Here is a 72,089-nt window from a genome sequence, read left to right as displayed (position 1 = left end):
CATAGCCAGGAATTTTGAAAAGAGAGGTTTGACTTTTCCGAAGGCAACACACAGTGGCGGGGGGTCTGGGGGACCTCCCCCAGAAAATTTTGAAAAATTACTTTGAATTTGGTGCCTTCTGAGAGCATTTTCAACAAAAGTGTGGCATAGCAAAGTACCACTTGGAAAGCTCCCGCGTACCACTAGTGGTACGCGTACCACAGTTTGAGAACCACTGATCTAAACCCTTGACAGCCTGTTTCACCTTAAAGGAGGATCATCAGAAGGTCCTTATTCAAATAGAATCTTAAAATCAACTTATTCAAATATTCAAACTTTAGTATTTTTATGTTTTTATTATATGACTCATCAACTAATGTGATTCTTGTAGCCTATTTTTTATGTAGGCCTAAACATTCTATTGTAGCTATTATTTTTGAAAGTAGCTAGGCTAGCCTATATACTATTGGTACTAATTTAACACCTGACTAGCCTACCCAAGCAACTATTCATACATATTTTGAACCCTTCAAGGTCTTGACAGTAAAGTTTCCGATTGTTGAAGTGCTTTTGCCGAGGAATTATTCCATCTATTAGGTGTCGCTGAATGGAGAACAGTCCTTAGAATGCATTGCTCAAGTGCACTCCCTGAGAATCGAACCAATGCTGCTTGATCTTGAAGCTTCGTTCACGAAATCACATGCCGACCAAGTGAGTATTCGCTGTTTCACGCACCACTCAGAGTCTTGTCTGTTTGAAATGAATGTTATGACAGGTTAGAAAGCTTGGCTGTTCACATATTTTTCCTTGAAGATGTCTTATCTATAATATGTTATATTCTTAGTTAGAATTTTGTTTGTGTCTTAGCAATTGTTTACAATGTGGCAAAAATATAGTCTACACTTTGCAAGGAATGTCAAACATGCTATTTGTATTCTGGCTGGTGGAGGAAGTCTCTATGTCTGCTCTTCACTCTTTTCATCCAAACTTACACACTTTAGCTTCAACAACCAAGTACAAGTTGCTTGCTTATCAAAAAACAATGAGACAGCCACTGTAAAAAAGAATTTAAGTGAGCTTTTTGCATCTTTCATGTCATCTCCTGTGACTGATGTCGAAACTTTAGTTGTAAACTCAGATACTACTGCAGGAAAAATGGAAATACTGATTATGGAAATTCAAGCGGAAGTTTGTCGAGCTGTTGAATCAATTGAAGATGAAAAGCATAAGTTTATCATTGATAAGTGGAACAAGGACAGCAACACTGGCGGTGGTGTCACCTGTGTTCTTCAAGATGGAAAAGTTTTTGAAAAAGCTGGAGTTAATGTTTCTGTCGTCAATGGAAACCTCACAGAAGGTGCAGAGAAGCAAATGAGAAGTAGAGGAAAGAAGTTTAAACGTCACAAAGATGGGACATTACCCTTTGTGGCAATGGGTGTAAGCTCAGTTATCCACCCTACAAACCCACATTGTCCAACCATCCACTTCAATTATCGCTATTTTGAAGTGACAAATATAGATGGAAGTAAAACATGGTGGTTTGGAGGAGGCACTGACCTAACCCCAATGTATATAGATGAAAATGACATAAAACATTTCCATAATGAATTGAAAAAAGCATGTGACCAGCATGACGTTACTTTGTATCCAAAGTATAAGAAATGGTGTGATGAATATTTTTATATTCCAATACGAGGAGAATGTAGAGGAGTTGGTGGTATTTTCTTTGATGACATGGAAGAACCAGGTGCTGAAGAGGCCTTTGCATTTGTGTCTTCTTGTGCACATTCAGTTGTTGATAGTTATATACCAATTATCGCAAAAAACAAACATAGGCCATTCACACCAGAGCAAAAACGCTGGCAGCAGTTAAGGCGTGGCAGATATGTTGAATTCAATTTAATTTATGACAGAGGAACTAAATTCGGTTTTCAAACTCCTGGAGCTCGAATTGAAAGTATTCTTATGTCACTTCCTCTTACTTCCAGATGGGAATATATGCATGTGCCTAAAGTAGGAACAAAAGAAAATGAAATGTTACAAGTCCTCAAGAATCCAAAAGATTGGGTGTAACCATAATTATTAGATTAACATTTACATTTCAATTTTTTACAAGTTAAGACTCTAAAACCACTTTAAGTTAAAGACTCATTTCAACAATCTAAAAAATCATGTCACAATTTCAACAAAAATTAAATTTAATGAAAAACGTTTTGGATGTTAATATTCATTTTACTATTTTGTGATGTTTTTTCACCTTAACTTTTCAATGGGTTGTCTCATTTGACATTGTGGTTTAAAGTTTAAGAAGCTTTGCTTTTAAAACCTGCAAAATCTTTTGTGATTTTCAAGGGAATTATGGAAATTATGAATTTTTTAATTTCTTGCGTCAAAGAATTTGAGTACACTTTAATGTTTTTGAATTAATGTATAGGCCAATCTTCTCCATTCTGCTACTTTTTAACAATGCCAATTGTTGTTGCATCAACTTTTTGGCCAATACTTGTAAGGGCTATGTCTTTTAACACTTTGAGTCATTAACCTGGACAAAATGTCAGGCAGGTATAAAGCAGTAACTATGCTGTTTGTTTTTCCCACTCATGCAGACTACAAGCTGTGTTCAAAGTGCGGTGAATCATGCATTGTTTTAACTTTGTAAATCGAGTAAATGACTGCAATAAAAACTATTTCTGCAATACTGTGAGGATCTCACCATGTAACACCCTGTGTCAATACTCATAAAATTAGCAAGCCAATGACTGATGAAGGAAAATCCATAGGCTATTGTGCTTATACAGTGAATCATGTTTGCTTTGATATGTAGTTTGTTTTGCACTGCTCTAGTGTTGGAGTCTAATGCTGTGTGATGTTTTAAAAGTTGATGTGTGTTTGTTTATGATTCAAGGCTTATTTGTGGCTATTCAGATGTTTTATCAAGCCAGTTGTAGAATTAGGTGATTATATATTAATATCTGCTGTTAAAATAAGATTGTTTCCAACCATGATCGGTTATCAAGTCAGATATGAATCTTATCATGTTTTGTATAATACCACCTTTCACTTTCAAGTAAACTCCAACGTTTTGTTATTTTAATGTGAACTATAATTTCCTATGAGGGAAAGATAGTGTATAACCTTTGTTTTAAACTTATGTTTTGCTACGGCTTGTATTGTGGTCACAATAGAGTTGACTTGGTTTACAGGCAACTGCAACCATTGCTGTTATGAATTAACATCATGACTATGTTGACATGTTTAGTCATTAATTAATTACAAATTTCGCAGACTTTGTTTGTTTTCATATAAACCCTTAACGATAAGTTTTAAGAATGGATTGAGTTACTCAAGCAACATGAGAATTTTGTATGCCCTATTCAGTAAGTGCTCTTTTCAATTATTTCTAATCATACAAAAGCTTCTGCAACGTATTTTCCGTTTTCTAGTCACTAAGATGTCAATATATATTTGCATTGATTTAATTTACTGGCACTGTTAATATTTTCTACCAATCAATGAAATTTGAAACAATGCTCAAGTGTCTTCCTCACTTTTGTCGAGGGGAAGTTGTGAAAGGTTTTGGTCGAGGAAGCAAAGAACTCGGCATACCTACAGGTAAGATTGTTTAATTGCTACTTAGCCCAGAGAGCCAGCATAAATGCATGGTGGGCTTGTGATATGTTGTTGGTTGCATCAATTCAACTTTAAACATGTTTCTGGCTAGGTAGCAGTTTGTTTTTCGCTGATGTCGAGACGGTTTAATAATAATGTTACACTGAATACATTAGCCGTGGTGCTGCGAGTGATACATTATATGACATTCGACAATCAACAGTACATACATATATGAATTCCCTTTTCATTTTCCTTTTCCGTGTCAAAACATCTATAGAACATTTCATTTAAGGTTGATTAGTCTTTAAAATACTGTCATGCAAAATTTGCTTAAGTAATAGCCTACATGAATATTATGTCCTATAAAAATTTGTTAATTACAGGATATTTGCCTTGTTACTGCTTTATTACAATCATCATAAACCAATTTTGATTATACAGGTCTTGAATTAATCCTCGTGTTGGGGTGAGGCCTGTTTGTCGAGGGCGAAATTTTTCTCTCCACACCTCACAGTCCTTTGGGTTGACAAAGTTGACACAATCATTCTTAAAATTACAACTTGATACATCCTAATCGCTTAGGAATTAGGGTGGGAGTAGATTTATCAACCGATTTTGTATCATTAGCGTTGTTCCGCTAAGTGTAAGAGCCAGTTGCAAATCCAGCTCTTCGTAATTTTTGCAGCAAATTTTCCTGAATCTGTGGTCGAAAGTCTCCCAAAGTGCCTCCCGACTGGTATATATTATGGTTGGGCTCAAGTAGGTCATGGAGATGTTCACAAGATGGTGATGAGCATTGGCTGGAACCCATATTATCATAACGTCAAGAAATCAATGGTAAAGATCGAAATTGCACATGACTAGGGAACTGTGTTTCAAAAGCTAGGCAAACCGCTACTACCATAGCGTGCCCGCAGCATCAGGCTAAAACAGGTCGTTTGTAAATTGTATCTACATTTGTGAAGCAATGTTCGAGATACTTTTGTAAGTTTTTGTTTGATCACCCTTTGGAACATTGCTAGCAAGCTATACAAAGCTGAACGGTGTTTGAGTGTATGTTTTTCTGGGTCTGCTACTATTCGGTGAGTCCGATTCGGTGAGTTCCTAACCTCTAACCCCTAACCCTAAAACGGCAATGATAATTAGGCTACGGTAGGCTACCCGATAATTTAAAAAAAAAATGAAAAAATCACCGAATAGGGATCGGACTCACCGAAACGGGCCATTCCGTGTTTTTCTATGTACTGCGTATGTGGCGTTGCCTACGTCTTCCATTTCGCTAAGTGGCCTGCTGTGGTGTTGCCGGGTGGAAGTAGATCTTTTACCTGTGATTAATTAGTTTAGTGCACGTTTTGTTGTTACTAATTTTCTGTGGGTATAGTTGAATTTTACGTTAATTTGTGCAGTAACAAAGTTGCCGATGCTTATTACATTGGTTTACCAGATTTAACTTCCTGTCAGCTTTTTACTTGTTAATGTCCATCTAACTTTTAATCTTTGTTCGAAGGAAACGCATATAATTCACAATTTTTCTTCCGATTTCTATGGATCTTCATTGAACGTTGTATTGCTTGGGTTTATTCGAGGGGAACAGGATTTCTCGTCAATAGGTGAGTTGATGAAATACGAAGCGGACTTCTTAACAAGATATATGAGGCAGCCCGGCAGCTAAACAAGAATTAGTTAAGAAATATAAGAACGTATTGGCCATGAGCAGCAGTTGGTGTATCAGCGTGGAAGACACTACGCTCACGCATGAGGAGCAAGTGTTTGCCGCCGGAACCTGATAGTTGCTATTCAAAGTGCAGCGAACTGATATTTTAACTAAATAATTGAGATAGCAGGACTGCATGTAGGACAGGTTTCGGCCCAGCCGTTTTCTCAAACTTAAGCCCAAAAGCCCGTCCCAGCTCATTTTACATTCCTCCCACTACGATGATAGTTTCTTGGTATATGTATTATATATCTCAAGTTTTTCAGAAATTCCACTCACTTTACTATAAAATAAATCTGAAAAACGAGTTGATAAACTAATCAGACTTATAGTTCAATGCCACTCAATATAAAACTGGATTTATAAATAGGCTTAATATCAATCAAAAACGTGTCGAAACTGTATAATGTCCAAATGTGTTTTTGGTGTCAAAATGTATGCTTTGCTAAACTGACTTGCAATCGAGCGAACCGTTATCAAATATTTTCCTCGAAATGAAATTCATTTTAAATGTTATCATTCAGTCAACGCTACGTACTGTAGTTTCGCAAAACCCGCATATTTTACGTTGATACAACGTCTGCAGACGTCGTTGTGTAAAATCATCAGTGTGAAGCACGCGGATTTGTCCAGCTGGGTACGTTTGTAATGTAACAGGGTATGCGGTCACTGTTTAATCTTTTTTTTTCTAGATGATTTAATATCCGCAATCAACAACGATATCAGCATCGCCAAGACGGAGTTGGACAAAGAAGACATGCTTCGATATAAAACTAATCCATTTTTCAACGGTGATGAAGCGCAGAAGAATGCTCTAACCAACGGTGAAAGCACGTCTTGTAACGGCAGCCACTTATGATAACCAGACATCAAAATTTTATGATTTTTAAGTTTGATCGCTTTGTTTCGTGTCGCTTGAACAAAACTCACGCCGATGTAATGAAATCATATGGACGGTCGATACATCTCCGGATTACAGAACGGTATTTTTTATTATCCCTCTCACCAAATCGACGTTTTTTCTAATACCACCCTGTTACCAACAGAGACTGTGTTTGTCACATTCGAAATTCTTAAATATTTTTACATATAACACCGGTAATATGACAAATCCATTTTGTAAAACACACAGCAGATTTTTTGTAGAAGAAAGTTAATATGACCTGCCTTGCTTTTGTAAGTCACGTTTTCTATTTATGTGGTAACTAATTAATAGTTTAGGAAACGATAAAGCTTGATCGTTATTGTGTCGGTGATTAAACGATCTCATTTTCTCATAGTTATTTATTTTCATCTTGAAACTACTGACAAATCACGTTGAAGTTTTGTCTATCAACACCTTTAACTTGGTTGTTTAAATAGAACGTTTTTTTTTCGAAAGTTTTCATTTAAAATTACCATAAACCAGGTCTGCGCACCTTTGATATAGTATTAGTCTAAAACGATGTAAAGTTTCATATTTTGCTTTCATTCCCATCACGCAAAAACATTCTCAGTCCTTTATTTAAAAACATTTTTCAAAAGTTTAGTCGTGATCTTCATTTTTAAATTGTTTTTATATATGACGACTAAATCAAACGTCAGCAAGGTTAAATAATAAATATAGCATTCATTTCACTTCGTGAGTAAATTTTAAAGCAACTACTCATTCAATCGATCCGACACAAATACAATATGACGACATTTCATTCCTTTATAAATGTCTTGATGCCTTTTAAGGTACTGTTACTGTTTAGCCTACACAATACTAGTGTGTCGGAGCAATGTAGTGTTCCGTAGTTTTCTTTATGCAGTTTTAATTAACTTATTTGTTCAAGATGTCTTTTGCATAAATCATTGTTACAATTTCGTATATCTCACTCTCTAATCAAAAATTATTTCGAGAGCAGCGAACCATACGATCGTTTGTTTTGGCCCGATGAATCTGTTCACTTGTGTGGACCAAGTATATGATCCCAACTTTCCTAATTGGTCTTTACAATTGTTAGGCTACACCTTCAAACGTTGAATTAATGTAATGAGGACAAATTTTCTTGCTAGGGTGAATGAGGGTGAACAATTTGTTGCAGAAGAATTTCCAATGTAAGTGAAGAATTGAAAATAGGTCAACCTACCGTAAAGTAGTGTCACTTCTGACGACAAGATAAGTTTAACAGTAATTTGGTGATATTTAAAGATGTTTTCCAAAAGTGGGCACTTCTTTGGTGTGCTTTCCAATTAGAAGTTTCTCTGCACTTACGGCATGAAACAGCGAGATCCGGGTGGGATTGCTTAAAAAAACAGTAAGGTCCGGACCTTGCTCAGGCACCATCTGACTTGCATAGGCTACACAAGAAGTGGAGTGTTTTTGGTAAAATATGTCTCAAATCTGGGAAGAAATACGCTGTTTTTAAACTTGTCTGTGGTACCATAGCATGTTGGTGTAGAGCGAGTGAAACATGTTGCAATAAATTGTTTTCATATTTGAGCATGAACTGTGCATTGCCCATACCAGCTTTGCAAGATCACTTTGTTTTCATCTTGGATTTTGTTGTGGAGGCCCACAATTAAGCTGTTAAAGTTGTCCTGTCAATAAACAAGCTCGCTCTCACAAATTTGTTTTGAATTACCTCCACATTGCGTACAATAAGAAATGAGTAGTAGCGCTCTACTTTTTTGATAGCGGTGATATTATCCAATAGCCTATCACTAGGCTCGACCGCAAAGGCAATCTGACTGTTGTCGAATATTGATGGAAATGGTTTATTGAATTGGAGCGAAATTACAATGATTCTTGACGTTTTTGTCAACGATCTCTCAAACCACAATTCCGAGTGACCAGAAAAGTGACAAGAGAAGTCGTTTTTTGAAATAACATAAAATCAGTGCTGTATTTGAGGGTTTACGCAGTAGCCTATACTCCCTGCTTTTTCGAGCAACTGTAGTATACCCTCTGAGGACAATACGAATTAGCCTATTGAGAGTTTCAAGGAAAATCCGTGAGAAAAAACACAGTTGACTTAGCGGCAAAGGATTATTTGATGTTCAGAAACATTCCTCTGATACAGAATTCTAAAATGGTGCTAATTAACGCGAATCAATTCATTCAGAGCATTGTTAGCTGAATGCAAACGAGACTTTGCGCTAGTGCCGACACTGACATTGGTCAGCTACTGGTTGATATTAGATAGCCTATTGCTAACGGTAGGCACTTTAACATTACCCACTCCCACTCGTCGAAAAGCGTACTCGCGATTCAGCTGATTTCAGTCCTGTGACTCGACACGTGATATTCTGATCGAAAAGTTTTGATACAGAGAAATTTAACTGAATGCTTCGCTACAACCAGCGTTGCCTAATGGTTAGGGCAGAGGAGTAGTGATTTTGTGGGTTCGATTCCCACCCTCTGGCTAATACAGTCAACCCCGCTTAATCGGCCCACGTTTAATAGGACCACCCGCTTATTCGGACCATTTTGCACTGGTCCTGAATCCAAATCCATTTTTCTGTACATTTTTCCCCGCTTAAACGGACCACCACCCCGCTTAAACGGACCACCCTCCGCCCTAAAATAGGCCTTTATAATTAACATTTTTTACTTTTTGTACATTTTTCTGCGAGGTGACGCGTCAAGAGTTGTTGATGGGCAACGTGCTACGTTCTCGCTAAGCCATTTTAAAGTGAAGTAGGCTACAGATAAACAAACGCTTGTTGTCACGTCATAAGGTCAATTGTCATCTATCAGAATTGCAGTAATTGTGATGCAGCACCGAATACTGTATTGTTGATGGTGTTTTGGTTGTGTTTATAGCCGCAATTGTAAAATGCTTAAACTATTTTCAAAAACGATGAAAAAAATAACGAAATTCGTTCTCCCCGTTTAATGGGACCACCCGCGTAATCGGACCAATTTGGCTTGGTCCCGATGTGGTCCGATTAAGCGGGGTTGACTGTACTATTTTTTTTTCTGCAACTGAACTGAGTGCAAGAAGGATCTTAATGACTGTGCACAATCAATGGAGTTTATAAGGAAAATTGTGACTAAAACACAAAGTAATTTCACATTGAAAAGCAGGCACTCTTCGACGAGTGGGTAATGTAAAAGTGCCTACCATTGCTAACTTGCAACCTGAAAAAATGATAGAAGGAACTTTGCGTCATGGAGAAGCAGAGGTGAGAAGACGCTTTGACATTGATGAAATACAGTCAAACCAAGGATTAGAGACTTTAGTGAAAAAGTTGAAATTGTGCCCTAATAATTTGAAGCCTCTCTTGACAGCTATTTCAACTTTAGGCCTACCTTGTTCGACAGCAGAATGTGAACGTGGTTTCAGTTTAATGAACAATATTATAACTTAATAATAATAATAATGCTTGTTTTTATATAGCGCTGTATCCATCGCGGAATGCGTTGCTCCTCAGCGCTTTAGCCTACAAAGCAGACAGTATCACAGGTTTAAGAGCATCTTTACTCATTGATAGTGCCGAAGGCTTAGTAGGGTAGGTTATAATGAGAACCTCATCTTCTCATCCCCCGATGCTTGGATTCAAGTATGGGACTCACCACTCATTGATAATGTGAGCTGTTTGATGTTTATTAATTGCAATGCACCACCTGTGGCTCAATTTAGCCTAGTACCGCTAAAAATATATAACATCCTGGCTGCTAAACCACCGATCAGCTAAGGATGCTAGATCCCAAATTTGTTAGGAGGACAAAAATGTAGATTCCTCTAGGCAGGCTGTTAGGAATGTATTTATAGAAAAATAAACAATATTGTACTTCTCCAATTTTGATGTTGATAATTCATGTTATGATAGAATAAAGATTACTATTTTGCAAGTTGTGCAGGCTACTATTTATCATTTTGACAAATCTGACAGTAAGTGATACCCTGTGCTTTTTTTACAAATACAGCACTGCATAAAAGCACAAATCGCGCATTTGCCTACAGCTACAAGGCAATATTGTGAGTTTTTACATTGCTACACCTAACTTACATCCATCGTGAATATGCGTCGATAGCGCTTTGTGAAGCAGATAGTGTGAACAACATTAAACCAGCAATAAAATTCACACAATTAAAATGTCCATACCAATTTTTTCCAAGTAGCCTAACCCGGTGGAATTTCGACAACAGCTACAATCTGAAATTCTTTTCTCAGGATCCCAATGTTACAATTCAGCTATAACAAATAAACATAACGCGTTACGATACGTCGAAAATGCGTAACTTAGATCATGCGTAATAAAGCTGCGATAATTAAGTAAGCCTTTTTTCAGGTGAACACAGCGCGCACAAAGCTGATAGATAGCCTATGTCAGACGATTTAACACATACTTATAATCAAATTTACAAATTAGCAATCAATTTGTACTCACATCAATCTAGGCCCGTAATTGCCGGGGGGGGCTTGGGGAGGCAATGCCCCCCCAAGCTCAAAGTAAGAGATACATATTGTAGACTGAGCTAAAACGTTTACTTCAATTCTTCCCTTTATAAAATCACTTAACAACAATTATTTTGAGTAGCCCTCCCCTTTTAAAGTAGATTAAGTTTGTTTTATGCTTCAGTAGTTTCGTGTGAAGTCAGCCGAAACAGCAGCCTTTCCCTCGCAACTCACTGGCAACAGTGGTACGAACCAGTGGTGCCACTCCTAGCGTTTTTCCACTAGATCTGGTGTTTTTGGGTTGCATCTAGTGTTTCTTTCTGCTATCTAGTGTTTTTTTAGCGATTTACCGCTATGTTGGTGTGCATAAGTTTGGACAGTGTTTAAAGTAGCCCCACCTATTTTTGTTTGGCTGCATCAATGTGTTTGTATAGTGCTTTTCAAAGCGGACTCAAGCTTTTTGTCTAGTTATACCCAAACCCAATGATGACCAAACTTGAGATATTTAGCACAAATACTTTAAAAAATACACACAAATGACTGCGAAAAGTGTTCAAAGTAGACTAAAGTAGGTAGCGTAGCCTACCTTATGGTAGGCTTGCATTTTGTCGGCTTACATTTGATGAGTGTGGAGTTCTTAGACTACACTACCTCAGAGATGATTGTGAGTAATATTGCGCTTTTGACAATATATTTGCAAAGGCTAAATTTAGGGAAATTTGGGAAAATTTTGTTCGCCTCCCAAAATGTTTTACTCTCTTACGGCTATGACTTCAAGGCTCTCACTTTCAAGGCAATTAAGTTCTATTTTGAAATTTTAAGGACTTTTAACACTCACTAACGCCAGTTGGCTGTCATTTTTGTACATTGTGCATGTAAATGATCGTGTATTTGTGATACTAGTGTTTTTTTTTAATCTAGTGTTTTTTTCAGTCAAATCTAGTACTTTTCCATGACAAGAGAGTGGCAACAGTGGTACGAACTATCTTGCTTCTAATTTTGTAGTTGTTATGTACTGGTAGGGTAATGTAATAGGCTAATTATATAGGGTTATTCTAGACAGATTGCACTATAATGATTTTAAAATTTGGGTGAGTTTTTTCGGCAAGGCATCTCAGGTAAAAGCAATTGCAATGGAGTAAGATGCTGGTTTTGGAAATATTGTCCATGAATATCTCTTAAAAACAAATCCATCAACATTGGTAGAGCTTGGATAGCTGTTAGTGTTTTTTGACGTTTACTGCCGAATATTACACCCCAAAGTGGATAAATTGATTTGGTGCAGACCTGTAGCCTACCAGACAAAGTCACGAGGGTCATTCCTGACAAAGTTGTGTGTTAAAAATATTGCATCTATTCTATTGTGCAATCATTGTGGCTGAAATTACCCATGTTTTGGCTGGAATTATCCCAATCATTCGAAATTACTGCTATCTAACACCTTGTGACTTTATAACATATGCCGTGCCTTTGCTCGAAAAACCGCAAATTAGACTCATTGCAACTACAAATGTTATGTGCATAGCCTTCTACTTTGCAACAGCTTTTGAGCCCCCCCCCCCCCCCAAGCTAAAATGTATAATTACGGGCCTGCATCAATCTCTTTAAAGCTGCTTATCCGAATTCTACAAATCTCGACTTACTAACAAAGTCCGAACTGGCTGACAAAGCGCTGTCACAAACCAAGTTCACAAGTAAACAGAACTCTTGCCCAACATTTAGCTGCAAACTGTCTGATAATATTTCAGGCACAAGTGCGCTTAATTATTAAGATAAATTTTTATATGTTTTGAAATTCCCAAGTTACAATAAAAAAGCAACAAATCAAAAACAATATTTTCGATGAAATCATGGAATGTTGTTTCTGGACGCGATGAACTAAATCCCAAGGGGCGATGATTTTAGTAAATTGTTACGTCACAAAAACTTGGAGCCGCCATGTTTCGCAAGGGCGTATGAAATCACCGAAATATTTCCCAAACCAAAGTGTTTTTTGTATATTGTTTCAAACCAAGAAACTTTCCAGTTAATCAATTTGCAGTTGATGAATTGTCAGGAGAAAGCTGCCATGCCTTCAAAGAGGGCATTTGTCAATATATTGCCATTCGTAAACACGTACGTGAACCTCAAGGAACTCAGGCAGCGTGGAGAAAATATCTTACAGGTAGCAACACTAAATTTTTGTGCGTTCACCGAGAATTTGTTTTCCATAACGACGTTCAAATAGCACTCGCAGTGCAAATAATTGCTGTACATAAAGGCTATATAACTGCAGACAGTGCACACCGTTTCGACCTCCCGGTCTCATCAGTGCAGTAGTTAGTGTTAAACTGTTTTATTTGCATCGACAGCGCACGGGTACAAATAATTGACACGGCGAGAGAGCACAAACAAACATAGCCAGGTCGAAGACTTTCAGAAACCGGCCTGCCACACCCCGCGGCGGCGGGGAGCGGCGTGATTTATGGGGTGACGATGCACCCGGAGGGTTAAGTCCACCAGCTTAGGTCGCGAGGGCCAGGCTGGGGAGTCGAGGTACCTGTGGAGGGAGAGTGTGGATCGAAAAACTATATGGCCCGTCCGCAAATTTAGAATGGCGGAGCGGGCCAGGGAGACAGGCTCTTTCTGCATAGCCCAGAAAGAAGCCCTGCGACGAACCGGGCGACCCGTCGTGAGTGGACGCTGGAACCGGCAGTAATTGACCGCCGGGCAGCGCCCACGTCTCCTTCACGCGTCCTCGCGCAGGTACTTTGACTCTTATACCCGGTCTGCCAGTAGGCAGAGCGGATAAAATTGGGGTCTCCCACGAGGAAGAGAGTCGAACCATTTAAGGATAATTTGGCTCTCGTGGCAGACGAATATTCAATAAAAATGTGGAGCAGAGGCTCGATGAATCAATATACTGTAATCAAAAAAAAAAAAATCTATATATATAGGTGGGAGTGTAATTAATACTCACTGGAGAAGAGTAAGCTTTCATTCGGCGAGCACGGATGTGCACTGGCCAGACGTTGAGGCAGGTTCGCCCAGCTGGGTCCGGGAGGCTAGCGATCGAAACCAGAGGCACTGATAGGCTGCATTACCGGTAAAAATAGAAAATTGGGGTAGAAGTTTTGAGGCTGCATCGAGTTGATCAGGGGATCGTGTTGATCAATGCATTGAAAGCGGAGCGATGTTGATCCGAGCGGGCAAGAACAGCGTTACAAGGCGAAAGCAGCGTATGACAGTTCGAAACAATTGATTGATTAGTACATAGAGAATCTAGTGATGATTGAAATTGCTTAATTGCTATTAAACCAGTCTCAAGTCACAATGTACATGAGGTATTTTATTTCCTTCCTTTTTACTTTAGAATGGTTGTTTTTGAAGAGACTGGAGTATCATATAAAAGAAATGGCGCAGGTTTATAGACATAAGGTGATGACATAAGGTGATCAATTTTAAGCCAATATTGTTATAAGGTTATAACGTCTAAACGGTTTGCTGTCTTGCGCGCCCGGATACTTACTGCAACGTTATTAGGGAATAAGTTTCTGATCGCTGATGTCGTCTTTTCTATGACGTAGCCCCTCCACAAGTGAGCCCGGCGTTCCAAGCTTTCCAGACGCGGAAGGATCCTTTGATTGAGAGGGAAGCCACTTTTCTAGCCACCTCTGCTACCCCACGAGTAGGAACGCCCAAGGCCGTCAGAGCTCGAGAGCTCATCGGGGCATAGCTCCCGAGGGAGCCTACGACGAACGGAAGTGACAGGACGTCCCTGCAAGGGCGCTTCCTGTCTTCCTTTATGTTGACACATAACTCGCCGTACTTGTCGTGTTTCCTGTCGGCGGCTTTTCGTAGAGAATCCGCGCCGTTGTCGAACGGACATGTGACGTCACATACGACCGTGACACCGTCAGGGCGTTGCAGGACGATATCAGGACGCAGATCGGCACCGCCCGCTTCCACGTGCTGTGGAACCGTACTATCTATGGAAAGCCCGGGTTGCCATTCGGCAGGCACGTGCCCCACGATCTCCCTTAATACCGAATTGTGTCGTTCCGTGATGACAGTCATCACGGTAGGGCAGTGATTCAATATGTGGGGGAGAGTCTCTTCCGCTTTCCCACACGCACGACACATGGAAGGTAGGTAACGGCGGCCATGGCTTGGTTTTGATTCAAGTGGCATTAGATTCAATCTAGCTTTGTACGCAAATACTCGGTCCGCGTGATCCAGGAGCTCCGGGCGCCGGGTCCAGGAATTTGAAAATCCGGACAGGCAGTGGGCACTGACCGTCTTGCCTTGGTCAGGTTTGGATTCCCACTGTCTCCTCCACCACAAGTCATTGTGTTGATGGAGGGTCGGCACCACTTTTTTCCTTATAGGAGGGGTGATTGTGGAGCTCCCCGCGGCCAACTCAAGGCCGCCATCCGGGCGGGCGGACCAACGTACGTTCAGGCGACGGGTGGCCGCCGGGACACGGCCCCACAGGCTCTCGCCTGTAGGGCACGGTCTAGGACGGGCGCCGTCAGGAGGGGGGTCACTATTCAGATAACTGGCCAGGTGGTCAGTCGTGGGATCTGGAGTGCCGAACCTCAGACAGGCATGACGCCTAAGCTGCCCGAGAGCGACGGCAGAGACAATGCTGTCAGGTGACGTCAGCATCTTGAAAGCATGAGCTAGCGAAAGCGTGTCACTTTCGCGACACAAGTTCGTGATGCCCAAACCTCCCAATGCAGGCTTACAGTAAAAGAATGCGCTGCAGGCCCACTTGGGAAGACGCCACGCCACCTTCAAACACCGCAAAACCAGTCGGTCAAGCTTCAGAAGCTCATACTGTCTAAAGCGCCGCACTCGCAGATGGTATGACGCGGACGGGAGAATGATGGAAGTGAGTGCCAGAAGTTTCTGGCTTGGGGTAAGAAAGGATTTCATCAATAAGGAAATGTGCTTCTCCAGAGTGGAGATGAAGGGTTGGGTTAGGGATGCGTCCGAGGCGTAACCGGTTCGAGCGCCGAGGTATTTATACGTCTCGCCTTTGGGAGGGAGAAAGGTTTCGGGTCGACCCGCAGACGGGACGCCGACACTTTCCCATAGGAAAGGGTGCCACGCTTGCGTGGGTTGAACCGTAGCCCGGACCAGGAAGAGAAGGGTTCAGTAGCAGATAGAAGAGAGATCATCTGCTCGCGATCGGAAGAAACGAGACAGATGTCGTCCGCATAAGCCATACAACGCACTTTGATGTCGTCTTCTTTAGCAGGAAGGTTGTAGCCGCAATCCGTTTTGTCACGGACGCCCCTGAGGAGCACCTCGATGACCAAATTGAATAGCAGCCCAGACAACGGGCAGCCCTGACGGACTCCCCGCCCCACAGGGATACGGTCGGTTTCACCATTGCCGCAGCGGACGGTGCAGGTGTTGTCGACGTATATGTCGGAGATGCACTCAATAAGGTCTGTGGGGGCGTCGAAATGACGCAGGACCTCGGCTATGCATTCGTGCCGGACACTGCCAAAGGCGTTTCGAATGTCCAGAAACGCAACTGACACAGGCCTTTTGCGTGACTGTGCATCCGAGAGGATGGTGTCGAGCATGAACACATGCTCATAGACGCCCTCTGTGGGCATGAATCCCTTTTGCTCTCGGCTGATAACATTCCCCTCCACCGCCCATCGCTGCAGGCGCCGGGCCAATACGGCGGCGTAGATTTTATAAATGTTTCGGCAGATGGAGATGGGCCGCCAGTTGCTGACGTCGTGCAGGTCACCCTCAGGGTCTTTACATATGAGTGTGATCCTGCTGGTTCTCCACTGGTCCGGTACACGACGGTTGATCCGGCAGGTCTCGAAAAGGCTGGCCAAGAGTCCCCCTCTTGGATCCAGGGTCTTCCAGAAACCGTAGGACAATCCGTCAGAACCAGGGGCGGAACCGACATCAAGCGACTGGAGGACCGCCTCCACCTCCCGGGCCGTAATGGGACCTTCACCGTCATCGACGGGGAAGAGGTTCACACTATCATGCTCGTAACGGTGGGAGTTCATCCACTCGGGCATCTGCGAGCAACTCCCAGCTTCAGGAGCGGTCATGTCGCGTCGAAATCTCTCCTCAATTTCTTGAGGTGGGATTTCGCAACGACGGTCACTGTTTTTTCCTTCAACGATCCGGCGGACTGTTCCCTTCGCGTCCCGTGAGAAGGCGGCTCGCAACCCCACGCCCCTACAATATCGGGCTCCGTTCCCGCGCGAACCCCCGCCGTCCGACCGAGGAGAACCCCCGTTCGAACGACGGCGAGCCGCGCGAGCCCGGGCGCCACGATTGAAGCGTGGTTTGCGAGGACGTGTCCTCTTGGGCGGCGAAGTGCCAGCGGTCCACTCTTCCAATTCAATGCAGAACCGGTCGAAATTTATGCCACCCGCTAAAGTAAGGTTCACTAAACTGCAAAGAGCCCGCCTGGAGCTTTTCGTCTTACTTTCCCTGACTGGTTCAACAGGGTCTTGGATGGATCGTTGAATGTTGGGTGAGATGGACATCCCTGGGGTAGTCTGTGGGAGTCCGGAGTCAATCGTGACTTGGTTGCATGTCATGGTGTCACTTCGGGGTTGAGTCAAGGTTTGGGAAGAGATAGTTGGCAGGAATTTAGAGTGGGTGGTTTGGGTAGGTGGGATAAAAGGTTGGGCTTCAGCAGACAGCGTCGAGGTACAAGGTTGTATAGAACAGATGGGAGCAGGATTAAAGGGTAAGGAGGAGTGAGATGAATAGCGCTGAAGAGAATTAGGAGAAAAGGTTTGCATGGGCGGCTTGGAGGAGCTGATGGGGTCCCCAGCTTCAGCTCCGGTGGTAGCCGTCAGAGGCAGAGAAGAAGAAGGGCGCGAAGCCGGCTTGGATAAACCGAGCGAGTCCACTGCCACGGCTCCGGTGGAGGTCGGCTTGCGCAGAGGTACATGTAGAAAATGGTTCGCGCTAACAGTAGGGCCGTAACAGTCCGTGGTCGGGCTATCGGGCAAAGCATTGGAGGAAGAGGAAAAAGATTCACTGTTCGACGAGTCGGAAGAGTCCCCACTTTCCGACCCAGGTCCGGCCGAAGACAGATGAGGAAGAAACAACACATCTAGGTCAGGCAAGCTGTCAGTGTCAGCAGGGCTGAGCGAAGTCTTGCCCGGATGAGATAGAACAGTACGGAAAAGTTCAGGCATAAAGTCAGGTGGGGGGGGCAAAGTGGGAGTGCTGTCTAGGCCTTGGCGCCAGAAGACTTGAGAACGGATGACAGAAGAAGGGGGAAGAGGGGATGACCCCTCGACCGATGCGCCTGCAGTCGAGGGCCGGCGCCTTCCACGCCTGACAACAGAGGCGTAGGAAAGCCCAGGCTTGGTCATCATAGGGGGTCTGGTTTGGCTCTCCGAGGGTGTCGGGTCATTGCTCAGCCAGGGAAGGCAGGTTGGCAATTGAAGGCCCTCGGGGCAGGATCGCCAATGCTCTTGGGCCCCATCCAGCTTGTAAGCTCGAGGGAGAACACGGCAGCACCTGCTGCAGGTGATCAGGAACTCAGCGCGCGAACCATGAAATGCTCGCATATGGTCCTGATACGCCTGCACATCTCGGTAAGGTTGAGATGCCCTCCTGCAAGTGGAGAAAGGACAGAGAAGGGGGAATAGATTGGGGAGGGTGAGGCGAATAGGGCAGACGGACTGCAGTCTATTCGACCTCGGGAAGGGTGACTCGAAATGGGTGGGGTAGCCACGATGTGGTGCGGAATTGCGGATCGGACACTCGTCACCGTGACGAAGTGACGAGTTCGCAAAAAGCAGTGAGTCTACCGGGGAGGCTTCACCATCTGGGTTGAATGAGTGACCACTCACAGGAACCTGCTTCCTCGTCGGCCAGCCTAAGCTAGTGGACTGAGAAGATGGAAGGGAGAAACCAACACCGGCCAGGTTATCTCTAGAAGTCTTCAAACCTGCACTACTTGAAAAGCGAGACATAATTCAATGAAATAATTATAAAAAGCTGGTTATTACAAAGATTTAAAGTTTACGGCGACGTTTCTAAATTTAGAGATTTAAAAGTGACGATATAAGAACTGGTAGCAGATTGTGATGAAATGAATTTAAAAACCAACGATTTACTAAAGATTTGGCTGATAAAAAGCAATTTACGTTGATTTAACGTTACAGGATAATATTATAATGTAAAAATGTTAGTGACAGATAAATAAACTAAAAAAAAAAATTTTAATTACGAATTGGTGGGAGGAATAAGAGGAAAATGATAAAGCTTTAAGAGCAATTGAATGAATGTACAATTGTGACGTCAGTTCGTAAACTTTACTCCAGCTAGCAGAGTGACCCTGCGACGATTAATAAAATACAACAATTAAATATAATATAATACGCCAATAGTCGTTACAATTGATTGGAAATAAATCAGTTAAATGGTTTCGGATCAACGATTAAGGATTCAGTATAAAACAATTAAAAGCGACACGTAATTCAAGCTTAAAAAGAGAGAATATGGAATTGAATTTGGGGAGCACTGGCAACACTAGGTTTTTTTTTTAAATTGATGCTAAAAAGCTATGAAGAAAATAATCAAAATGGGTGGAATTTGGGTAATTAAATGGGCAAAATAACTTATTTTTACAAAAATTTGAAGACACAACAGGCTGGTTATACAAACTAACTAAAATTATTGAAATTGGTAAAAATTGAGAGACAATATTGGTACAGAGAAGGTCAAAAATTAGGCTAGGATTTTTTTTTTTTAAATATTGCAATTGTTTTTAAATTTACGAATAAAGGTTATTAAAATGGAAATAAAACACAAATAATTACAGTTTTAAAGTCTTTCTGTCCTTCTTTCTTCTTAAGCTAAAAAATACTGTCTTCGGGGTAAAGATGGAGGGTAACAAGACCGGGCTGGAATTGCGAATCCCGGTGCTTGCTAAGGGTGGGAAAGGTTAACAAGGGTAGAAGTTGGGTACTGAAGTCTTTTCCGTTGATTGGGTAGGGGTTGATTATTAAGCTAGTCTTCTTTGTCCATTGTAGATGAATTTTTCTTGAGCTTTTTTTGTCTTTAATTTTTCCGAATGGCTGAAAACTGTGTAGGCTACTTTTGTACTTGTACTGGCAAGTTTCTTTATCCAAACTGTCTACTTTCTTGGCGAAGTTTTGCTTTATTTGTAACTGATGAATTTCCAATTGTGAGTCAAAGCAGGCTACTTTTGTACTTGTACTGGCAAGTTTCTTTATCCAAACTGTCTACTTTCCTTACTGCAAAGAGCCCGCCGTCAACTATGTGACATTTTCCCATTTGTGGTACCTTATCAGTAACCAAAAATGGTACTACCAGGGATGCCAGCGACAAATTTCCAATAAACTTAGATTGTGTGCTAAAAAAAACCCAGATGAGGCGAAAAAAACCCAGGTCCAGAAAATATGTAGTAAAGCGGTAAAAAAAAAACCTGCGTGTGCTTTCAGCACCATTTTAAATCATTACACAGAAGCCTCAGAAAGCTACAAATAGTAACACGGGCAGACAAAATATCAAGATTCCTAACATGAAATAGCAAATGTGAAAACCAGTCGTATGTATAATTATACAATATACATGTTATGTTGGTATGGTAGTTAATATATGTGTACCGGTAATATAACTATATACAAAAACAAGAGCTTGGTAGGCCTATATGAGCTCACAGCAAAGATTTTGGTTCAAAATTACCTTTATGGTAAAGCGTCTAGCTAGCAAGGTTCAGTGTGTGTTTAACCAAAATTTCTAAAACTGACTAGATGTATGAGTGTATAGGCTAGCCATTAAGGTTAGTTTTGAGTTTTGAACTAAACTTTTTGCTGTGTGAGTTGTAGACTGCAGCTGAGGAGAATCATCATGCCTGCTTAGTGCTTACAGTTTGGTGTAGGCCTACAACTACAAAAACTTGGTTCTTAGCAATAAACCCTGCTTAGCCTTTTTTTATTTGAACATAATGTTGAAAAGAATAACTCAAATTCACAATAAATAAATGTTCAGTAACACAAATAGTTGTACTACTCCAATTTTTAGTCATCCACATTTTCATAAAGTTGGATCATTTCTTCAGCATCCTGTACCTCACTGACTGCAGTAGCTGATGCAAAAAACATTACCGGTACCTTATCATTTTTGTATTGCAGTGTGGACCATTTATCGAAGATCCCGGTGCCTTAATACCGTGCAAGCTCTGTGCAAAGTTAAAAACCAAAAAAACCTAGATTTACCTAAATTTGAAATAAAAAAACTTAAAACCCAGATGTGGTCAAAAAAACCCAGATCTAGGTGGAAAAACCAAGCTCTGGCATCCTTGGGTACTACTGCCAACCTTGCCAAAGTGCTCAAACTGCAAGCAGTGAGCTTTGCGCAATGCATAGCAAGGTGCCTCCAGTAAAGTGCTCAATTGGCGTAAACCAAGAGCGTCAATAACTGCAGACAGTGCACACCGTTTCGACCTCCCGGTCTCATCAGTGCAGTAGTTACACTGGAATAATGGCCATGGAGCAATATAGTAAAATATAGTAAAATATAGTAACCATAAAGGCTATATATATATAAAGTATATAATTCAAGTTTATTTTGACTTCACAAAGTAGCTTACGGTACTTGAATAGAGCTCTTCTGTGAAATTTAAGACAAAAGTAGCGTTAGCTTACTCTTCATCGACTGGTAGCTCCGCTCTTTAAGCATATTGTAGCGATAGCGCGCTACTTTCAACGTAGCGGATGCCTACCTCTGAACCCGCAATGACATAATATCGAAGATTCGACGGAAATATTGCTCTCCATTCAGCGGCACTTAGTTGATAGAATAATTCCCGGGCAAAAACACTTCAACACAAGCGGAACTTTATTCTGTCAATCTCGGTGACCGGGCCTGCGACAGTGGTTCAAAGCCTCTACAAGTTTGCGAATATGCTAGAATTCAGCTCTCAAAGAAGCTTTCAAGTCCGAGGATAACGATCAAATCTATTTGAGTTTCTGCAAGCAATGCGTATGGGATATTGGTTACAGCTTAATGTGACTATGTGAGCCTAGGCTAATAAAAATATAGTAACTTAGGCTAAAGTAAAATATCATTGGTTCACTCAGTCATTCACCAAACAGCAACCGAAAGAAAGTGGCACATGCTGACTTTGTGAACACAAAAAACCTCCAAACCAACGCTAGTTCGGCTCTCTTGTGCGCTTGACCAACCCACATTGAGAACGGTCGTCGGACAACTCGGCATGCGACAACTCATCAATTACATTTCTGCTGCTACCAAGTCAGCAAATGAGATTTACGTGCTCACGTCAGACCTGCTTGGTCATCGCTTGTCAAACTTATTCTGCTGACTTGTGACATGCCAAGTTTCGGCTTGCTCAAACATTACTTTCTCAGTTTTATCATTTACCGACTTCACCCGCTTGCTCAAATTAATGTTGTCAGCTCAGTTGTCACTTGCTGAGTTGTCGCTTGCTCGTTTACAACTGCCGACTTGTAGGAGATTCATTGAGGACATCTCTCCATTTAGCGGCACCGAGTGGTTGAAATATTCACCGACATCAACATTCAGAAGTTCAGCAGCAAGCGGCATCTTCATCTTGACGAAGTCTGCGTTACCTAGGCCTACCATATTTTCATCACCCAAAAAGAGGACATATTTAGATTTTTACGTTCAAACAATTTTTACATCTTCTTATATGATTATGGCAGTGTTGTACGCGTCAATGAATTAAATTGACGGCGTTAGCGTCAGCGCGAATTGCCGAAAAACTTCACGGCGTAAAGTAGGGGAGACCGGGGCTAGTTGTAACATTTTTTGAATTATTTATTATATGTCTAAAAACAAGTCTGAGCGAATTTTTTGGAGATTAGTTGTATAGGTAGACTATTTAAGCATATTATTTCACCTAAAGCCCTGTGATATGTAGGCTATTAAGGATTTTGAGAAAATTGGCCTAGAAAAACTTTAATCGGGCGTTACAACTTGCCCCGGATCTGAGGCAAGTTGTAATACAGGCAGAGGCAAGTTGTAACAGAATATTTTTGCTGCTAATAAATAGCAAACACTTTACTGAACATTCACTTTTGCTCAAGAAAGGTTTATTCACTCCTCAAGGCCAGAAAATGTTCACCAGAAGGTACACACTGAAGCAAAACTGCACACGATATAATAGGCATTTCAAAAATTCAGATTTTTCCTTTACTCCTCATAAAGGTGACAATAATACTTTGGCAATCCCTCGGTACATTGAGAATGCGACCAACCATGGCACTTTTCACACCTGACCCAGTTTTCTCCCGGTCTACTGTTCGAATACGCTCAAAAGACATGGGCCTACAGGTGTTCAATGTTTTTTCTTACAATCAGTAAGCTATCTTAGGTAGGCTAGTTAAATGTCTGTACAAAGTCACATGGCATATGTTGTAATCTTTTGCAATTTTTCAAATAGACTCATTTCCAGTGATGGCTTCCTCAGCAGCACGTTTTAATACAGCAGGTGGAATCTTCCCACGTTCATTTTTTCTTTTATAATTAGGCATAATTGTAACAGTTACCAAGTAATCTAGCTCATTTACTGCCAAAGAACATAACACAGCTATTGTTACATCTTGCCCCAATAGCAGTTAGCCATAAACTGTTTGATATTTCACCAATAAAATGCCACATATTTTTGGTCACCTGTAATTTTTTAAATACCTAAGTAAATGGTTATATAAAAAAAAAAGACCAGCCCTCTAGCTTACTTTTTCTTGTAGTAACTACAAGTTTATTTTTCTAAAATTTTACTTTCAGTAGGCAAAAAATGCTTTTCGTTATAACTCAACTGTACGGAGAGATATTGAAACGAGGGTTTCTCTGTAACTTAGCTACAATACACTTGATAGAGGGCGCAATAGAGAAATACATTTTTCTGTTTAGTTGGGGAGAAAATGATAGTGTTACAACTTACCCCTGTTACTTTTAGCCCCGGTGTCCCCTACTGCGTCAGCTCTTAAAGAAATTGACAGCGTCAGCGCTAATTTCTAGCGCTATTTTAGCCAGGGTCTCACAAAACAGAAGTATTTCAACTAAGTTTAGGCTCACAATAGCTATAAGTAAAGAGCAGGTAGCCTATTCTGTTTTGAGACTGTATTGTAATTGGCTGCTTAGCCTATTAGTTATTTTCTTGTAGAAACACAAGCATTTCAAAATGTTTGTCCGACAATCGGATGCGTTTGGGACGCATAATGTCTTTTCCAAGTGAAAACATGCGTTCCACAGCAGCGCTAGATGGTATTGGTGTGTTGTATTTTAAAAACAAGCCTTGAAAACGTTTACTCGAAAAGGTATCACTGTTCCAAGCGTGCTGTGATGGTGTAGCATATATAAATCTTTTAACGAGGTCCACTGCACCAACATCACTCTTTTCAGGGGCATAGAGCTCTTGAAATAAAGTATCTTCAACCTTCGACATTCATTGATTTTCGCTTTCTCTCTCTGATCCATCGTTTTCGATACTGCTCACGATATGAGTGATCACCATTTGGCGAACTTCTTCCGCTTGTATTTTCAAGGAGCCATTCCAAACAACGCGAAAGTCGGTAATTCGGATGAGTCGCGCTGGCCAGAATACATTGTGAAACTCTCATTGTGAAACAAGATTTTCCATGAACACAAAAAATGACGCATAGCGCGTGAAGCTTAAAATCGGCAAAATAGTTGACAGCGCTATCACTTCCGTCAACTAAAATATAAATTGACGGCGCTAGCCTCAGTGTCAACGTACAACACTGGATTACGGTATGGGCCTATGTAGCAAAAGTGACAAATAAAAAACATAACATATTTATTTGTCAGATTCAGTCAATAAACATTTTGCTGTTGATTTGATTTTCTGCACAGAAAACATGCGTTTTACATAATTTGCATTTTGAGCCATAGCTTATTGCAGATGAAGAATTGCTCGATTTTTAATAGTTCATTAAAAAAATCTATAGTTCTGCAATATTTGAACTATTCTGTCCATTTTCTAATGTGCCATCATTGCTGAAAAGTGTAGGCTAAGATAGCATAAGCAATAAGCATCCAATCAAAGGATGTGAACTCGGAAAATGAAACTAGTGGTCTATTCATCCAAATACGCAACACAAGAGTCGAACAATAGAAATACATCTGACATGGTCATCGAGTAACATTGCCTTCGTTTGCCACAGAAATAAATGCATCCACCATATCCACAACAAGCAATGTATTGTCAACCTCAAAGTCAATAAACACTTCTTAAACAAGGATGGCCTACTTCTGCCACAGCTCACAGAAAACATACTTTTCCTTTTTGGTATCGTTGCTTAGCCTTATTTAGCTTTCGCCAAGGTCACATAAAAATAAAACTTTGTTGAAAATGATAGCATCAACAAAAACATTTGAGCATTTTCAAGTGTCCACGGAGGACAATTTATTTTTTATGAAAAAAGAGGACATATGGTAGCCCTAGCGTTACCGGTTTAAATTCTATACAATTATGCAAACCTACCAGGGTTAAGTCAAAGGCTTTCTCTGTCAAAGTATAAAAATTCCCAGAGCAACAACTTTCTAACCACTAGCAAACCACTAGCATTCGGAATCTAAATTTGTTCGAGGGCCGCACTATAGATATTATAGCCCAAGCCAAAACATAAAATTTTAAATGGTCAAAACACAAGCTTTTATATAATTTTAAAGAGACAAAAAAGATGGAGATTTTGTACATTAGCTACATGAAAGATATACAAAACGTTTCTCAATTATTTGTTTAAATACAATTACAACCAGTGGCGCGGGAACTATTTTTTTTCTATAGGGGGGGGGGCTGAGGCTACCGTACTGTTGTAAGCTTCTGGGAGGCTTCGCCCCCCAGACCCCCTTTTGTGGGGGTATATTTTAATCTGGTGCTTGGCATTTGGTCCCCTTGCTTGTCAAAACCGAACACATTGTAATTTGTACAAAATGAAGAACGGCAACAACAAAGCAGCTGTGCAGGAAAATAAAATTAAAACGAACAAATTAGAAAGTGATACTGATAACTTATGAAAACACATTTTGTGGAAATGAGTTCTCACACGCTTCCGAAGATACATTTTCGCTCAGATGTTTTCTCTATGAACTGTGTCATGGGTTCTTTGACATCAACAGTGTCCAAAATGTTTTGGTGGACATGCATCAACGCAAGATGAGTAGCCTAAGTCTTTTTTGTGTCATTGAGCTTCTCAACCACGTTTTCAGGCGTCTTAGAGCAGAAAAAGAACGTTCTGACGATGCAGTTGAAACCGGAAGGCAAAGCTCCACGAATTTTCGCGTTTTTTTGAAAAGATCTAGTATTTGAGGGTTTAGTTGTGATAGTAGCCTATCTCAGCAACCTTTTGAACGGAGTTTGCGGTTTTTCCACTTACAATATTGCTGAGCAAGATAAGTTCCGTTTTTAGGCGATCTTTTTCTGATGGCATCGGGTAAGCTGATCTCAGTATCAGATCGTTCCTCACCGTTTGCACAGCTCAGAAGGGCCTTCTCTCTGTTGGCTGCTGTAAGCAGACCCGCCGGTTCGAATTTTCGATCAACTTCATCTTGAACCAAATCAAGGGCTTCGATGTATTGCCGTTTCCATGCTCCTTCTCCCGTAGACGACATTTCCGATTCCTCTGTGTTTCGAAATTTTGCTGAAGTTTTGCTCACTCGGGGATGCTTTGGCGTCTTTAATTTATTGGCAGACGCAAAGACATTTGCTGCTTCCATAAGCTTGGAGATGGATTCATCTTTTCGGAGATTTTTGATCCGTTCGAGGAGAATGGTGATTGATTCCAAAGCTGAAAAAGCAGAAATCTTGTTTTGGAGCTGTCTTGCCACGGCTTTTGAAGGCTGAAAAACTTCACCGCTGCAGAAGTGCAGATAGATAGATGTTTATTAGCTGCTGCGAAAAAAGATGCATAACAAGTCAAAACACAATGTAGCCTACATAGCAAAACTGTTGAAATGATTACAATTAAAAAAAAAAGAAAATGATGAAAGCATCACAACAGCGGAGGCTGCGAAGTGACCATTCACGGTCTTCAAGTCAAGCAGCCACCCCTTAACTCATCAATGATAACTTGATTATAATTGGCTAGTTGAGAAAAAGACATAGCCTAATAATAAATAAATAACAGTGAAGCTGTCCAAGACGATATGAAATTAAAAAAAAAATCAAGTAGGCCAACGTAGCCTGTGTTACATTTGCAAGTCAGATTAGTAATTTAGCGTTTGCCTAATATGTGTCAATAATTTTCTTTTTGTACATTCTTTTAAAAGTTGTGAAGGAGGATTTGCGAATTTCATCTGGTATGTTATACCAAATTTTTGCGCCAGAGAATTTTATTGAGCGTTGTAGTTTTGTGGTTGTAGGCTATATCGATAATAATAGTAGGCTAATCTAGGTTGGTCGAGTTTCGAGTAGTAAAGTGGTGAGTTTCGTTGCATTTTTTAAAGTAATAATCATTTGCAGGTAATAATCGCAAATAAAGCCACTTCGTGCGTGCTTGTTTTACCAAGCAGAATATCTTTGCACGTGCGTCTCCTCTCATTGCACTATCTTCTGTCATGTCGGTCAGACATGACAAAGCAATATCATGTATTATTGTAATGTTCAGAAGTACAGCGTGAAATGTAAATATTGCAGAATGATGTCCAATAGAGGATGGAGCGCCATGTTAGTAGGGAGGGTGGCTAGTACCGCTACTCCGAGGTTTAGCTCCCTGTGATTGACGGCTCTTTATTGCGAATGATGAGCGCGACTACAAGTAACAGGAACTCGATTCATCGTAGCAATTATTGTGGTCACAGCGGTAAACCATAATCTCTTCGTGGGAAAATTGTAACATAAGATTTCCGGATCCGTTCGTCTGTATGCAATGACCGAAAGAAACACTCTTTTGAAACGTATATTCAAAAAGTGTATTTCTGTAAAATTAGCCCGCGGCTATCGAAAATGGGGTGCAACGCGATACACCACTAAAAACTTGTCACTACAATCCAAACTACTTAGATAAAAGACGGAAATTTCGTTCAGCTAGCAAGCACTAAGCAAAACAGTTAAATATGCGACCAACTTTCAAGCTACAATTTTACGAATGAGAGAATAATTTGCAATATTTCAAATCGCACGTAAGCAACTAAGCATCTTATGTGACGTAATAATGATAAGCAATGATAAACTATTCAAGCACCTGTTTCAAGTTTGGCTAACACCTGTTCAAGTCTAGCTCACACCTGCTCAAGTTTGGCTTACACTTGTTCAAGTAATTATAAAGATTTAACGATGATGTAATGGTATGCTGCAGCTGCAAATTTTTTACAGGTCTTGCAAACGATTCTGCAATCTGCTCATTTTTAGCAATAGTCCATTACGTCAGACGCCAAGATTCAGTAGACCTGAACGGTTTTATATGACGTTTGATATGAAAATTGTTCGTAACATATTGTTCAAATAATTTTCTGAAAATATGTTATGTATAGCCTACCTTAAATTGTCAGAATTTTCTAGCGGGGGCTGAAGCAATTGTTGAAAATTCCAAGGGGGGCTGAATTAGCTCTAGGGGGGGATGCAGCCCCTTGGGCACCCCTACTTCCGCGCTCCTGATTACAACCCACATCAACATCACACGTTGCCAGGCGCACTTTGAGCGAATTAACATAATCAGAAAAACTGTCGCAATCGTCGCTCCTCTCTTACCAAGACTTGGTAAGAAACGAGAAACAAGAAACGAAAAAGAAAGTCTGGCGATGCGACAGGCCGAAGTCAACAATTTCTATTGTGACGTAATCGGCTGTTTTGAAGTTTTGACACGAAAGCCATGCAAGATAGCTGAGTACACAAATGACACGATATAACCCTATTGCTGAGGTGACTAACTCTATTGCTGAAGCTGTACATCATTAAAGAACATAATGTGGCTGGAGGAACAAACCACTACAGTGCGATAAAAAAGACTATAATTTATCTTTATCAAGATGAAATATATGGATAAAAAGTTTAATAAAGTCATCGTAGTAGGCTACCATTTTTGGTAAAGAGGTCACTTTCTTCAACCACAGACATATACAACCAAGCAACCACACGGCATTTAACATATTTTCATTGTAGATATGATAAGCAGTTATTTTTTTTACTTGATAAGGGCTAACGTGTGTATGGCCGAAAACGTTTGTAGCTTATAGTTTATGTAATGGATTATGTTAAATGCCGTGTGGTTGCTTGGTTGTATATGTCTGTCATTGTAGTAGGCCTACCCAGTGACGATCAGTGAGGGAAAGTAAAGAAAGCAGTGCTTACCTGAGCGAAAACTAAGCTTATGCAAAATATAATAACTGAATTCTAGGTTTAACTTCTTATTATTTTTATCACGTCTATTTTAACTTGAAAATTATTGTATTCGTGACTAGAATTACTCGTAACGCTTGTGAGTAGTTTAAGTCCTCACCAAACCGCATGTCTTGCCTATAAATGCCAATTAACGCAAACGCTTCTGTCAGAAACAACCACTGAAGCTCCAGGGAAGCAACTATCAAAGTTGCTTTCCCAGGTTCAAAAATGTCAAAAAACGCCTTCGTTTTATCCAATCTTCACTCGTTTTGCAAAACGTCACCAGCTGCTTAGCCAATCAGATGTAGGCTATTATGGTTATGGTATGGTAGAGTTGCTTACCCAGTGATGTCAATGCGTACATTCGCTAGAGCGGCTAGACTAACTCGTCAGAATGGTCTCTCGTCACGGTACACAGCACAGCATCATAATGCCAAAAAGCTTGTTGCTGTTTTTTGGTGTCTCCTCGCCATGTAGCCTACTTTAGCCTACTAGCTTTCATAGTCATGCCTTTGCCCTTTTTACAGCGTTGATATAACGTTACTTCGCCAATAAACGTTCAGGTGCGGATGCAATATTTAGTTCGTTAAGCTTCTATACGCAGGAGGCAAACTTATCCAGCTTTTTGTACAAATTGCTTGCGGTTGTAATGTTTAGGCCTAAGTGTTAGTTTTTGTAGTGTAGGCCTAACTGAGTATCTGAAAATGAACATTCATGACGAATTAAACATTTAGACAACTATTATTCCATGTCAAACACAGGATTTTGGTCCTGCAACGTTAAAATTAAGATTGTTCATGACTTTTAAACATTAAATGGATGTATGATCACGACATAGGCGAAGCACAATTTGACAGATTTTTATTTTTGATTTGTTTTGGAAATGCTCTCAGAGCGCACCAAATTGGAAGTGTTTTTCAAAAATTTCTGGGGAGGCCCCACAGACCCCCCGGTGGAAGTGTTGCCTTCGGCAACACGCCTTCGGGCTTCGCCCGACGGTTACGCTACGCCCTTCGTGCCTACTACCTTGCTGCAGCATATTTCCAAGTTGCTTTCCCAACGGTTTAAGCCACCGAACGTCACTGGACTAGTACCAGTAATTAAAATTTTTAGGCAATTATTATTATATTTTTTTATATAACTGGTTTTGGCTTTCGCGCGCCGCACAAAAATTGTCTCGGGCTGCATGCGGCACGCGGGCCGTAGTTTGCCCACCTTTGATCTAGTGCATTTCTAGTGGTTTAATCTTTTTACTGAATGTCAGAGGCAATTTGACCTTTTTTAACATTTTTAATTTGGTATATTTTCATTTGTAAACTTAGACCCAGCGTTCTTCCTGCATAGCCCACCGCAAGTATGCAACTGGAGTAGTTTGCAAATGGTTTTATTAGAAAACTTTTGTTGAAAATAGTTTTATTAGAAAATCATACTGACTTTGCTGTTTTAAAAGTGAAATCTTTTTCTTTTTAATCACAATTTTATCAAAAAGTCATGTGTGATCTCATTGCAAAGAAAGTTAGAAACATTTGCTGTAAGTGTGGTTTGTAGCCTACTTATGACCATAAGGCAAACATGTTGTTTACTTTTTTATGACTCAGCACTATTTCAGGAGCTTCTGTCCTCTTATCTGCTTTCAAAGAGAAAGTCTTTTAGGAAGTAGAAATGGGCAATAACATCTCAGCCTTGATTTAACTTGTAGCCTACTCTCCTGCCACAATTTTCAAAATAGCCTAATAACGATCAAAGATTATATTTAGACTTACATGAAGTATTTTTCATTTTTGCAAGAACAATTTTCACAGAACTGAAGTAATCCAGTTTTGCATGAAGATCAAAACTTGTGTTTTTTCTAACGATGGCGCACAGTAGATATATAAGTAAGTGAAACTCATATTTATGTTTAAGGTACCGTAATGCAGATATTGGTGGTATGTAAGCGATGTGACATAATAGTTTTATTGAAACATATCAATCAATTGCTTGGTAGGCTATTACTGAGTACTACTAGTTTCCAGGTATTTCTATTTTGTGTGTTCATACCTTGGTGAAAATGTCATTAAATAGAGATAATTTTTGTGAAGGATCAAAGAAAAATTTCCATGGGAGAAAAAAGTGTCTTAAACGAGGAATGAAATCAATGCTTGGACCTGCACCAGAATGTAAATTTGGTCCAAAAGCGGTTACCCAACCAGACTTAACAAGGGATTATGTTCTGGACCCAGAAAATCAAAAACTAACTTGGTCTCGTCCACCAGAGAGTGTACTAATCATCAAGAAACTTGGTACCGAAACTAATGCTGTATTTAAATCAATGATATATTGGTTTATAACAGTGAAGAATTTTCAAGTTTATGTTGAGCCAAATATTTTATCTAATAAAGCTTTCAAGTCAGATGACGAATTTCAAGCTATCTGTAACAATCAACTAAAGGTTTACCAAAAAGAATCAAACTCTTTACTTGTTGCACCACTTGTAGATTTAATAATTGCAATTGGAGGAGATGGAACTTTATTGCATACAGCATCTCTCTTTCAAGGTAGCATGCCTCCTGTTATTGCATTTCGGGCAGGCTCCCTTGGCTTTTTAACTGGTCATGAATTGAGCAATTACAAAGACTCTATCAATATGGTGTTAGATGGCGAAGCAATACTGATGCTACGAAGTCGGTTGCATTGCAAAGTTGAAAGGTTAGTGCAATTTTGTCTTTATGATTTCTTGTTGTGTTTGCTTGTGAACTCTCCAGATAATTTGTCGTTATAATTGAATGTTTGCTTACTTTTTACAAGAAACTGATGCATTGGACTTTTGTATAATACATGCCATGCTTCACAAATAATTTATGTTACGTGTTACGAGTAGCGTAATGTGAAATGAATATGTACCAATGTGTCTTAATTTTTAAAACTTGAAAAATATTTTGAAACAACAAGTTTACAGGATTACATTTGAGGCTGTTGGCCTCCTAAATGAAATGCAATAATGTTAATAATGCAATTAATGCAATAATGCAATTAATGCAATAATGCAATTAATGCAATAATGCAATTAATACTCTTGATTGTTATAAAAACTCTTAACACTAGAACAACCAATTTTGAACTGTTGTTGTTTTTACACTTAAAATGGGATTTCAATAGTTGACTATATTTGTATCTTTTAAAGGAATGCCAAGTCTTCAGCTTCCACAAAGATCGTCAATGGTATAAATGGAAATCTGTTGGAGGATTCATACATGAAAAGCTCTTCTAATAAAATTGCAGATCATGAAGAAGAACCAGAATGTCTTGTGCTAAATGAAGTTGTAGTGAATCGTGGAGGAAGCCAGCATTTATGCAATGTTGATTTGTTTTTAGAGGGACGTCGTATAACCTCAGTCCAAGGTGATGGTTTAATCATTTCGACACCAACAGGAAGCACAGCTTATGCTGTAGCTGCCGGGGCCTCCATGGTTCATCCAGATGTCCCATCAATCATGATTACTCCTATATGTCCTCACTCCCTGTCTTTTCGACCCATAATAGTACCCTCAGGTGCTGAACTAAAATTTACAGTTTCAGAAGATTCACGTGGAACTGCCAGAGTTTCTTTTGATGGCTGCTGCCCGACTGAGATAAGGCCAGGGGATTTTGTGACTGTCCGTACTTCTGTTCATCCTGCTCCATGCGTCTGCAAAACCAACCCATTTGATGATTGGTTTGACTCTTTAAGTGAGTGCCTGCAGTGGAATGTACGACAGAGCCAAAAAAAGCTAGACACAAATGATATAAACAATAACTGACTGCTCTTGCAAAAAATAGTCTTAAAATATATACCTATGCTTGAAGATGGACTAATCAAACAAACGTGAAAGGCATGAACTTTCTGGATGAACATTTGAACAACTTGTGTGATGTTGATGCAACCCAGACAGCAAATCAGTCGTTTTTACATCAATTGACTCAACGTCTGCAGACGTTGTAAAACACGACTGCTTTGGTGTCTGTACACTGTACAGTATCAAATGTATAAAAGAACTCCTTTTATGAAGGCACTTAAGTTTTACTCACCGTACTAGTGAAAGTTCTGTTATATTAAAACAGCTATATAAGGTGTGCACGGACTGCGGGCATTAGGGTGTTTCAAAATTTCACCACTTTTAAATTTCAAAACGAGTACCTTTTTTTCTGATGGAGTTTTGGCCGTTGATTACGAATCTGACATTATTTTTTCATTATAACGTCATCTTGAGGGTGCCCCACGCGATTTTTCACGATTTTTCGCGTTTTTTTAATATCTCGAAAACTACTTGGGCTAGACGTATGAAATTTGTATCAAATGATGCAGAATATACGATTTCCTATCTATACTTACCAGAGTTTAAAGTCGTATCTGCTTCAGAAAAAAAGTAATTTGAGAAAAACACTTTTTTATTGTTTTTATATCCATATCTATAATCTTCGAGCTATATGACAATTACAATTGTGACGTCATTTGCAGGATGGGTTCAAATTTAAAAAGCGTTTCTACTTTTAAATTTGATTTTATAATCTGTAGTCGTTCTAAGTCAATATTATACAATACCATATTAAGTAAAATACACCGCAATATTATAAAAAAATATTAGCAACTAAAGAGCCTAGATAGATTGGCCAGGAAAAATCACATGCTAAGAAAATTCCACTGACATAAACAATCGCGAGTAGTATAATCAGGAATAAAAGAGCATACGGTACAGTATATCCCACTCAGCTGTATCTTAACCAAAACAACAAACTATAAACTAACATAACACTAAAATTATTTTCAACGTTCATGATGGTCGTCTGCTAATTACAAAGAAACGCACGGAAGCGAGCATCTGTCTTTCCTGCTTGTGATGGGTTTTCGATAATCCTGTTGTTAATGACACCTTTTAATTTCCCAATCATCCTTTCCGTCGCTCTGTTGTTGTTTTCAATTTTTTTCCAAAATGTCTCCGGAACATCGCAACACATCATACAAGGAGCAGTTTTGCTCTTTGCAGTAAAAAAGTTTCGAAGTCCGGCTTTGCGATCTCGCAGTAAAGTTGCCCTTCGATTTTTGAGATGACATGAGTGAAATATATTTCATTAACATAAAATAAGCATTCCAATGTGTGGATGCCTCGACCATGCCGTTCCATGAAGAAATCGGCCAGACGCTTATTTATACCAGATTTTTTCCCTGTGTTTAATGCAGTAGTATCTGACATAACTGAATATATTTTACTCAAAGTATCCTCACGAATTTGCTCGGTAACACAGTTAAAAATGGTCTGAGAAGTTACCGAAATTCCTTCCAAAAAAGTTTTCACAGCTATAACTTTTTCACACTTGACTCCTGTATCCACAAATTGTCCCAAAAAGATGTACCTGTCCATTTTGTTTATGATTTTTCCATCATAGCATAATTGAATTGCTTTAGCATGTTTCAGCTCTTCCTCACATTGATTTAAAGCTTCAAGTCGACACTGCTCGCGCTTTCGAAGTACAGTTGTTGGCGAAGCAGAAATATTTTTTTCTCCAACAGTTGATCGCTGCAGATCGGATTGTTGGCGAATCGACACTAAACGACGGTCTGCTTTAACACAGTCACTGGTACTGATCGAAAATGAACGTTTTTTAAGGTAAGCTTTTTCTCTTGCAAGATGCTTGGGAGCAGGTTGGTAATCCAGGTCGAAATAGGTTGACGGGTCCCTAACATTATCACTTGTCTGTGCTTCCAAAACATCATCGTTGCTCTCATTAGAATTTATATTTAAATCGAACTGGCGCGGTCTCAACGAATTGAATAAACCTTTAGAATTGGATAGGCCTCCGTTTATTGTAGCTCTTAATTTACTGGATGTGGGGTTCTCAATATCATCTTCCGCCGTGGTGCGTCGCTTGAGCTTGATTACACTCTGCAGCTTGTGTATATTAAACAGTGCATCTTTGGATGAAGATAAAATCATTCTTCTATCGGACCTTTGATCTTTCAGAAACATAATTTCTTTTTCTGGAACTCTGTGGTCAAAACTGCAACTACAAATCAGCTTACCTTTATACGTTTGAAATATATCTGGTATTTCACACCGGCACTTGGTTATATCAAAGAGCTGGTCGAGCCAGCCATCGCTGATTGAAATAAGTTTTAATTTCTTGGCACGTTTTCTTGCCACAGCAAACTTGTGAATAAGTTGCTTCAGTTTTGTATGGATACTTCTCAACTCGATAGCAGGCAAGCTGGCTCTTCTCCACAGTTGAGCTATGTCATTCATAACATATCATTGAATCCTGGAGTTTTCTTCAAAAATTTAGTGTCTGTATCCATTAAAAGCTGCTGAATATAATTCATTCAGGTCTGCTTATACATTCAGGTTTGGTGGCCGTGCTTAACTATATTTATCGATGCATATACCGCAATATTAGATCTTTTCATGCACGTCTTAAACCATTATGGTTTTGCCACCTTTTCCTATTGTTGGTTTTGTTACTGTATTTCTTTTTCACAATATCATTTCTTTTGTATTCTGACAAAAGAAAAAAATAAATTGAATTGAATGCTGCATTTAAAACTGACCAACTAAATTCAAATTGGAAATTGTTTTTATCCCTTAAGACCCGTATTGTCAGCAAACAATTATCATTGTTGATTTACAAACAATTACCATTGTTATTACCAATTACCGAATTGACGTCACAATGTATTGTCATATAGCTCGAAGATTATAGATATGTAATGGATGTAAAAACAATAAAAAAGTGTTTTTCTCAAATTACTTTTTTTCTGAAGCAGATACGACTTTAAACACTCTTAAGTAGAGATAGGAAATCGTATATTCTGCATCATTTGATACAAATTTCATACGTCTAGCCCAAGTAGTTTTCAAGATATTGAAAAAACGCGAAAAATCGCGTGGGGCACCCTCAAGATGACGTCATAATGAAAAAATAATGCCAGATTCGTAATCAGCGGCCAAAACTCCATCAGAAAAAAAGGTACTCGTTTTGAAATTTAAAAGTGGTGAAATTTTGAAACACCCTAGCGGGCATTCATTTGCTAGTGTTTGAACCGTTGTAACCTTTATCACAATCATTTTTGAATAGTGAAATATGTACGCTAATTTGGCGGGAAAATGTTACTTTTATGATTTGATACTTTAGTGCCAATTAATAGCCTATTTTTTTTTTTATTTCACTGCACCTTTTTACAGTAGCCGTACTGAAGTTCTACATATTGAGATAACACAGGAAGGGAGTGAAAAAAAACATGCGATCACCTACCTTCCGCCTCATGAGATGACTACACCAGTACACAATATGTAGCTGCTCACAATAAAAACCTAATGAAATCTTAGAAAAAATAAGGCTTTATAAAGGTTTTTTAACACAGTTAATAACGCACTGCTTAATAAAAATACAGAATCGTTATACACAGCAAACAACGGCCTGCTATTGAGATTGAATAACAAATTGTACATGACAGTAAATTTTAAAGAAAATAACATTTAATTGAGCAATTTTGTTATTGTTTTTTGAAAGAACATGGGGACAAGGATTCGTTTCTGGTGGAACCTTACCCCGTGCCTGTGGCCCTAAGTTCTGTTTTATTTGTTGCCAGAGGTGAACAAGTATTTAGCTTTGAGTTCGTTGCAAGTAACGTGAATATCACATTGTCACCCGAATCGGCTTTGAACTCTTGAAATTGTTAATATTGCCTCCGCTTGTTGATTTTAAATTTGAATCTAGAGTTACAGTCAAATTGTGCAGTTTCATTCACATCCCTATCTGTAATGTGTTTCTACTTCAATCTATGCAATATTCAAGTAGTATGTGGTTTCTTTATTGCTATTCTTTAGGGAACGTTTTGATGCAAATAGTGTGTGTGATTGAGTGTGCATGTAAAAATATTTTTGTACGTTCATAGTAAAGTTGGTAAGCTTAGTGAATTTTTAACTTTTTAAGCATGTTTTTGAAAACTTGTTCATAAATTTCAGTGTATTTTCTGATTGTGTTGGTTGATAAATGGCGTGTTACTTTTGTAGTGTGTAAAATAGTTTTCAACCGTTTTGATTCAAATTGCTGCATTTAATCTGTGGCCCACGCAGGAATTTTCCATAAGGGGTGTTGAAGGGTAAGAAAGTAAGTGGATAGTGAGGTCATAAAGCCCTTGTTTGAGGTTGACCCTCAAATCAACTTTTGCGGACGCGTATGTAAATGATTGTTTTCTTGCTTTTGGCCCGAAAATGTTTGTTGTTAATTCTTTTGGTTTACTGAAACCGCGGGGTGTGATAAACACAAAAGCGCATCTTGGATAGATTCAGCTTTTTTACCCAAAGGATGCTGATTGGGAGTAATTTCATCTTAGAGAGTTGGTCGATGGCAAATCACAGCCCTTGCAAAGAAAAGCTATGCTAGTTTGGAGTAAAATGATGTAATAAAGGTTCATTTAATTTTGCGCTTAAAAAGACACAAGAATATTAAAATCTCGGTAAAGATCTGGCCATTCTTGGTTGCTAATATGGTGTAGGGGCCAGTGGGGTATTCAGATATCGAATAGCGTTTTAGATGGTGTCAGAACCGTGAAATGGATGTTAAGAAAATAGCTGTGTCTGATATTTGAACAGTCCCCAAACAACTGCAGCTATCGGTAACGTTTTCTTTACATTCCTGTTTGGAAGCTGTGCCAGTGCAAGTGATAATCGGTTCGTCGCCGTCTGCGTTTCTGGCTTGTGTTTGTGCACAATAACTATAGAGCCTACTGCAAACTGACTAATTTGCGCAGTTATTAATTTTAAGGCAAGACTTGTGCAAAATTTGCCCATAAGTTTCCCCTCAGCTAATAACTTTTATTTTTGCTGCTTCAAATATTGCTGTGCAATTATTTACTGATGTTACTGAACGTGTGATTGACTTGAGTACCGCTTTAAAGTCATTCTTAATTGTTTTTCTATATGCACTAATTTCTTCATGTTGAATTAAATTTTTTGCTTTATTCTGCAGCAGCAAGACAGCGAGTTGGCAGGTTAATATGAAAGGCCAGGTCATGGTGCGGAATGGCCCGTTTCGGTGAGTCCGATCCTTTAACCTGGGATTTTTTCAATTTTTTTTTTAAATTATCGGGTACCATAGCCTAATTATCATTGCCGTTTTAGGGTTAGGGGTTAGGAGTTAAGGTTAGGGGTTAGAAGTTAGAAACTCACCGAATCAGACTCACCGAATCGGACTCACCGAATAGTAGCAGACCCGTCATGGTGATGCATCGTTCTCGTGCTGTAGTTCACTGACCTTCGAAAATATCACTGCTTTTGGTCATATCGAAGTTTACGACTAATGGTTGAAGATTTAGAATAAGCGAACTGGAGTGCAGGGAACCCAATTGTTGTGTCTACTTTCAGGCACGCAATTAAGTGTCCTGCGTAAAATATACCACATAGCCTACTTCTGAGTAGTAGTCAAACTGACGTATCAGGGCTTAAAATTGTGAAAGCGATGCAATCAGTTTTGCTTCGTACATTTCGTTTGCCGCGTGAAGAAATAGATAATTTAGTCAATGCAACTAACGAATCGTCAGAAGTAAGGCTTAATGGTTGCTAACAAATAGGGCAGTTCAAAGCAAAATTAGGCATCTCCGTCTTGGCTTCATTTTTAGGTAAACATCAATGATTTCCCAATTAGTCATGATTTCAGTTATTTCAACACAACTGTAGATCGTTTTAAATGAAATTTTTGTGGTATTCCCTTTTCACGAAAAATCCCTACGACCAACCTTTCTTTCAAACCAGAATTCTATTTTATTGTTTCTTATTTTAGTTTAGAAAAATCTTCCACCAAGAATTATGGGAGATTCGAATTGTCGTCTATTTGTGGTCGTCATGACGAATACGCAAGTGATGTCACGGTGCTAGCAAATAGCAATTGTAAAAACGGAAGTAAACCACTCCTATCCAGGGCCGTTGATGCGATATCTTGGGCCCGATGCCAATGAGATTTTTTGGCCCTAACTCAAGAAATTTTGCAAGAAAACGCGCTGTATCCAAAGAATACGCGATGGTTTCTTTATGATTTCGGGTCCAAAACCCAGGAAATATTATTCCGGGTCCAAACGTACCCCCTGCTCCTATCCATACTTGCTTTTCTAGGCACATTTTCTTGGTGTCTTTTGGTAGCAAAGTTTGTTAAAGATTGATCGTATCAATATCTTATAGATGGTTAAAATATAGGCCTATGTCTCTATTTCCTTGTTGCTTTTCTTCGTCCCCAGCATAGGTTTTGACTGATCGACAATTCAACTGATCCAACAAAATCTCACAGCAATAACAACACAGAAACGCAGCAGCCTCAAGCCAATCAAAAGAGCCGCATTAAAGAACGACTGACTGACTTCAACACCATTCGTCATAGCACATGACTAGAGAACTGTGTTTCGAAAATTAGTGCAATTCGCTATTACCACAACGAACTCGCAGCATCAGGCTAAAATAAGTCGTTAACATGTACAATGTACATTGTGAAATAGGCTTTGACGTTTGTCGTCAAATTGTAGCGTAGGCGAAGTTATCACCGATTAACTTAAAACTGTTTCGATACCTCACAAAGGGCATCATACGGTTAGGCTACCTGAGGTTTTTGTGTGTGCGTAACAAAAGAAGTCGAACACTGCTGTCATGGTAGGCATCCACAGCAGGGAAGTGAAGCCAAAATAGCTCTTTGTTTGATCAGAAACGAGAATAAAGTGTGTTGTGCCAAAACTAGTTCAGAGAACCGATCATTACTTTGGAAAGGAAATAATTTTAACCAGGAATTGACAACAGGTAAGCAAGAAAAAGATGCCAAGCTCATCAATACTGGACAAACTTTGAAAACAAACAAAATAATTTTAGTGCCTGACCTTGCTACAAGTAACTTATAGCCTATTAACAATTGTCAATGTTCAGTTCTGATTATCATAATTGTGTGCTACTTGCTGGTCACAGGTAGGCCTATGCCATAAATGTGACTCGTAATAATTTACCGGTGTACACTGTAATACTCTTGCAATGTATGCCACATCTCGTAAAAGTGAAAGCTAGCAAAATTGGTTCTGGACAAGTTGATAAAATGACTTATTTTGTTAGCCGGGTAGTCAATTCTCTTGACAGGTGCTTTGCAACTTCACGTCATACGTCCGCAAAAGTCAATAGAAAGTATAGCCTACCAGGTAAGTTGAAAAGAACAAGTCTGAAATTTACGTTTTACTACGATTACCAACCGTAGGCAGTTGGTTGGTCACATGTGGTCTTCGAAACCAGGTCGTTGACAGGGGTTTAATTGAACAAAGCCAAAATTTGTTGCGACACTTTGACAGCGAGTGTTCCTGGCATTTTCTCAAGGTGGTCTTTCAAATAAAACACAAAAAGCTTCACATTTATGAATGTAATTTATTTAAATAGTTACATTCACACTCTCAAATCACACGCCAAGACTATTTCCACGATTTAGCTTCAGAGATAGCCACGCTATTAAAAGTTGCAATTTACGTTCGGTAAATTTTCTTTTAACTCCTAAAACCATAAATACTCAAGATTGCTGCAAACCTTTCGGTTCGATAGAACATAGCCTACTGCTCATAAATAAACTGTAAAATACACCTTAATGCCACACAAATAGCACAAGCGGCTGTTCAGTGTTACTCAAATTTACATTTCATTACAAAAATCCCAAACATGTTACTCTGTTTTCCCCTGTTCGAAGTTTTCAGGATACATTTATCTTCATCAAAAGTGCTTAAGAAAAAAGCTGGACATGAAACCGCGCGTTTAATATTCCCAACCGATTCAATAACTTTTATACTGTAATGCAGTGAGCTATCAGCGCAATACAACCTTAAATTGCTACAAGATCCCCAGTTAAAGTGACTGACACAAACGATTTTGAAGTATGAAGTTTCACTAGCAAAAACCTTTGTTGAAGAGTTTAGCAAGAGAGCATACAACAAATAAGATTGAGTGTACTGTACACTGTACAGCACAGCATAAGCTGACGAAACAATGTTCTGTATTACCCTGTAGGGGATTCACCGATCGGTTCCACATCAATTCAAAGAAAAGTTATAAACGTTTCTCATAATTTTACGAAGAAAAGTACCTACTTCAAATTAACCCACCAGAACAGAAAGTCGAAAAAATCTTTCCATAGATTTTGAAACGCATACATGTGTCACAAATATATTCGACAAGTTTTGTGTTTTTCTCCGATTCAGTCCATGTAATAAAGTTTGTTGGGTGAATAATGAATATAAAAACTAGGTTTTGTTGTACCAAAGTTGCAAGAAACTCCGCGATCTTTTTGTACAAATAACGATGTTAAACCACTAGACCAGACGTTATAAAGTTGCAATGCTATTCTCGTCATTTCATCGATAACTTGAGACCTTCCACAACATAAAAACAACTTAGACATAGTTCTCATAATTCAATCCAAAGACACAAACTAGGGGAACGACCTATGATGGTGCTCTTCAATCTTTGTTCTTCTCATGCACACTTTAAAAATGATGCTTTTACTCCATGCAACAATTGCTCTTTCGGTACTGTTCCGACTAAACACTGGATGATCCCATTTCAGGCATCCGACAATATTACACATGGTGCATGCAAGCTCTGTCATTCTAATGCGCATATATAAAAAAAGTCTTGTAAATCCCAGGCAGCATGCATCCCTGTGTCTGCGGTGTTGCAACCATGTGTTGAAGAGCGCTGTATTTGTTTCGCCACCTATCAGTTCGTTTGCTCTGCGAAAATGGTTTGAAAACAGCTGTTTCAAAACAAATTTAACTTCTAAACAAAACTGCTTCACGTGCAGGAGCGAGGAACTATCTTTTGAGAGTTAAAAAAAAGGAGAAAATGCAATTTGGACACTAAAGACATTTTTGAAGGTATGAAATTATTAAGATTGACACATAGTATTAGTTATAAAACATTCAAAAATCAAGCTGCATGCAGTGATAAATGGGTTCATTCTGTAATCCACACATATTACGAAAAAAAACAACGTTAGTCCAAGACTAGCAATAAACGTAACACAAGTGCTTCAATGACCTACAGTTAAAAACTGCTACCGTGTCATCAAATTGAAAACAAGCAAACTAATCAATACAGAGACGCAAAAACACGATCTAACAAAGTAAAAACGTTGAAAAGGTACCCTAGATTTTCGCCACAAAGCGCCAATACTGGTTACGATACAAGCAAATGACAATACTTGATGAATGTGAACATAACCAGTTGCGAATTTACAATTTTACTACATGAACGGCTGTCCGGCAGCAGGTAACTTAACAGCATCTGGCCAGAACAAAGCTGGTGTGGCTTAATTTTGAAATTTCTCAGCTTAACTTTAGTATAATCAGATAAAAATTTAGTGAGCTTTGATGGTGTCTAATCTAACCATGGGGCATCGTTAGTTACTTATATCCATCCTTGCTGCAACCCGGTTGGCATGTCTCGCTGGCTTTCAAATCTACTTTCATCGTATTTCCTAAGTTATCAGGGGGGCTATATGAGGGAAGAAAATGGTTATGGCAAGAACTGGTTGCTTTTTTAGAGTTTTTTGTTGAGTTAGAAGTGGCGCCAAGCAAATCCGCACTGTCAATGCAGTTTGGATCAGTGGGAATACCGGAGTTGTGTTTCAACATTTGGATATTATCATGTCCAGTTTGCAAGTCTTTAATTCCTTCCCTTTGAATATCTTCTTCACTGGAGGCAGTTGTCTCTGAATCGTAATCTTTGGTGAAATGTAAATCCCCGTCAGATGAGTTTCTGTTCTTTTTAACATCCCGAGCATCTAAGTAAAAACACAATGAAAACTACATGAAACAGACCTGAAAAAAAAACTTAGCACTATATTGAAGTGCAAACAAGTAGGTTTACATTAAACTTAAACGCAAATTCTCTTTTTACCACGCATGGGTACGAATTGAGTAGATGGCCTGGTGAAAAAGAAGCATCTTGTGTTGTGATAAACTGCACTCTTACTTTTCATTTCTCTCAGATCCCTTTTCAGTTGATTCTGTTCTTCATACGCAGTCTCTAGTTCCATTTCAGTGGAGCGCAGTTCAGAAATTGTTTCATTTAAACATCTTACAATATCTTGACCCGAATTTCTAAAAACAACACAACGGCAAGTAAGCTACGAACCAAAGTCAGAAACCAAAAAATGATTTCGTTTGCAATTTCAACCAATCAAAATTATTGACGGCAAAACTAACTTTATAACTACCAATTACCATAAAATAGCAATCTTTAAGATAATAGTAAAAGATGCGATTGAAATAATGCATTACAGTATAAAAATATATATAATGATTAATATTAAAACATATATATATATACGTAGTGTGTGCAATTCTGGCATTCAGTATTTACTCAGGTAACTAAGTGTTATGGCTTTGTGGGCAGATTGCATCACATTTCTAAAAAAAGTGGTGTAACTCTAGTATTACCAATCATACCTAACAGTGTTGACCATATGAAATGACGAATTTTCAGTGGAAGAACTGAAGGAACGACTAAGAGAATGCAAAGCCTTTGTCACTTGTGGCAACCTATGTTGTTGATGCACTGAAGGATATGATTTGTAAACTCCACATGTACTTGCTTTTAAATTAACAATTTCCACACGACATGGCACAAACCACCTGCAATGAAAATATGGTCCCGGGAATAAAACATACTGTAGCAAGTCACAGAATGATTAATACATAAATTAGAGGTGGATGCCAGATGGCTTACTTACAGAAATGACACTATGTATAATTGTATGTATACAAGTTTTTCCAGATACAAAACCACTCAATCCAAACTGTAATATTCCCATATTTTTGTTAGGTCACAGATACGTCCCCACCCCAATAGGCCAGATAGGAATGAATTGGTAAATGAAGCAGTGGTTCAACTCTTAAGATATATATATGCTTAAGAAAGCCACTTCATAAACAGCTTTCCATCCAGCAACATCTAGTGATAGAACAGTTCACAGCCAACAACAAACAGAAGCTTCACAATTCTAGTAGTGTTAAACAGGCTCATGTCACTGGTTCAAAGTATCTAAAGAATGTGAAACTGCCAGAATTAACTTTTCCATAAAGTCTTCTCAGTACAGGGATAAAGGTTCTCCATCATATCAAGTGCAAATCTATGGATTCACGCAACAACAAAAAATAACAACTGGACAAAAGATTGTAAAATAAATTGCACACCTGTCTCGTTGAAGAAATGCAGCGAATCTCCATAAGTAAGTAGAGCGGTTTTCCACCCATCTTTCTTGTACCAAAATAGTTACTAGATAAGGTGGAGAGCAGTTTTTTTCATGTAGACTTTTAGCCAGTTTTCGATGAATGGACTAAAATAATAAAGCAACAGTTTTAACAGCTTGTTCACAAAATGTATCAATAGCACAAGTGTACAGAGAAACAAAACAAATAAACACTCACAGACAATTATTGTATTATAATGACCGATGAATTATTAAATGGCTTTTGGCGTTTTCTGTCACTTTACATAAAGTTTGACATGTACAAACCACTATAAAGTTTTGTTATTTATGCAGGCCTCGAAATTCACGGCGGACATGTCCACCGTCACAGCATGTGATGTCCGCGGAAAGTACCCTCTAGATCGGTCATATTTGTCCGCCGAGAAATAACACAGGAACTACGGATACAAATCGTCATTGCATAGCACAAACAATTGTTGCAAGAATATAATTTCCCGCGCATCTAGAAAATTTGAATAATGTATCTCCTAGCTTCCATTCAAGAAGGAAAACTTTCGAGTTTTACGTTGCTTCAACGATTGATGACATTGAATCAGCGTAACAAAGGCGAATTCTTAAGGCGTAACAAAGGCGAATCAGCGTAACGAAAGGCGAATCGATGGGAATATCGGTACTTCTACACTACACCAATCACATGCAACTTAGTTCAAGTCTTACGTCACAATGTGATAGAACTTAGGTAAAAATAAACCTAAAAAAAAAATCCCAATGAAACTTTGCACAGCAGAAAATAGTGGCATTAGTGTAGAAGTTTTCCGACTCGTGCCCAGAGCATTGTGACGCAAGAAGCCACACGACCTCGTTCGGTGGAAGTTAATCAGTTATGCGTCGTATTAAGCATCTACACGGCGCTTTGTCTCTTCAAGCGCACATCGTTGGTCTGGTAAAAGCCTTTGAAATTTTAAAAAGCCTTCTCAACCGTAGCTATATATACAGTAGTTCTCAAATGGCGAAGAATTATCAAGATAAAGTGATTAAACATGACGATCAACGGCCAACGCTAAAACTGGTGTGTACGCCGTGAGACTTAATTTGTCCGCCGAGATAGCTGCTCAGACCGGACACGTTTGTCCGCCTTCAACAAAAACGAATTTCGAGGCCTGTTTATGTTTTGGTTAGGGTACTTAATTTTTAAACCCTTGGTGCATAAAAGTGCATGAATACAGTATGTAGATCTTGGATGCAACCTATTTCGTCTGGTGAACACTTCATTCCCCGATTTCGTCCCCTGAAAAAATCGAGAGAAAAAAATAGAACAAAGCTGAAGTCACTGATCGGAGTTCCTACAATCATTTTAATATTTTCCCCTTAAATTAATCATTAAATTTTTATGGGCCACCTCAAAATATGTGTGACTTTTTCTTTGTAATTTTGTCTAGAAATGTGATTTGGAAGTGAATAAATCATTCCAGTGTAGCAGTTCATGATCATTTTTAATGGAGGGGCTACAATCTTAATTTGATAATCCTAACCCGAAATTGAGGTTCGGTTTATCAAAAATACGCTAACCCGAAATTCGGTTTATCAACTATTATTTCAAGATACTTAGCTTGGTCAACTGTTTCGGCAACTCCGGCAATGGAAACTCCAAATAGCAACTTCGGCGTTTCTGTATTTTTTTCTCTCGATCTTTTCAGGGGAAATTTTTTGAAATGTTTGCGACATCTTAGATCAGCGACTTCGGCTCTGTTGTATTTTTTTGCTCAATCTTTTCCAGGGACGAAATGTCCAGGGGGAAAAATAAGTTGCACCCAAGATCTTAGCCTTGTTTGGACATTGCACTAAGTTATTTGAAATAAACATGTTTAACCATTTATCAAAACAAGGATAACAATACCTTTTCTCTTACAGAAAGTCGCAGCAAAGGTCTTCTACAAAACTTATACCATCCAAGAATTTTAGTTTCTTTTGAAATTTTACTGTGGGCTGCAGAACTTGGTAAACACAATGGGCAAACAGAGTGCACAGCTAAAAATATATGTTGATAGATATGATTATCTTCTTTGAAGTATTTAATCAACCTCTTTTAACTTAGTGAAAGCTGGTCAACAAGCAATAACATTATTGTTATGACAATGTTCAAATTATTTGATATCAAAGCTTGTAGCTTACTTTGTCTTTAAAAAAAAAATCAGCCAAACTTTAGTTATTAATCTTTAATAACTTGTGAAAACTGAAACAAAAACTGCAAATTTCAAAAATTCATAGAGCTGGTATACGAGCTGGTATATATAGATGCGGAAAAATTTTGTGCTACTCACATAAAATGTCTTCAGATAGCATAGTAACATCGGAGTCCGTTATATCTTTGGTGACTTCAGTAGAAAGTTCTCCTTGAAGGCACCCTTCAGTTTGACCCGATGACTTTGCAGATTCATACACCAACATCGACAGGCATGGAGAAGAAATTTTTACCTTCATTGTACCTTAATTGTCTAAGACATTAAACTACAATTTTAGCTGATTTATAACAAAGAAACAACTTGTATTGTTGACTTAAACACTTCATCATTTATTCATCAAATCAATTTTTTAATTAAGCTAGCCAGGATTACAATTGAAGAAAGTTGCCAGATGTTCCAGCCCAATTGCCACTGAAAAGTAGCCCAATTGTCACACTCACAACTCACAAGTATTAAACAACCCAAAAGTAGCACAAACTATGGAAAATTCGTCCAAAATACAGTCAAAATCGAAAAAAAATATTGATAAAAATGGAACGACATTAAACTGCATCTGCTAAATTTTTTTGAGACTCCATGTGCAATTGTATTATCCATATGCTATTTATTATTTGTGTATTATTTGTTGCCTTGTTTGAATATTGACATTCTTGTCTGACGCAAATAAATAAGTAAAATAAATAGATAACAAAACTTGTCCAATTCCAAGTAAAAACAGCACAACTGGCAACTTTGCCGTAAACTTCCAGGTAAGCCGTTACACATGATCATGGAATTAACAAGGAAGAATTAAAAAGAAGAATAAGCTGTAAGGAAAAAAAAGTGGGTTTCTAAAAAGTAAACCAATGCATCAATTAACATAAAAAAGAAAGAGTCATTCCATGTATAATCAACCAATTTTTTTTAAATTTGTAACCACTACTCTTGGAATTTGATAATTTCAATATATATATGTTATAAACCTTGGAAAATCCTGAAGATTAAAAAAAAAATTTTTTAAATATCTCCAGGCGTTTTCGAGTTATTTAAAGTTGAATTTTTCGCCACACGGTGGCGTTTGGTTAGTGAGCACTGGTCACGCTACATGATTTTCTTTAATATCTTTATTTCTGAAGGTAGAATAATGAAACAAATGTCGAATCCAGCATTTTTGGGGTCAAAGAACTCGTTTAAGCACATAAAAAATCTATAACACACCTCCTTCATGGAGTAAATTAAGTTTTTTTCATTAATGTCAAAGTTCAAGTTTACGATGCAATTACAAAAATAGCAAACGCATTGGAAACATAATTTTTGCACTTTTGTGTAGCATGGTTCATGTATTTTCATATATCCAAAAATTGGAAACTTGTTTTTTGTGCTTTAAGAATAAAGTTGGTTTTAACAGCAAGCCCCAATTTGATGATATCAAGTTTGAGTCAATTTGATTTTGATGAAATGGCTTAGATCTTTTTTTTGCAAGTTGAAAATGATATAAGGGACCAATGAGCAATTTGGCTAGAAATACATGTATTGGATAGGCCTACCTGCCTACAGAAAAAATATGGTAGCATCTATAGGCCTATAATGGTTATAGCCTCCTCCTTTTAACCAACAATACTCTGTTTAGATTTAGAATAATAATAAAGCATTTATCTGTTATAAATGGAGTGTTGCACTATTGGTGTTTTGTTGCAGCAAGACTGTCATAAAACTTTTTACACAGCGAAAATTGAATTGATACCTTTGGGAAGTTTATGTTCTGCAGACCGAGAGTTGCTATTATGGAGAACTGCTTTGAAAGACAAAGCAGAGGAAGTAACTAATTCATGCATGCACCACAAAGAGATCTTTTTGACGTCAAGATTTCAGCACAGGTTCAAAAATTGTTGTGACATTTATAAATCTCACAAGAAGAAAGCCAAAGGTAGCATTTTAATTACACTTGAAATTGCCAAAAAGATGGAAAAACTCTCAATCTGCGTTAAACCTGGATGGCGCGTTTGTGCGACATGCTACAAAAGATTTCAAACAGATTATAATTGTTTGGGTGATTCACAAACAAGTTCAAATTCATCTACAAGTGATTCTGACAGCTTAAATTCCAAGAAACGTTAAATAAAACTTTTCAATCTGTTGGCATGTCTCCAGTTGGACCTTCACATAGTCTACCAAAACGACAGCGTATTCTAAAAGCAAAAGATAAAGTATCAAAGGCATAGGCGCCGACTCCGGGGGGGCGGAGGGGCGGCGCCCCCCCGTGAATTTAGCTCGGGGTGGCTGCCCCCCCACAAATTATTTTTTTAAAAATCCTAAATTAAATGTTTCTAAGTTCAGATTTGCGTTAGTTTGACCTTCATTGCGGATCGATCTCAATTAAAAGATCTACTTGTTGCAACAAGAGCGCTGCTCCTAAGATAACAAAAGAAACAGAAGTACGGTAGCTGATGAACGCCAGCATGGTGCCGTTGAAGCATAGTAACAATGATTGAAAAACGTTTTTCTTGATTTCTTTTGCTTTGTTTTTTCTTAGGAGTGTCAATAACGAGGTGCAGTTTGCTGTTTGCTCAGTTTAGTATCTACGCGTATTAAGAGCTAAAGTTTAAAGTGAGGTCCCAGCATACAATTCGAAGTAGCCTACAGGCCTCGAAATTCGTTTTTGTTGACGGCGGACAAACGTGTCCGGTCTGAGCAGCTATCCCGGCGGACAAATCAAGTCTCACGGCGGACACACCAGTTTTAGCCGTCGATCGTCATGCTTAATCACTTTATCTTGATAATAATTCTTCGCCATTTCAGAACTATAACTACGGTTTTAGAAGGCTTTTTAAAAAATCAGTAAAGTCACTCTGAAAGGCTTTCATCGGACCAACGACTTGCGCTTGAAGAGTCAAAGTGCCGTGTAGCTGTTCAATACGTCACATAACTGATCAACTTCCACCCAACGAGGTCGTGTGGCTTATGGCGTCACAAATCACAATGCTCTGGGCAGAAGTCGGAAAATTTCTTTACCAACGCTACTATTTTCTGCTGTGCAAAGTTTCACAGGCTTTTTTCTTTAAGTTTATTTTTGCGTGTCATGTGAGCGAAAGTGAATTTTCCTTGGGTCTTTTCTTTCTCACTGTAATACCAAAACTTAACAAATTTTGTTGTATCTTGCTGTAATAGCCTACTCGTATAATCTAATTTAGTAACCAACCTTGCCGTATCAATATTACTCGGAGATCAATGCCAGACATTGTGACGTAAAACTTGAACTAAATTGCGCGTGATTGGTGTAGAAGTACCTGTACTCCTATCGATTCTTAGAAAGAATTCACCTTTGTTACGCTGATTCAATGTCATCAATCGTTGAAGCAACGTAAAAATCGAAAGTTTTCCTCCTTGAATGGAAGCTAAGGGATACAGTATTCACATTTTCTAGATGCGCGCTAGAATGCGCTGGAAAATATATTATCGCAATAATTGATCGTGCCATGCAATGACGATTTGTATCGCTAGTTCTAGTGTTATTTCTCGGCGGACAAATATGACCGATCTAGATGGTACTTCCCGCGGACATCACATGCTGTGACAAGTCCGCCGTGAATTTCGAGGCCTGAGCCTACATTACAAAGCTTGGCGATATACAATGGCAGATAGACGCAAACAAACATCAATGCTGACAAACAAACATCAGCATTTTGAATGTAAGCAATTGGTCGGCTAGAAAGTTTGCCCCCCCGGCAATTTTCAAAACCCGGCGCCTATGATCAAAGGTGCCATGAAAATTAGAAAACTCTTTTGCAACTGTTATTGGCACAGAAGAAGAAAATATTACAATTCATGGAAACACTACCATCACTGCAAATGAGATCAAGTTGTTGCAGAAAAAAGCAAAAGACCAAGATCTGTTAATGGAACATGTCAAAACAAAGATTGCTAGTGCAAGTTCATATAATGAAAAAGTAATGCTCCTCACACTGAAACCCCAATCATGGTCAATTAAGCAAGCTGCTGCCTATTTTGGTGAATCTGAGTATTTGATTAAACGAGCAATGAAAGAAAAAGAATCTGTTGGGATTTTGTCCAAACCAACTATTCCTGGAAGAAACAAAATATCTGATGACACAAAAGCTGCTGTTTTATCTATGTATGAAAATGATGAATTTACCCATTTAATGCCTGGAATTAAAGATTACGTAAGTGTTTCCAAAAATGTTCATAAGCAAAAGAGGCTCATTTTGTGCAATTTGAAGGAATTATATGCCACATTTTGTGAAAAAAATCCCGAGCTGAAGATTGGATTCTCAAAGTTTTGTTCACTCCGTCCCAAATGGTGTGTCCCTGTATCATCCAAAGGCAGTCATTCTGTCTGTGTGTGCATCCAACATCAAAATGCAATCCTTCTGGTTGATGCTGCCAACAACAATGAAACATACAAAACATTGATTGACAAAATAGTGTGCAGCACTGAGAACAAAATGTGCATGTTGCATCGTTGTGAACAATGTCCTGGGTCTCAAGCACTAGAAGGCTTTTTTCTTGCACAGTATGATGAGGAACTTGATGATGAAGTCCAATGCCAACAACGGAAGTCTACAGACAGGATGGATCTTATCACAGTGTTAATGACGAGACATGAATGGATTCAAGAAATTGTAAGAGTTTTGGATGATCTTACAAAGCATTCATTCATAGCTAAATGCCAATCTACATACTTAAACTCCAGAAAAAGTTCTTTAACAGATGATACTTGTGTGATTTTGCTGGATTTCGCTGAGAATTACACTTTCACAATCCAAGATGAAGTACAAAGCTATCACTGGAACCAGCAGCAATGTACAATCCACCCCGCTGTTGTGTATTATATGCAAGATCACATCTTGATGCAGCACAGCAGCAGTCATTCTGCTTTGTTTCAGATGACTTAACACATGACACAGCTTTTGTGCATGGGCTTTTGTACAAACTCACTGCATTGATTCCAAGCTTGTCCAGCACCATTACTAAAGTTGAATATTTCTCGGACGGTTGCGCTGGACAATATAAAAATTATAAAAATATGCTGAATTTGTGCCATCACAAGTGTGATTTCAACCTGGAAGCGTGTTGGTCCTTTTTTGCAACCAGTCACGGGAAATCTCCATGTGATGGTGTTGGAGGTACTGTTAAACGACTGGTTAAGAGAGCTAGCTTACAAAGACCTACATCTGACCAGATTACAACCACACAAGCATTCTATAAATATTGTTGTGACAACATCAATGGAATTGCATTCGAGTTTTTGCATTCAGAAGATTTACAAAAGGACAGGCTTGCAATGGTATCAAGGTTTTTATTAGGAAGCACAATACCTGGAACACGATCTTTCCACTATTTTCAACCCCTTTCGAAATCTTCAATAGGATACAAGCGAACAAGTGATGATAACAACTTCACAGGCATTCATTACTTTTAGTCTGGGAGCCTACGACAGAAGATTTCACCCCATAAGGTACAAAAGGTTTGACCCCTTGAAGTTACTGGGGTCAACCATGTCACTCACAAAAAGTATGGAAGATTGACCGCGCCGGGTGGATCTGGTCCCTAGAGCCCCTTAAAAAGCCCAAAAAGGGGGTTAATTTCACCCCATAAGGTACATGGACCAAACTTGGTGAAAACGAAGTTCTATGTCAGGACATCACAAAAATATCAAATCTAACAATATTTTCGAGTGGAAAGGTGATGTAAGACCCCCCCGAAAGTGACCCCCCGGGGGGTTAATTTCACCCCATAAGGTACATAGACCAAAGTTGGTCAAAACGAAGTCTTATGTCAGGACATCACAAAAATATCAAATCTAACAATATTTTCGGGTGGAAAGGTGATGTAAGATGCCTTCAAAGTGACTTCCCTTAATGTGACCCCCTCGGAACGTTTATTTCACCCCATAAGGTACATGGACCAAACTTGGTCAAAATGAAGTCTTATGTCAGGACATCACAAAAATATCAAATCTAACAATATTTTCGGGTGGAAAGGTGATGTAAGATGACTTCAAAGTGACTTCCCTTAATGTGACCCCCTCGGAAGGTGTATTTCACCCCATAAAGTACATTTACCAAACTTGGTCAAAACGAAGTCTTATGTCAGGACATCACAAAAATATCAAATCTAACAATAGTTTTGGGAGGAAAGATGATGTAAGACTCCCCTAAAGTGACCCCCCAGGGGATTAATTGCACCCCATAAGGTAGGCTACATGGACTAAAGTAGGTTAAATCGAAGTCTTATTTCACGGCATAACAAAAATATCAAATCTAACAATATTTTCGGGTGGAAAGATGATGTAAGATGTCATCAAAGTAACCCTAAGAGGGTTTATTTCATCATAGAGTACATGGACCAAACGTGGTCAAAACGAAGTCTTATAGGACACCACAAAATATCAAATCTAACAATACTCTCAGTTGGGAAGATGATAAAAGACCTACCCAAAAGTAAATCTCCTCCTATAATTTAATTTACTTCATTCCTTACCCGAACCAACCTTGGTGTAACGGAAGTGCTATGCCAGGACAGTACCAATGGATTAAATCAAAAAATATTTTTATTTAGGTTTTGGTGAAATACATTCACAAGCTGTCCCATGATGCATGAAATGGAACTATAGCCTACTTTACAAAAAGTTTTTGTATAAATCATGTTCAGTCAATCGAAAAAAGGCAACAGGACATGACAATACATGGCTTTGTAACACCAAAAACAGAAAGTACATGAGAAGCATATAGGCTACAGTAGCCAGAAAATTGATCGAAGATCTTGATACGACCACTAAATGTTGAATTAATCGAACAACTGACTATCCAAATCAAAACGTTTCAAAGTGAATCATTTGGAATGTTAATTCAAGCAGTAATGAACATTTTCCAGCTGCTACAATAAATAACCCAATAAACCCAATGTAGTAAATTTTTGTTTAATGCCATTTGCTTCATGTCTCTAATCAGTTATTGTAACTGTTCATTCATAAACAGAGATTGTTTGTGTAAATGTAAACGGTCGTTTCTTTATTCTTCATTGTCACTGCTGTCGCTTTCACTTTCTTCGTCTTATTCTTCGTCTTATTTGGATAGTCAGTTGTTCTATTAAGTCAACATTTAGTGGTCGTATCAAGATCTTGGATCAATTTTCTGGCTACTGTAGCCACGGCGCCGATCCCTATAGGACAGTGGGGACATGTCCCCACCATCTTTTTACATGTCTCCACCATCTTTTTACATGTCCCCATCATCTTTTTACATTATTTTTGTAACGTAAAAGGAAAAATATTACCCGAATGTCACAATTTTACCAGTCAAACGTTTAAAATATATTGAAAGGAGGGGACAACATTTTTGTTTTATGCGAGGAAGCTCCAACCGTATTAGAAATGTTTTATTAGGCAGAGAAACCCTGGTGTAACTCGCAAATTGTATTTAATTTGGTTACGCCAGGGCCACACAGTGCAGAGTTTTAGAATTACTTTGAAAGAGTCGTACAAGCATGTAGTGCAGTAAGTGTAGCTTGTGTTACTTTTGTATAAGAAAAAAGCTATTTTTTCAGTTATTATTACGTTGAGGTTAAGAGCTGCTGAAATGTCTTTACCGGTTTGGCAAAAAATTGTACATAGGAAAATCAGCAGGCAGGCAAGGCTGGCAGGCAGCTTTTTTTCAATTGAAAAAACTCTTACTCTACCCAATTTTTAAAAGACTTGTCACGTTCCAAATCGTCTTCAGTATGGACATGGCCATGGTCAACCTCCTAAACTTCAAGATCGATCGGTCAGAGTATTTTGCAGTCATTGACAGCTCGCAGCAAAATCTTACTGACTATTTCAAGTCGACCGATCTTGAGCACTACAAAATTCTACAAGAATCACTCTTTAGTGGAAAGCTACAATCACATTTGGTAGACGATTATCTTCAGTTCTTTGACACAGAGTCCCTTGCATAAGATTTTCGAATGATATTCAAGAAGATACCATCCGCTGTTCGGCAAATGTTTCCGCAAGTGGAACTTTTGCTCATATCACCAGCCCGCTCGTGTTCAGCTGAACGCTCATTTTCAACTTTGCGACGTATCAAAACTTTGTTACGATCTACCATGACACAGAAACGGCCAAATCATGCAATGGTCTGCTATGTGCACGATAAAGTTTTGAATTCGATCAACCTTCATTACAAGCCAAGGATCAACCAAGGACTTCGTTTTTAATTCGCCGGAGACTCGTTGCCGAGTTGCAGTGTTTGGACTTCAGCTGTCCAATGCTGACACAGACAATTAAAATACATCGCATTAGACTTGTAGCCTATCTACTGTAGGCCTATTTGTTTGTTTGTTGAACAGACCCCAATCTTTCAGCTCGCTTCGCTCGTCTGCCCTTTCTTTCCTAGTAAATGTCCCCACCAATCTTAGAGAGCGATCGGCGCCCATGACTGTAGCCTATATGCTTCTTATGTAGGCCTACTTTCTGTTTTTGGTGTTACAAAGCCATGTATTGTTATGTCCTGTTGCCTTTTTTCGATTGACTGAATATGATTTATACAAAAACTTTTTGTAAAGTAGGCTATAGTTCCATTTCATGCATCATGGGACAGCTTGTGAATGCATTTCACCAAAACCTATATAAAAATATTTTTCGATTTAATCCATTGGTACTGTCCTGGCATAGCACTTCCGTTACACCAAGGTTGGTTCGAGTAAGGAATGAAGTAAATTAAACTATAGGAGGAGATTTACTTTTGGGTAGGTCTTTTATCATCTTCCCAACTGAGAGTATTGTTAGATTTGATATTTTGTGGTGTCCTAGGACCTATAAGACTTCGTTTTGACCACGTTTGGTCTATGTACTCTATGATGAAATAAACCCTCTGGGGGTTACTTTGATGACATCTTACATCACCTTTCCACCCGAAAATATTGTTAGATTTGATATTTTTGTTATGCCGTGAAATAAGACTTCGATTTAACCTACTTTAGTCCATGTAGCCTACCTTATGGGGTGCAATTAACCCCCTGGGGGGTCACTTTGGGGGAGTCTTACATCATCTTTCCTCCCAAAACTATTGTTAGATTTGATATTTTTGTGATGTCCTGACATAAGACTTCGTTTTGACCAAGTTTGGTAAATGTACTTTATGGGGTGAAATACACCTTCCGAGGGGGTCACATTAAGGGAAGTCACTTTGAAGTCATCTTACATCACCTTTCCACCCGAAAATATTGTTAGATTTGATATTTTTGTGATGTCCTGACATAAGACTTCATTTTGACCAAGTTTGGTCCATGTACCTTATGGAGTGAAATAAACGTTCCGAGGGGGTCACATTAAGGGAAGTCACTTTGAAGTCATCTTACATCACCTTTCCACCCGAAAATATTGTTAGATTTGATATTTTTGTGATGTCCTGACATAAGACTTCGTTTTGACCAACTTTGGTCTATGTACCTTATGGGGTGAAATTAACCCCCCGGGGGGTCACTTTCGGGGGGGTCTAACATCACCTTTCCACTCGAAAATATTGTTAGATTTGATATTTTTGTGATGTCCTGACATAGAACTTCGTTTTCACCAAGTTTGGTCCATGTACCTTATGGGGTGAAATTAACCCCCTTTTTGGGCTTTTTAAGGGGCTCTAGGGACCAGATCCACCCGGCGCGGTCAATCTTCCATACTTTTTGTGAGTGACATGGTTGACCCCAGTAACTTCAAGGGGTCAAACCTTTTGTACCTTATGGGGTGAAATCTTCTGTCGTAGGCTCTCGGTCTATTTTCACATTGCAACAGAGATGATTTGCAAGTTGCTGTGAATGACTATGTAGCTTGCAACTATGATGGAAAGTGGTGGATGGGATTAATCGACGAAGTCGACAGTGCTCAGTTGGATGCTCAAGTGAAGTTTATGCACCCACCAGGTCCCACAAATACATTTTTTTGGCCATCAAAGGACGATGTATGCTGGGTTCCTTTCCAGCAAATTCTATGCAAAGTTGCTGCACCGATTACAACAACTGGAAGATCGTACAGTATCACTGCAGAAGATTTAAAAACAGTGATGAAAGCCTACACCAATAGAGAATGACAATTCTTTAACTTTGGTATGGTGACATAGGCATTTTATGAACAGTATGTACAATTTTGTACAGTGGTGCAGTATGTACAATTTTGTACAGTTATGTTACTAGGCCTACATATTGACTGGGTAATTTTATATTGTGTTAAGTATTGTCTTGCTTTCATTTTAAGGTATTGTTTTTACATTTAATATGTGAAAACTGCATAGATGTTAGAGGTGTACCCATTATGCTTTGGGAGGAGGAAAAGCCACTGATATTAAAAAGTTGTGGGGGTTGATAACTTGGTATAAAGCATTTAAATATTATAAGGGCCAATCTTGCATGCAAATGATTGTTACAATTTGCTTTGTTACTAGCTTGAGCAATAACTTTTACTGTTGTGTGCCAGATCTTTGGTTGGGTATGATACTAAGGTCAAGAATCAAATTTGGAATAGGCCAAATTGAAGTTCAAAAAGGAACTCGAATTCACTGTAACCTCTCTCAGAGTGCACCTTTAGCAGGCAGTAATTAATGTTTTTGGTAAATAATGTTTAAACACTGGCAGTTGGTGCCTTGGAATTGCAACCTTGCATATAATGTATGACCAGTTATACAATATTGTTCAAATCTGCATTTTATATCTTATAAGAATCATAAAAATAGTGATTGCTGTTAAAACTAACTTTACTCCTAAAGCACAAAAAAACAAGTTTCCAATTTTTGGATATATGAAAATACATGAACCATGCTACACAAAAGTGCAAAAATTATGTTTCCAATGCGATTGCTATTTTTGTAATTGCATCGTAAACTTGAACTTTGACATTAATGAAAAAAACTTAATTAACTCCATGAAGGAGGTGTGTTATAGATTTTTTATGTGCTTAAACGAATTCCTTGACCCCAAAAATCCTGGATTCAACATTTGTTTCATTATTCTACCTTCAGAAATAAAGATATTAAAGAAAATCATGAAGCGTGACCAGTGCTTACTAACCAAACGCCATCATGTGGCAAAAAATTCAAATTTGAATAACTCGAAAACGCCTAGAGATATTTAAAAAAAAATTTTTTTAATCTTTAGGATTTTCCAAGGTCTATAACATATATTGAAATTATCAAAATCCAAGAGTAGCCTAGTGGTTACAGGGCCTGGTTGAACATGGAATGACTCGAAAGTATGTGGTTCGCTACAGGATTGCCAGATCAAAATTGCAAAAAAAGCCAAACTTGACTAAAACTCCAGCCAAAATGAAAATAAAAAAGCCAAATATCTTTTGAGAAGAGCCAAAATACAGCCAAACAAAGCACGACACAACTATCAAGTACTAAAAACAAGTTATCATCACATACTTGGTGTTATTAATGGAAGAATCAACAGCACAAAACACTTTTTACCTCGTAGGATGCAGAGAGCATAGCCAGAACAAAAATATGTTTGGCTAAGAAAAGGCTCTTCAAAATATTTTTGAACTAAACGGTAAGAAGTCTTGCACTCTTAAAATAAGTGTGAAATATTGATTGAAGACCTAGAAAGTCTGTTTTAAAAAACTGTTGCATATTCAAAATAAACTTACAATTTAGGACGTGAGGGGCAATTACGCTCTTCACCTTGCAAGGTGCACCCAACATATAAGCAGAAACGGTGCAAGTAGGCTATAGACTCCGCCACCCTGGTCAACATGACGTCACAAAACGGACACAATTACTACATATGGGGTGAAAAAAAGGATGCTGAAAAGCGGCGGAATGAAGGTGATAAAGCGGAAGGAATATGGATTTTTTGACAATTTTACTGTGTTTTTACAATAAAAACATTAAACCAACGTCGAGTGTTGAATATAACTACTTAGAATGACATAAAATTTACCAAATTGCATCAATTCAACTAAAAATCTACCCAATTAAACTTTAAAAATAAAAATATGAAACGTTTGCAAGTAAATGTGTTGTAGCTATCTAATTGTTACGGCCAATCGTCGTACAAATCAAACGTCATATAAAACCGTTCAGGTCTACTGAATCTTACGTCATGGAAATTCCTAAAACATGAGCAGAGATTGCACCATCGTTCGTAAGACTTGTATCACATCTGTTGAGAATTACTTCACAATGCATATGGATTATTGCGTCACATAACTGCGTACGTGAGTTTGAGATATTGCCATGTATTCTGATCATTCGTAAAATTGTTGCTTGAAGTTAGTCGCAAATTTAACTGTTTCGCTTAGTGCTGCTAGCTGGACAAAATTTCCGTCTTTTATCCAAGTAATCTGTTCTGTAGTGACAAGTCATTGCATCCCATTTTCGACAACCAGGTGGCTAATTTTACAGAAATACAATTTTGAATAGACGTTTCAAAGGAGTGTTTCTTTTTCGGTCATTACATGCAGACGAACGGATTCGGGAATCTTATGTTACAATTTTCCCACGAAGAGATTATGGTTTACCGCTGTGACCACTAATTTCTGCTCGCATTTCAATTTTTACAATAAAAGTAGGCTACCAATCTAACGCAACTGCAGAGTATGTCTTGCTTTATGCACCAGGAAAGTTTCAGGTTCATATCTTATCTATAAAACGGGCAATCGTCGTTCAAACGTAGCCGCTCGGCGACACTTTTTTCCAATGCATTGCAAAGGCGAATCGATCCTTATTCAGTATAAGCCACCCCTGTTTGCAGTGATCGGTAAATAGTCCTTCCACTGAAAGTGCTGTAGCTTTCTCATTTCTGCTCGGATTTTAACAATTTTGCCATCGTTGGAAAGTACAATTATATATCTACCTGAATCAATTAAACACAAGCACAAAGTAAGTACTAACTTTTGAGAAATGCTTTAATTCTCTATTTCAACTTAATAACAATTTGCACTCAATATCAACCAGAAGCAACAATCACTTTTTCCTCCTCTACTTCTCCAAAAGCTTGACTCAACAATCCATTCAGTTTAGTGGAGTTAAAGTGTGGAACCACCTCCCGAAAACCGTCACTGAAATTGAAACCTTTTCAATATTTTGCAGTAACTTGAAAAAGCACTTGCGTTTTGAAAATTAACCTCTAACAACCTATGCTGTAACTCTTTAATTATCTGACTGTATTATTGATTGTTGCACCATATCCTGGTATAGGCTTAAGGCTGTTTACTAGAGAAAGGCCTCATTTTGCAAACCAAGCTACAAACAATAATAAAAATACATAGGCTACATGAAAAATTGAAATTATTTACTGCAAAATAACATAAACATAACATAAAAATGGCTAATGATAGCGCATAATTGGTTTTGGAAACAAACACAATTTTTTATTGTCAATTTTGAAGCAGATGAAAAAGATTTTGGAAAGAAAGAAATGTAGCAGTATAGTAGGTACTTATGGTAATAGCCTACTTTACCTAATGACACTCTAAACCAGGGTTTTTCAACCATTTTTCCACCGCGACCCCCTCAGAGCAATCAATTTGTAGTCTCGCACTCCCCCCCCCCATAAAAGTATTCAACAAAAAACAAATTTAATGCAAAATTTAACTAATTGTGAGTCATGCCGACATCCAGTTATGTTTACTTTTGCTTACGTTTACTTTCCAACGTAAACTTCCGAAACGAAAAATGTTTTTTTTGCGATGTTATCACGGCTTTTATTACATTTCCTCCGATTGTTATTTCCATTTTCTATCAATCTTAGCTAGATAATAGGAGAAAAAATAATGAGAATAATCTACGTTTTCGCATCTTCGCCGGTTGAATTTATTGCAATCTTTTATGGATTTATTTAAATTAATTTTAATGAGATGGTTGGTGCTGCATATTTTTAACTATTAAGTTTGTCAATGCGTGCACCTGTTGCTGAAAGAACTTTCAAACAAAATAGCCGACACAGGCGCGGATTTATGCGGGGGGGCCAGGGGGCCCGGGCCCCCCCGAAATTTTGTAAAAAATTGTATGTTTTCGCATCAAATGGTTTGATATGCTTCTAAACAGCTGATATTAGTCCCTCGGCATCACAATTGATGAAAATGGTTGTTTTAATGTCTATTTTCTGGCATATCGTATATGTCGTAGTAGGCTATCATTGTTCATATCTGTTTAGCTTTTTCTTTCTTTTTAATTGATTTTCAAATTTTCTGGCCCCCCCCGAAAAAAACTCTTAGATTCGCGCCTGACCCGACACTAATTTTTTTCAATGCCATTGAAAACGATAGGCTACCGGTACTGAGAAATCTATATTTTGCATAGGATTCTACATTATTTTGCTTTTTTTACCATAGCGCTGTTACTGGTTAACTTTAGTCTGCACAAAGCAACGTACAAGAACTTGGTGAAAAATTGCGAATGCTTTCCTATAGTTAAAGCCTTTGCAACGTCTATAGAAGCTTAAACGATATAATAACCTCAAGTAAAGGAATGGGTGATTGCGAAAAGAACACAGTTTTTAATCGTTTCTGGCAAAAAAGAATTGAAAACAATTCACTGGAATTTCAAGCGTCTCGCGAACCTCTGAAAAACGGCTCGCGACCCCTAAATTGAAAAGCCCTGCTCTAAACTCAATTTCGGTAAAATTGGCGCCTACGTAGATTTGGATATGGGCTCTTCATATGTGTTGACAACTCAGTCATTCATTTTTAAGAAAAAAACTGTTCTAGTATTGGATCTGTATCACTATCAGCCTTACAAAAATTGAAGGCCGAATTTTTCCAGGAGCTAAGGTTATAGCTTAATTATTAGCCTAATGATTAATCCGGCCCTGTACCTTGGTGACATACCGGCCCTGGACCTTAGTGATTCGGCCCTGGACCTTGGTGACATACACTGTACCGCATGTCACCAAGGTCCACCTGCAAACTCCTCCGCCTGCTCCCAGACAGGCACATGGTCGGCATGATTATGGAGCTCGTTTACAAGAGAAGCTTTACTCTCACCAACGGAAGTGGTAAACCAAGAAGGTTACGACGCCTTAAGAATGGCTTCCTCCAGGATCCTGGTCTCCCTTCTGTTTAACATCTACACCCACGACTTGCCAAACACGGTATCCGCAAAGTAGGCTACGCATATGCCGATGATTTGGCCATTACACACATGTCGAATCAATGGGAAACATTGGAAGGGACTGTAAACCAGGACATGTCGACACTTTCGGCACACCTCCAGAGATGGAGACTGAAACTCAGTAAAACGAAAACAGTGACGACAGTCTTTCACTAAACCACCGGGAAGCGAAGTGTGAGCTTAAGATCAACGCCAATGGAAAACCCTGCCCTTCTGCCCAGTGCCCAAACCCTAAATATCTAGGTTAGTCCTGGACAGATCGCTCACTTACCGTCAACATTTGGAGTCACTACGCAAAAAAGAGTCGGCCAGACGCCTTAGCAAACGCACAGCAAGGCGTCTGGCCGGCTCAGGCTGGGGAGCCGGAGTTGACAGTTCACACCCTGTGTATTGCCACCATTGCGCTAGTTCACGCTCCAGCAGAATAGGCCTACACTGTGCAGTGTGCACCTGTCTGGAGCTGCAGTGCCCACTGCCATCAAATTGACACTGCCATCCCATAGCCTATACGCCTACAACGCCTTGCGTATCGTGACCGGATGCCTGCGACCTACACCATCGGACAATCTCCCTGTCCTTGCAGGCATCCAACCAGCTGAGCTTCGTCGCGAAGAAGCCATCCTGTCTCTTTCTGGCCGCGCTACGAATCCCAACCACTTGCTCCACTGAAGTCTCTACGAGTCTGCGAGCGTGCAACCTTGGCGACTGAAATCGAGACACTGTATGTAGCCTACGTGCCGCACAACTCCTGATGAAAACCGCTGAAGACCAATCCATCAGTGCGGCTACTTGAGCGGACCACCAATGGAGCTATGGAGTGGAAGAAGAACTCCTCAAGACTTCAAAGTTTCATTTCTGACACCAGCCCCCACCCAACCGGAATGCATTTGCCAAGGAAGGCCTGGGTGCGGCTCAACCGCCTGCGTAGGCTACTGGTGTCGGACTATTCCGCTCTAACATGCACAAATGGGGGATGGCTCCATCCGCAACCTGTGAGTATGACAAGGAGAAACAAACGGCAGACCAACAGACAAACGGTAAAAGGCAGAGCCCCTCGACCCTTGTCACAGTAGCGGACCCAGCATGGGGCTAAGGGGGCTCAAGCCCCCCCAAACCCGCCACAAAAAATGAAGTTTTTTTATGTTCCCCATTTAAGCTATACCATTTGCTTACAGGTTAGATATGAATAAGACACAACAATACAACAGGGTTGAGCATTAGGGTGGGGTGAACCAAAAATTTTGCTTTGTCTCGTTGATATTTCTTGTGGAACAACATAAAACGACCAGAAACCGAATTTGAGGAAATTTTGATCTTGGGAACCTACCCACTTTTTGCGTTGAAAATTCTGCCTTTTTTCGAAAAATATGCAAAACATGCTTATAAAAATAGAACTTTAAAGACACTTGTTTTGACTATGTTCAATATACTATTTTACACTGCACTAATAATGACTTGGACTAGCTTCTAATACAAGTTTTGTTTAGGTTTTGAGATTTGATTGCTTTAATTTTTTTCAAAAACATGCAATTTTTTTCAAAAATCGAATACCATTGCATTTTAAAATCAGTTTTGGGAATATAAAATGACATTTATGCAAAATCAACTGGATTTAACAGTCACTAATTGAATTGTAACACAAATATACTAGCACTTGATTTTAGTGTTAACAGTTGGTCACAGCGGTAAACCATAATCTCTTCGTGGGAAAATTGTAACATAAGATTCCCAAATCCGTTCGTCTGTATATAATGACCGAAGAAACACACACTTGAACTTCTTTTCAAACAGTGTATTTCTGTAAAATTAGCTCGAGGCTATCGAAAACGAGGGGGGTGCAACGCCGTACACCACTGAAAACTGTCACTACAGAACAGATTACTTGGATAAAAGACGGAACTTTTGTCCAGCTAGCAAGCACTAAGCCAACAGTTAAATGTGCGACTAACTCTCAAGCAACCATTTCACGAATGACCAGAATATATATCAATATCTCAAATTCACGTAGAAAGTAACTGTGACGCAATAAATGAAGACATTGTCACGCAATTCAAAACAGGTGTCCAAAGCTAGTAATCCAATGTATTCATGTTTAAACAGGTTTCAAACCGAAACAGGCCCAAACAGGTCCAAACAGGTTTGACACAAGTCTTATTAACGATGGTGCAATTTTGGCACATTTTCTAGCAACTTCCATGACGTAATATTCAGTAGACTTGAACGGTTTTTATATGACGTTTGATTAGGTGAACCATTGTCTGGAACATAGCGGCCCCTAGTTATGACAGTCTGACATGGCATAACTAAAAAAGAATTGACGACAATTGTGAGCCAATGAATAAAAACATATGATACACTAATTGTTTGAATCACTCACGTTTAAGTTAATAGGCAAATACAAAGGGCATGCAAAGAATGAACAGCAATAAGAATAAACACGACGATACATGAAATTGGTACCATAGGTACACGCTAAATGACGCTATATACAATAGTTGCGATAATAACCGACTGTTCCGGGCTCAGACAATGGTCGGCCACCGCAGACAAACCAGGCTCAAACCCTAACACTTATAGGTGTTCTTTACGGGGGCGAGGCACGAAATATCCCTCAACACGTAGTCTACTTTCACTTTCCCCGTACTCTCATCATAGTTGCAGACGGCAACTTTGGCTCTACGAACCACAGGCTTCCCTTTCCTAATTTGTGGAACTACCTCATGCACCCTCCCAAGTTGATACTTCCCACGTTTACCAATGTCTTGGAGAGAACCTACCACTACAAGTTGACCAGGCTCCAAATTCTCGGCCATTTTTAGCCATTTTTTCCGGCCCTGAAGACCTGGCAAGTAAAAATCGATCCATTTACTCCAAAACTGCTGAGAAAGTGACAAATTGAACCGATAATCTCTTCTTAATTGGTCACGATCATGTGGTTGCCCAACAGCACAGTATGGGTCTAAGTATGGGGTCAAAAGTGAGGCAGGGGTGATGACAGTAAAATCCCTAGGGTCGTCACTCAAAGGTACCAAAGGGCGTTCGTTCACGATCCGAACGGCACTGCCTGTGTACGTAAGCAGTTCAATAAAATTGGGCTTACGAATTGAAGAGTCCAAAATGTGAAAAAATGCAATTTTAAATTGTTTAACCATTGCCTCCCAGGTGCCACCTTGCGCCGGAGCATACGGAGGTATAAATTCCCAGTTTATCTCTCTCTGTCTCAGGACGTTGTGAAATTCAGCTGATTCTATCAACTCGGGTAACTTCTTAGATGCTGCCTGAAAGGTACTTCCATTATCGGAATAGATAGCATTAACCTGCCCACGTAAATCTGTAAACCTTGTAAAGGCAAGTAAAAAATCACTCAGCGACAATGACGTAACCAGCTCAACATGAATAGCGCGAGATGCCATACATGTGAATAAGAGTCCCCAAGCTTTTTTGTGACTCCTACCTTCAACAAAGGTCAATGGTCCAAGATAGTCTAAGCCGCAATCAAAAAAGGGTTTCCTATGGGCAGTTGTGCGAGACAAAGGTAAATCAGACATGAGCTGCCTTATAGGCCGAGCTTTCTCAATCGCACATACACCACAATCATTAAGATACCTCTTCACGGAAGCATTACCATTAGCGATCCAAAACTTCTGTCGCGTAGACAACAAAGTGTGCTGTACTCCACAGTGCGCATTTCGATTATGATGCGACAGTACAACAAGCCTAGTGAAGGGGTGTTTCGAAGGCAAAACAATCGGATGCTTTGCTTCTAGAGAAATCTCGGGAGAATTACTTAAGCGTCCTTCAATGCGGATTACACCAGCATCATCTACACAAGGTCTGTACTTTTTAAGTGAACGCAATTCTTTCAAGCGTTCCTTCTCACGTTGCGAAGCGCCAACACTACCCCGCTTTATCACTTCCTCAAGTGCATCCGGCGATCGTTTGGTCATTAAATGTAACACATCGCCATACACGCTTTTCTGAACAAACTTCACAGTTAAGTCTAAGGCTCTATTAAGATAAGAGGCGTCCAGTTTTGGCTTCATAAAGCTACGCTTTCTCGTTTTACAGCACAAAAATTCAACAAAAGCAACCAAATAAGCAATTCTCTTTTTCATAACATACAAAGAAGGTGCGGCCTCGATCAATCTGTGAAGGCCACCCTGTCCAATGTCAAGCGACCCCTCTTCGTCACGAAGATATAGGCTATGGACAGGTACTGGAGTGAGGTTTTCTACAGATGGAATTTCTTCACACTGATAGAGAAGACTAGAACCATTTAACCACAACTCTCGAAACTCTTTCTTTGTAATAAGATTTGGCCTTGTGCCAACATCAGCTGGGTTCATATCGGTAGGGCAAAAACGCCAATCCTGGGCTCCAGACAACAATAAAATATGCTCAACTCGACGCGTAATAAACTTATTCAAACGTAAATCAGGGTTTTTTACCCACTGCTACACAGTCCGAGAATCACACCAAAAATACTTACTGCAGTCGGGCAGCTTCAATGCCTCGTAGGCCTGCTTCACGAGTCTTGCTGTATTCAAAGCGGCAACAAGCTCTTTCCTAGCTATCGGCCAAGAAAACTGATTTTTTACAACAATGGTAGATTTACCCAGAACGAAAGACACACTCGGAACTCCGTTAACCAGTCTACGTAAGTAAACAACAGAAGAGAAAGCTTGATTCGAAGCATCACTAAACCCATGCAATTGATATGAAACAATATCATCCGGACTGCACACACCAGAGTTTGCAAAATACCATCTCGGTAACGAAAAATCCTTAAGCAGGTCCAAAGAGCGAAGCCACGACTTCCACTCTTTAACAAAGCTATCAGGGACCTCGGTGTCCCAATCAAACTTGTCTATCGCCAATTGCTGAAGTATAAGGCGTGCTTTTAGAAAAAATGGCGCTCCAAAGCCTTGCGGATCAAAATTTTGTCCAAGCTGACTGAGCATACTTCGGCGCGTGTGTTTAGCTAAGGGCTTTAAGGAACATGCGATACGCATCTCGTCAGACTCGGTTTGCCACACACAACCCAATGTCTTCGATGATGGCAAAGTCATATTTTCAGTCTGAAAGTCAATGTCACGAATCAAAGGTGAAAGCATCTCATTATCCAATTTTGACAAGACAATCATAGCCTCCTTGTTAGCACTCCACTTAACAAGTTTAAACCCACGGCTATCAAACAAAGCAATTGATTCATGAGTGATTTGCTGAGCTTCCTCTAAGCTATCAGCCGAAAATATAAAATCATCCATGTACATATTATTTGCAATATTGCAGAGAGTCAATTCACCAGCACTGCTGGGATTCTGCTCGATCATTTTCTTTATAGCCAAGCAAGCGATATATGGGCTACTCTTTATTCCCCAAGGGTGTACACAAAAACGAAATGGTACAATCTTTCCACTTTCAAGGTCATCATCTTCAAACCACAATATACGAAACAAATCCCTTTGCGACTCAGGTAACTTTATTTGAAAGAAGCATTTAGTCACATCAGCCATGAGACCAAATCTACCTAACCGAAATCTAGCCAAGACATCTACCAGAGGGTTTAACAAGTCAGGACCCGAAAACATTACATCATTAACACAAGTTCCTCGAAATTCAGACTTGCCATCGTAAACAATGCGCTTTTTTAATTGTGACGTCACAAAGTATGGTAAATACCATTCAAATCCCTTGACATTTCCTGCTTCACCCGCACGCTCAATATAGCCATTAGATTTAAGATCTTTCATGGTGTCAGTAAGGAAATCACGAAGTTAAGGTTGTTTTAAAGCTTTCTTTCTTAAAGCAGCAGCTCTATCTGACGCCAACACAAAATTGTTAAGTAGATCAATATCTTCCTTCAACGGAACAGGTATCTCAAATCGACCATCTTTCAACTCAATATTCGGTTCGACAAGTTCTCTAGCCAAAATATCATTGCGAGACAATTCACAGGTTTCATTTTGCAAAGTCAAATCCTGAATGACTTTATTCAGGTCTGCTATTTCCATATCACGAGACTGAATTTTACGCTGAAAGCCAGAGATGACATCCGACTCTGAAGACGTCTGCACTCTGCACACTTTAGCAACGCTTTCAACTAAGGGTGACTTACCACCACAAGCCAACCAACCGAGAGGAGTGAGTAAAGCATGCGGTTCACTACGATTTTCACCAACACGCTCTTCTTTTGCACACATCAAATAAGCGTTGTCGTTGCCAATCAGTACATCTACAGTACTACAATCATTCAAATGAAACATATTCACGTCATGAAAATGACGGAAACCATTTAAATCCTGCTTATGTGGTAAAGTCTTAACATCGTCAGCCCAAGCTGGGTTAACCACCGAAGTTATATCACAAAACAGTTCATTCGTCTCTAACGACTGAATGTTGAGTTTAACAAGTTCAGCACAAGTAGGTTTCTGACCAGCCAGAGTATCCATTTTAAACGACGCTTTATCATACGGTTTAAGATCAAGTTCGGACACCAAATCACTCGAAACAAACGTCAACTGCGAACCAGGATCATGCTGACAATACACCAACTTCGATTTGCCAGTCATTGGATTCAAAACACGAGCAGCAGTAACGCGGTTAACCCTTTAAGGGACAATGGTACATATGTGTACCATAAAAGTTTTGGGCTTCCGCAACTAAAATAAACATTTTTTTGTTAATTTTACGTTTTTATGGTATTCTGCTACATTGATTGTTCAATATAAAATTAGAATTTCGAAACTCTGGATCATTTTTCACACATTTCAAAGGTCGGTTTTTGAGCAGTTAGCGCAGTACCACGGTGACGTCTGTTCACGGTATGTTTGTGGAAACAACAAGCAGCAGTTTGCTCTATTGCATTCAGAAACATAAAGGATAGTTGTTGTATTGTAATATATAAACGTTTTTACCATTGTTGAAAGTATTTTAGTATTGAAAAAAATCACATAAATTTTATGGTACATATGTGTACCATTGTCCCTTAGGGGAAATATCAGATAACTTTTCAGATCTTATTGAGGTGCCTGTATAGGCAGTGTGTTTTCGTGTTGTTGCTGATTCGTAGCTCTTTAATATCATCAAATGTTATTAGCCTATGTACATATATGCAAACATTGCACCAGAAAAACACTTCAAAACAGAACAAGCAATATATGTATTGAGTGTAATGTCCACCTGTGCTATGTAAATGGTAGAAATTGCTTCTCATTGTACCATGAGTGTGGCTAACTTTACTGAACTGTCACCATTATACTTGGAAGATGTTTCTGTATGAATGTGGGAATTTTTGATTTCCATCATCAAGTTATTTTGCATGGAAACAACACTTTCATAATAAAAGTGGTGAATATGGGGCTGAGTTGACCCCCTATATGTGTTGAGTGTAATGTCCACCTGTGCTTTGTAAATGGTAGAAATTGCTTCTCATCGTACCATGAGTGTGACTAACTTTACTGAACTGTCACCATTATACTTGGAAGATGTTTCTGTATGATTGTGGTAATTTCTGACTTCCATCATCAAGTTATTTTGCATGGAAACAACACTTTCATAATAAAAGTAGTGAATATGGGGCTGAGTTGACCCCCTATATGTGTTCAGTGCAATGTCCACCTGTGCTTTGTAAATGGTAGAAGTCGCTCCTCATTGTTCCATGAATGTGGCTAACTTTACTGAACTGTCACCATTATACTTGGAAGATGTTTCTGTATGATTGTGGTAATTTCTGATTTCCATCATCAAGTTATATTGCATGGAAACAACATTTTCATAATAAAAGGGGTGAATATGGGGCTGGGTTGACCCCCTAAATACCTAACACTGAATAGTCGTGTGGGTAAAATCTTTAAAATCACAAGATTGTTAAGCGAAAGTGCTTATGAAAAACAATAGGGCTCCTCATATGAAGCAACTATAATCAAAAGAATTAACAATAAAATTTCCTCTAAGGGACAATGGTACACATATGTACCATACCGTTTTATAATAAACAAACAAACGAATTTAAAAAAAAAATTCTTAAATTCAATTTAAGTTGCCATTTTAAACTACAAAACATACTTATTTGGAAAAAAACTTTCTTAGAAATATTATATCCCTTAAAGGGTTAAAGGCTGCTTTAACATTTCCAATCTTAACATTACGCACAGGAACTCTGGCACCAGCCTCATCTTTACCGACCAAATCCAGAGAATCACGTGACGTCACATAAAAATCATGCAGAAGAAAATAGTGTTTCCTATCGTTGGTAGGTCCACACTTACGACAGTTATTTGCATGATTACAGTCTCTAACCATATGCTGGCGCAAACAATTCAAGCATTTGCCTGCTTTCACAATGACATCTCTCCGATCTTTAGGTGTCAAGCGCAAAAATTCTTTACAATTAGACAAAAAATGATATTCAACTTGACCACGTGACGAACAACAAAAACATGCCGGCAGGTCTTTACGTCTAGCCTCACCACCGCGCGGTGCGCCAACAGCAGTCGAGTACTGCGAACTTCCTGACATGACATTATCATGGGGTTTTACAGACGTCTGCCTAACCGGACATGAAGGCAATTTTCCTTTGCCAAACTTTTTAAAATGCTGCGACTCACCAGAATCGCCCATTAGCATAATGCTAAAATCAGTCGACTTGCGCGTTTCCTCCCGTACTACAAAATCAAACAAACTCTGAAAAGTAGGTTCCTCAGTGCTACCATACTGATCACCTAAAAAGTCAAGATAACGCTGCTTAGCGTCAAACGGGAGTCGCTTAGCCAAATCCAAAACAAAACGTCCTTCTAATTTATCACGCTGACCATAAGCTTTCGCGTAAAGCAAACACTGCGACAATTCATCTTTAAACTCTTTCAAATCACTGGAAGAGATAGAAGTCAATTTGCTACCATAGCGATACTTTCTAATTTCTGGTTCTGCGAAAAGACCTCCACGAACTCCAAAACGTTGGGACAAGCGAGCTAACGACATTTCTATCCTGTCTTCCTCTGACAAGCCAGGAGTGTCGGAAACCAAATTAGCAATCGTTTGTGCAGCTGTTCTAACACAAGCTGCTTGCGACAAAGTCAAACGAGTTCCCTTAAAGGGCGAAGCTGCCATCAAGGCCATAATACGATTTTTAAAGAAGACAAATGGCATATTATTACCATCGTAACCAATCAAGGCCGCCTTATCGAAGAACGTCCTACTATTTTGGTATTCAAAAAAGCAATCCTGCTGTTGAGAACTCGATTTAGCGGGAGAAGACAAGCTATATCCCTTAAGGGGCTGAGTGGGCTCAGTCACATGCACAGCCCGATCACGATCCTCACACACGTTAAAATCAGGAAACGCGATACGCCTCTCACAACCACCTAAATTACGTGTAGCTGGGCGATCAAAAACTAGCGGCGCTGAAAACTGTGAAGGGGGCAAAGCATTACTGCTAATGGCGGCCCCGTGACCTGTATGCTCTGGGGGAGGAGTTCGGTTGTAATTTCTAGACCTTGGCTCTACAGCCTTCGGAAGACCCTTAACCGCGGCCCCGAGACCTCCTGAAACAGCTGGAAAACATGTGGATTGTACAGGTCCACTTACAGATTGAACAGGCGTCTGGAAAAGGTTAGGTAAATTAAACTGCGATTGATGTTCACTTCTGGAATGCCTAGAAGAGCCCTTCCTAGAGCTACGCCGGGAGCCCAACTCAGAACGATATTCAGCAAAAACTACCTCTTTACGTTGTTCGGCCCTCAACTGAGCGTCTTTGAGTGCGAACTCAGCAGCTCTAGCTTCAGCTTTCGCGGCGGCCTCAGCAGCTCTCGCTTCGGCCTCAGCTCTCGCGATGGCCTCAGCTCGTACGGCCTCAGCAGCTCTCGCAGCAGCCTCAGCTCGTATGGCCTCAGCTCTCGCGATGGCCTCAGCAGCTCTTGCTTCGGCCTCAGCTTGTATCTGGAGCTCCTCTCGTTTTAACTGTAGGTTAATTTGTGTAACTATCCGTGACGAGCTCTCAGACATCCTAGCGCTTACATTTGAGGCGCTATCCTCAGGATGTATGTCAGCATCCAACCTATCTGAGAACTCACTTTCTTTTTGTTCGAAGTTATTTTTTAACGAGTTAAATTCGGGATCTAACCCTATCACGAAGTTCTGCCAAGATTGCAGAGTTAAAGATTTTACTCAAAAGAGCATGGAAATGCCGTAATTCCTCTTCTAAAGTAGATAAGTTAGATCGAAAAATTAACAGTTCCTGCTTATCACTCAAAGAACCTAGGGCCACAGAAAGTTTCCCAATTTGAGTCAAAATATCCCGTCTAAGATGCCGGGCCTCTCGAACTGACTTAGCCTCATCGTTAATGGGTCCCTCCCCAGAATGGCCTGCCCGACCGCAAAGAACATCATCAGGCTTAAACTCAGTCGAGTCGACGGCGGTCGAGTCCCTGTCACCACCGAGTGTAGACATATTAAATGTTAGGGCTAAATTTAACAATTAAAAAATTAAGTTACACAAACACACAAAATTA

At 39.3% G+C, this 72,089-nt stretch overlaps 4 protein-coding genes across 5 annotated transcripts; 3 read left to right on the top strand and 1 right to left on the bottom strand.

Moving 5' to 3' along the window:
- The first annotated feature begins 849 nt into the window (after positions 1-849).
- LOC145788258 (oxygen-dependent coproporphyrinogen-III oxidase, mitochondrial-like) lies at positions 850-3,422 on the top strand. Its single transcript, XM_082600038.1, has one exon. The coding sequence runs from the start codon at positions 859-861 to the stop codon at positions 2,050-2,052; it is 1,194 nt and encodes a 397-aa protein (XP_082456164.1). The 5' UTR covers positions 850-858; the 3' UTR covers positions 2,053-3,422.
- A 4-nt stretch (positions 3,423-3,426) lies between these two features.
- Positions 3,427-7,772, top strand: LOC145788259 (riboflavin kinase-like). Its single transcript, XM_082600039.1, has 4 exons — positions 3,427-3,591; positions 4,277-4,428; positions 5,099-5,201; positions 5,998-7,772. The coding sequence occupies exons 1-4, from the start codon at positions 3,492-3,494 to the stop codon at positions 6,162-6,164; spliced, it is 522 nt and encodes a 173-aa protein (XP_082456165.1). The 5' UTR covers positions 3,427-3,491; the 3' UTR covers positions 6,165-7,772.
- Positions 7,773-30,731: 22,959 nt separating this feature from the next.
- LOC145764499 (NAD kinase-like) lies at positions 30,732-33,104 on the top strand. The gene is made up of 3 exons (XM_082576114.1): positions 30,732-30,895; positions 31,100-31,706; positions 32,182-33,104. Exons 1-3 carry the CDS (start codon positions 30,874-30,876, stop codon positions 32,795-32,797), a joined length of 1,245 nt encoding a protein of 414 aa, XP_082432240.1. The 5' UTR covers positions 30,732-30,873; the 3' UTR covers positions 32,798-33,104.
- A 7,317-nt stretch (positions 33,105-40,421) lies between these two features.
- On the bottom strand, positions 40,422-58,172 carry LOC145764500 (uncharacterized). Of its 2 annotated transcripts, none has more exons than XM_082576115.1 (7): positions 58,113-58,172; positions 46,574-46,747; positions 46,150-46,280; positions 44,236-44,378; positions 43,489-43,674; positions 43,013-43,140; positions 40,422-42,821 (listed from the first exon to the last, which is right to left on the bottom strand). In XM_082576115.1, exons 2-7 carry the CDS (start codon positions 46,731-46,733, stop codon positions 42,442-42,444), a joined length of 1,128 nt encoding a protein of 375 aa, XP_082432241.1. In that variant the 5' UTR covers positions 46,734-46,747; positions 58,113-58,172; the 3' UTR covers positions 40,422-42,441. The 2 variants fall into 2 exon arrangements, with proteins under 2 accessions (XP_082432241.1, XP_082432242.1); XM_082576116.1 differs by lacking the exon at positions 58,113-58,172 and adding an exon at positions 57,934-58,066.
- Between the last annotated feature and the right edge of the window lie 13,917 nt (positions 58,173-72,089).

The sequence above is a fragment of the Aplidium turbinatum genome, chromosome 2 (genome assembly GCF_918807975.1).
Source record: "Aplidium turbinatum chromosome 2, kaAplTurb1.1, whole genome shotgun sequence".
In the NCBI taxonomy this organism is placed as follows: domain Eukaryota; kingdom Metazoa; phylum Chordata; class Ascidiacea; order Aplousobranchia; family Polyclinidae; genus Aplidium; species Aplidium turbinatum.
This window is presented reverse-complemented; position numbering and strand designations above follow the sequence as displayed.

What these genes read in the sequence shown, in the direction of transcription:
- LOC145788258 (XM_082600038.1), top strand. Translation starts at nt 859, where the DNA reads ATGTGGCAAAAATATAGTCTACACTTTGCAAGGAATGTCAAACATGCT.
- LOC145788259 (XM_082600039.1), top strand. Translation starts at nt 3,492, where the DNA reads ATGAAATTTGAAACAATGCTCAAGTGTCTTCCTCACTTTTGTCGAGGG. An exon ending in AGAACTCGGCATACCTACAG is followed by an intron (nt 3,592 to 4,276) that starts GTAAGATTGTTT and finishes TAATTTTTGCAG; the next exon opens with CAAATTTTCCTGAATCTGTG. An exon ending in ACAGGATTTCTCGTCAATAG is followed by an intron (nt 5,202 to 5,997) that starts GTGAGTTGATGA and finishes TTTTTTTTCTAG; the next exon opens with ATGATTTAATATCCGCAATC.
- LOC145764499 (XM_082576114.1), top strand. Translation starts at nt 30,874, where the DNA reads ATGGCGCACAGTAGATATATAA. An exon ending in GGCGCACAGTAGATATATAA is followed by an intron (nt 30,896 to 31,099) that starts GTAAGTGAAACT and finishes ATTTTTGTGAAG; the next exon opens with GATCAAAGAAAAATTTCCAT. An exon ending in TTGCATTGCAAAGTTGAAAG is followed by an intron (nt 31,707 to 32,181) that starts GTTAGTGCAATT and finishes TATCTTTTAAAG; the next exon opens with GAATGCCAAGTCTTCAGCTT.
- LOC145764500 (XM_082576115.1), bottom strand. Translation starts at nt 46,733, where the DNA reads ATGAAGGTAAAAATTTCTTCTCCATGCCTGTCGATGTTGGTGTATGAA. An exon ending in GACTTTCTGTAAGAGAAAAG is followed by an intron (nt 44,379 to 46,149) that starts GTATTGTTATCC and finishes TTATTATTTTAG; the next exon opens with TCCATTCATCGAAAACTGGC. An exon ending in GGATCTGAGAGAAATGAAAA is followed by an intron (nt 42,822 to 43,012) that starts GTAAGAGTGCAG and finishes GTTTTTACTTAG; the next exon opens with ATGCTCGGGATGTTAAAAAG.